Source organism: Henckelia pumila, chromosome 2, assembly GCF_033568475.1.
Source record: "Henckelia pumila isolate YLH828 chromosome 2, ASM3356847v2, whole genome shotgun sequence".
In the NCBI taxonomy this organism is placed as follows: domain Eukaryota; kingdom Viridiplantae; phylum Streptophyta; class Magnoliopsida; order Lamiales; family Gesneriaceae; genus Henckelia; species Henckelia pumila.
Window position 1 is genome coordinate 125,445,011 of NC_133121.1, and position 72,089 is coordinate 125,517,099.

The following is a 72,089-nucleotide window of genomic DNA, read 5'->3' on the forward strand; positions in this document are numbered from 1 at the left end:
ATGAAATATTTTGATTTTGTCAAATATAGGTTTAACATTATGATAAAATTCTAAACCTATTTTTAAATAACCTTCACCGTATACCATTTTTAGTAATTTTGATAATAAAAAGATCTTATAATGTCATAGACATTATCATATTTAATTTGTGTTGGGTTTTTGAACACAAGCAATCTTGATTTTGATGATAACAAAACTTTTTATTGTGTTTCTAACATATTTACTCTAGTGTGAAGTTGCAAAACTCAAGATGCAAGCCCAAAACTCAAAGTTAGCAAAACTGAATCTGTGGCGAGCTCTACTGTTTGGATGATATCTCATATATTAGAGATGCAAATGATTATCCGCTATCACGAATGCAAAGAAAACGCAATTTGGCGCATATTGTATTTCACGTCAGTTGAGCAAAAAACGGATGTTATCTTGGTCAAATTGACGTCGCAATACCAAACTGAATTGCATCAGTTTAGCAGAAAATACACCATCAGTTAACTATGAGCAGTTCTGGTATATTGGCCATATCTTGCAGCTCAATTATCCGAATGGAACGATTCACCATGATTTGGAAATATAAGAGAATGATCTACAAATAATATTCACAAGTCAAAGACTGAATCGGATCATAAGGAGATGATAAACTGAGTTGAAGTTACTGGTTTGGAAAATAAATTCTGCAGAGCAGAATTTTTGGTGCAGTCTGGTGTATTAAGCATAACATTTGCATATGAACTCCGAATTGAGTGATTCTTGATTCTGTGGAAATCTAAGAGAAATGGCTACAACTTTCATGTTTATCACTTTGCCCAAAAATCAACGAATCAAGAGATATAGCACTAAACGGATCATATACACTCAACTGATTTTGTGCTCAACCGAAGTTTGAGCAGCTCTGGTTTTTGGAGCATAACGTTTGCATATAAACTCGAAATGGAGTGATTCTTGATTCCCTGGAAATCTAAGATCAAGGGCTACAACTTTTATGTTTATCACTTTGCCCAAAAATCAAAGAATCAAGAGATACATCACCAGACTGGTCACATGTCTCCGAAGTTTCTAAACTGCTATCTAAACTGAAGTTGGACAAGAGTAGTTTACCCACCCAAACTGAAGATCGCTCAACTGCTACAGTGTCAAAACTGCTACAGTACCAGTTTCGCACCAAATTCAGTTTACCAAGATCAGTTTAGTGGAACTTATTTTAACACTCCAGAAACAGTACAGAAATAGTACAAAAAAAATTCTAACGGCTCTATTTTTGTGTGTCTAACGGCTATATCACTCTTGGAGCCTATAAATACAATATCTTGGAGTTCAAACACAAGTATTGCAAGGAGATTCAAAGAATGTGCAACCTACTTGAAGAAATCAGCTAGTTGAGAGCAAAGCCCAAGGTGTGAAGAACACATCAAAATTCTTGAGCGTGAATGCCAAGTTCTTCACACCCAACTCACTCACATATAAAAGAGAGATGTATTTCATAGATTAATTGAGTGAGAGTTTTTACACAAAGACGTTAAAGATTGTGTTTGTAGTCTTTGCATAAAGACGTAAAACTATATGCGGATTGTGAGATTGTGGCCTACAATCGAGTGGTGGCTAGGAGTTCTAAGATAGGCAATGGTAAGTCCTAGTCTTGGATTGGGTTTGTAAAAATGGCTTGTATAAATCAAAGTCTTCTAGTGGATCGTTCCGATGAGGAAGAAGGGGTGATGTAAGAGTTGTTGAAATCTCCGAACATCCATAAACAAATTCGTGTTTTTTTATGCATTTGTTTATTGCTACTGTTTTGGATTGCATTGTTGAAGCATTTTATGTGTTTGATAAAATACCTAAATATTGCATTCAAAGTGTTTGATAAAATGCTTCAACTAAACTGTTTTCATCTATCAACTTGCATCCTTTTAAAATGATTTAGAAAATATTAAATTAGTTTCTACGAAGGATTATTTCGAGTGTATTCCGCTTGATTTGAAAATCAAACTCGATTTAATTCATCGGTGCTCAATATTTCAAGAACCGAGCTATTGTAGCTCAAGAAATGTTTTAAAGTGTGTATTCACCCCCCTCTACACACCGTACCCGATCCTATCAATTTGTTTAAAAATTTTTATCCAAACATTTTAACAGCTTATTTTTAAAATAAGTTCTGACAATTTATAAGCTTCTAAACCAGTTTTTAATAAATTTAGCTAAACACCATCTTATTTTAGCTTTGTTTCCTTTTTTTTCCAATGTTCCATGTAAGGGACTAAATAGGGTTGCTGTACGGTGTACCGTACCGTACCGTACCGTACCAAAAATCGTATATCGTATTGAAAATTTTAGTATAAGAAATTATATACCGATATTACACCGAAAATTCGGTTTGGTACGTATACTAAAATTTTCGGTATGTATAACTAGGATACTGATCATACTAATATTTTGGTATAAGAAATATAACCAAAAATTTCGGTTCGGTATACTGAAATTTTCGGTGTGCATAACTAGCAGACTGATTATACCGATATTTCGGTACGATATTGGAATATATTATTTTATACCAAAACGAATGTTATATTTTTTTGGTTTATAACATTATTATTTGAAAATATTATATAATTTTTAATATATATATATATATATATATATATATATTATTTTGATATTTTGGTACATACCTAAAATTTCAAAATTTCATGTCGTTGTCGTACCCAAAAATGCCGAATTACCGAAATTTTTGGCATATTTCGATGAAAAAAGGGTATGAAATTTGAAATTTTTTTGTCTAAACCAAAATACCAAAACAATATATAAATGAAAAATATATGATATTATCTAATAATAAAGTTGTAAATTTTAAAAATTTATTTTTTTTCTTTTGATATAAAACGGTATGTAATAATACCGTACTAAAATCTCGATATAATTGGTATGTTAATAATACGCATCGAAAATTTCGTTGACTCGGTATATCGAAATTTTCGACAAGACATCGGCATATATTTTTGGGAGAAATTGATATATCACCCCTGTGATATCCCGGGTTCGTTGATAACCCCCTGTGTAATTTTTTTGAGCTAAAAACCCCCTGTGTTTCCGGATCGGTAGCACACGCACCCTTCCCGCCATGGTTTGTAGTACACGTGCTATGTGATGCGAATATTGAAGGTTTTTTTTATATAAAAAGTCTAAAATACCCTTAGATAATTGATATATGTGAATGTATTGTATCTCGTCTCTTTCACTTATCTGTTCTTTTCTCGGCTTCTCTTGTGGAATATTTAGGGAAGATGGAATCAAAGGTTGATGTGAGGTATCCTCAAACTCCATGGTGTAAGTGCAACGTTATGGCTCATATTCGAGTTGTCCAAACTGAGAAACCATCCAAAGGACGACTGTATTATTGTTGCTCTTTTCAGAAATGTGGATATTTTCGTTGGTGTGTCCCTGAAAGTGTACGTGGTGTTGAGGTGTCATCTGAGATGGGAAGTGGGAAGCCATCATCTCAGATGGGAAGTGGGCAGCCATCGGCTTCAATGCCATGTCCAACAAGCGAAAGATCGGGCAGTGGGAAGCCATCAGCTTCGATTCCAAGCCCAACTACCAAAAATTTGCATGACAGTGGCAATGAAGACGTGATATTGGAATTCAAGCTTCTAAAGGTTCGATCCAACCACCAATGTACCTGCAGACGTTGATGAAGTTCTGTAAGAGTCCTTAGGGTTCCTTTTGTTAGATTCATGTAATTTGGGGCTTTATGTCATATTGTTAAGAAGTTTAAGAAGTTTTCTGTAATTTGTGGCTTTATGCCATATTGTTAAGAAGTTTAATGAATTATGAAGTTATATTGAATGTATTTTACTGTAATTCGATGTTAATGTTGTAATTCAATGCATTTTCTAATATAATGAACTCTAATTCTGTTGGAATATGAAGGTTCAATACATAATTCATTGATCAAAATGAAAGTTCAATACACCAAAGTAAATAACAAAATGAAGGTTCATTAACTTAGTGCAACCATTCATAAATTTAGTACATCCATTCATTTAACAAAATTACACAAAATAAAGGTTGCAATTGTACTTTAATCACAAAAGTTCATAAAATCAGTCTTTCTATAAAGCAAGTCCAGCCCTTTCTCTTGCTCTCCTTTTGATTTTTTCCAAAACAGCTGATATTGTGGTTTTCTTCACTCTTGAATTTGCACTTGCAGTTGCGAATTCATTTCCCATTGCAGTAGTTGTTGCATTTGCACTTGCATTAGCATGACCACTTGCACTTGCATTTGCATTTGCACTCGCACTTGCACTTGCGGTACCACTTGCACTGGCATTAGCATTAAAAATCATATGAACCCGATGATGTTGTGCCATTGAGGATTGTGGTGGTTGTGTAGCTAATGGTGGTTGCTGTGAATTTGAAGCTGAAGATGGTTGAAGTGAATTTTCAGGAACTGTGCTCCTTTGTGATGAGGCCGCATGTTGGGCACATGTGCCTCTATTGTTCCTTGTTATGGAGGTGTCCTAATAAAATTTAAGGTTAGAAATTTATAAACGTAAATATTGAATTTTAAATGTTACCTCCTTGTATCTTGTCTGCTTTCTCCCTGTTCTTCGATTCCTTGATGAAGTTGTGCTCTAGTTCATAATTAACATATTCAGTAAACTATCATCAATTACATATGCATGCATAAATAAATAAAAAACTGTTCATACCCGTCTAGGATTTGTGCAGCTGCCTATATTATGGCATGTTTGTAAACAATTAGAGCATGTGTGAGTCAGTCCTTGTCTTGTCGATGTGTTTTTCACCTCGTCTGCCCCTCTTTTCCTTTTTTTCTTAGGCCTCCCAGATCTTTTCTTCACTTCTGGTGGCTGGAGTGACTCATAGGTTGTCTTGCAATAATAATCTTCACTTGGTACTGCGTGGATCATGTGAGAATATGTCCTCAAGTAAGCATCTCTTTTTTAGTATTGGTGAACAAACTCCGAAATTTGAATTCTATGCTCCCTAATTGCTGCACAAGCATGTGAACATGGATATCCAAACAACTGAAACATCCCACAACTGCATTCTTTTTTATCCAAATCAACAATATATTGTCCATTCGGATTTTGAACCTGGTACTTCATCCCTCCACAAAAGAGTGCATGTGAATTTCTGCCCTTTTCTTCATACTCATTCACTTTTTTAACTATATTTGGACACACCTCGCCTACATACTTTTCAATTCCTTTCTTCTTCACCTGAATTCTGATCATTAGTTTTGTTATAATCCACTCCAACATAGAGATTATAGGCATGTCTCTTGCTTCCAAAATATAGCTATTAAATGATTCAGTCATATTATTGACAATAACATCACAAAAGGATGAAATAGGGAAGTGAGACCTGTCCCAATGAGCTGGAGGGATTTTGCTTAACAATTCAGCAGCAGTTTCATAATCTGGACTGGTCTTTGGATCGGCTGTTTCAATTATTTTCATCTAGATTGTGAAGTCATTCTTGTTTGTTGTGCTTGGTGCTCCCCACAACAGCCCCTTCAAGTCCACACTAGGATGCTTTCTTGAAATTTTTTGGTACAAATGGCGTAAACAAAACCTATGTTCACAATCTGGTGCAAGCTCACTAAGTGCCTCTAATAGCCCTTTTTGTCTATTAGTGATGAATGTCCACCTACCCTCTCCAATATCCTCCAACAACTCATTGATGAACCATCTCCAGTTATCATAATTCTCCACTTGTATCACTGCCATTGAGATTGGGAAAATATTTTCATTCCCATATCTTCCAACCGCTACTAAGAGTTGCCCACCATAAGTAGTTTTCAAAAAACATCCATCAAGACCTATAACAGGTCGACAACCAGCTAAAAATCCAAACTTCAATGCCTCAAGACTAAAATACATTCTCTGAAATGTAGGAACATCAAATGAAGGATCTCTTCTTAATATGAGTTTACTACCTGGGTTGTATTTTCTAACAGTCTCACAATAATCCCATAGTTTTAAATATTAATTGAGCCTTAATCATACCTTTCATTTTCTCTAGAGCTGCTTTCTTGGCTCTGTATACCTTGTATTTGTTAACCTCAACACAGCATTTTCTAATGATAGTCCTCCTAAGCTTTTCCACTGGAATACTAGGATTTTCGATTACAATCATTTCAATTCTTTTTGCCAAATACTTATAGGTGGCAAATTTGTTGGTAGTGGCCCTAACACATGAATGCTTTCCAGTAAGTGTTTTTACCTGAAATGTTAGTCCTCCCATGACCAAACTAGCATGTAGTCTATATTCACATCCAGCCTTACACGCAGCAGTGACTCTACTTTTCTCATTCTTTATAAACAACAACTCCACTCCTGCCCTAACTGTCCAATCGGTAAGAACGCTCCTAAACTCAGTCACATCTTTAAATTTCATACCCACATGAAATTCAAAGATTTTCATATTCATTCTTTCAGAGAAAACAGTATGTTTTGGACCAACATGATCCTCATCAGAACTTTCCAAACTAATAAGTTCTTCATCTATCTCGAGGTCACCATACCAAAACTCTGTTTCTTCAATTTGTTGAGCATCTAGTTGTCTTTTATTCATTTCATCCATTGCATCAATCCCTGTAGAAGACTCGGAATCTAAATCCTCATCGGATTCAGAAAAGCTGCCATCTAACAAGTGTTCATCATCATCTCCAACTGGTGTTCCAACAATTCCACTTTCATCATCATTTATCGGGTCACTGCCAAATGAAGCACTCATCTCCATTTCATCATTAACATTTGCATCAGCATTTGCATTCTCAGTTGGTCCAACTGTATTCTCAGCTGGAATAGATTTTTTCTCCTGCGACCATAATGTTATCACATTGCAATTCTTGAAGCAATTGCACATAGTACGAATCTCTGCATCCCCAACAATCTTCACAATTCCTGTTTCAAATGACCTGTTTGGTAATTTGAAGTAAAAATCCACATTTGTTACCTGCCCACCAGCCGCTTTGTACATATCAGGCAAATCATCGACACAAAACCTATCAAGATCGACACTTGGAATCACATATTTCAATCCACCTCTATAACAGTTCTCATCAAATTTCCCACCAAGCCACATTTCGATCCTAACCGTCGAATCCATCAATTCAATAAAGATACCTCAATGTACACTGTAATTGAAAGAAATAAAAACATAAATTTCGAGCAAAAATAATAACACAATCAACGAACCAACCAAGCATAACCAAAACATAAAAGTTGGTGAAAAAAAAGTCCAAGGAAAACTTACCAGATTAAGTTACGAAATACAAGTCTTGAAGATGAGCAATCAATTGACCTCTTGGTGTCCGATTGAAAGTTCAGCAGTTCATATGTTTAGGGTTTGGCTGAGAGAAATGGAAGAAAATGAAAGATATTGGTGATGACAGAGAGGAAGGGAAGAAAAATGAGTGATATAGGTGACAAATCTTATTATTTATGCAGGGGTAATTTTGGCATTTTTATTTTTAATTTGACTAAAAATTAAGTTGGGGTGCGTGTGCTATCGATCCGGAAACATGGGGGGTTTTTAGCTAAAAAAAATTACACAGAGGGTTATCAGCGAACCCGGGATATCACATGGGTGATATATGCAATTTTCCCTATATTTTTTTATACCACAATTTTTTATAAGATACATTTTCGACATTGTCTTACTCTTACATATAAATAAATAAACGTGTTATAAATAAATAAGATTAGGCGATTTACAACAATGTCTTACACAGCAGAGGATCATCTCCGGATCATATATTCATCTCACAGAATTTTATAAAAATGCCTAGCCGCCCTGGGCCTTAAATAATAAATAAGATTAGGCTTCATATAAAATTTTATAAGAATGCGTATTTAAATTAAATTTCTACTTATCCATTTTATTTTATTTCTTCCCATCTGTCTCAAAAAATCCAAAAAATTAAAAATTAAAATTTATTTCCACTGGAAAATGATCGATACCTCCATGACCTACCGCAGAATAGCATCGTCGATGAACCAAACCACCTATAATTTTTTAAAATTAATATTATTTTAATAAAAAAAATTGACAATATGATGATTAATATATAAGGCACAATAACAATACACTTTAAATTCTTGTTTTAAAATATACAAATAGGTATTCCGTTCCATTTTGATTTCAATTTTCATGTAGTAATCTCTTCTATTATATTAAGTGTGAAGCCATAATAAGCTGGCATGCACGTCGGTGTAGCATCTTTGTTTTTACTTTTTTTTACAATTTTTTTTTGCAATGATTTAATTTTTTTTATTTTCTACAATGATTTAATAAAAAACAAACTGTACATGAACACAAACATGTACGTAAAAATGTACTATATAAGCAGCAATGCGTGCAATTCGATACTAATTTTAAATGGTAGATTTAAAAAATTTTACATCGCATTAAAAATTCTCCACACGTGCATTTGTATGCATGTAACACCGTAGTCCGTAGCCAAACCAAACAATACTGTCTTGTATTTTTTTCGTTCAACTATTTTCAGCTAGATTTATATTTTATAGGATAGAATTCGTGTCATTTGGTTTGGTGGGAATTAACTAATTTATAAGTCAATTCTGGTCCAGAGATGAAAAATTAAGTTAACTTATTACATAATGTGCAACATTTTTGTTTTTTATTTTTGTTTTTATATATATATATATATGTATATAGTACTTTTCAGCTGCCCAACAATATTTTCCCACCTCTTCCACGCAAGACCTGTGGCCTAATTCATTTTTTTTACCTACAGGAATAATTTTGAAGTCCAATTGTTTGGTTCTCATTTGCATGGTCAGCCTGATAATTTTGGGATCAAGACTCCAGAACCGCAACGTTTGATGGATTATGACCGTGATGTGAACTTCGTCTGCTTTTTGTTTCTTCAGGTTGTTTCTTAATGTCAAGTTGGAAAAACTTATGGAGTTAACCTGTGAATACTTCTTCGCACATGTTAAAATTATGTTACACTTTTATGCAGCGACCAAAGATTTCTGCCCTCGGAAAACCACCTCTGCTGTTTGTTCACAACTTTTTATCCGAAGACTGTACTGAAATTGAGTGGTGAGGCAATGGATCATCTATTTCCGGATTCTTATACAGCTTAAAAATTATTTTATCCAGTTCATTCGTGAATTAGATTTAAATACATGACACATATATGATATATGTCATCTACACAATTTAACAATTAGTGGGAATTTTTTTGTTTCGTTGTGTAGTAGTTAGGGATGTAAACGAGCCGAGCCGAGCCGAGCTTTTGAATGTTCAAGCTTGGTTCATTTATAACCGAGCCGAACCCGAGCTTATTTAACGAATATTTCATGGGTCACGAGCTTATTCGAGCTTTTATCGATCTTAAACGAGCTTAATATATTTAAACTATAAATTTAAATATTCATTAAAGTAATTAAAAACTAAATTATATATTTGAAAAAAATATAATATTATTATTAAAATTTGTAATTTTATTCTAATAAATTAATTTTTTATAGATTTTTCAATATTTTTCATAAGTAAAGTGTAAATTTATAAATTAAATATCAATACTATTATTTTTTCGTCTAAGAGATGACTTACGAGCTTGTTAACGAGCCTGTTCACGAGCTAACGAGCTTGTTCACGAGTATGTTCACGAGCTAACGAGCCGAATATTGTAAAGCTCAAGCTTGGTTCGTTTGCCTTAACGAGCCTCATTAAACGAGTTCGAACGAGCTTTTAACGAGCCGAGCCCCGAATAGTTCGCGAACTGTTCGGCTCATTTACATCCCTAGCAGTAGTAAAGTCTTTTTCCAGTACAATACGCACGCATATATATGCGCTAAATGTTTTAACGTAAATAGCTAAGATTTCTTGGCTTAAAATGCATAAAAACGGAGATTACTCCTCAATCTTGGACATATGTCGATGTCTTTAACTGTAGACTTGTGCTTCGTAAGTTGTCTTAATTAGTGGTGTATAAATTTAGCACATCTCATTATTTGATCCTATTATCGAACATTCTTTGATCAGTTGAAGTTATCACGAAATTTGTGACGATCTTTTTTGGACAATAAGGTAATGATGATTCGACATTAGTATCCATTTATGTATATTAAGTTATTAAAATTCAGGAATATTAGTAACAGCCTCCCCAGTCTCTGCGTCATCGAATATTATTCAGGATTTATGTATCTCAATTTACTTGCCCTCAAGTTTTATCAAAATAAGCAATTTAACAAAGAAGAACTTCTCAAGGCCCAAAAAAAAGATGAAAAAAAGACGGTTTTTTTTTATTTTTAGTGTAAATTAAATAATAAATTTCAAAAATAATGTAAAATTAAAAAAAATTTACAAATACCGTAAAACTCCAAATCTGACAGCGGATACTCAGTACACGTGGCACCATCCGCCAACATTTGGAGCGGATGCTGCGTCGTGGCGTGGGGTTGTGCCACGCAGCAGCATCCGCTACTAGTGACAGCGGATGCTGCGTGCGTGGCACAACCCCACGCCACGCAGCAGCCTCTCCATTATTATGCTCAATTATTCATTACGGAGAGTTTGATTTTTCTGCAGAAATCATCGGCTTTTCTCTCCTTCTTCTCTCCTTCAATTTTTTGTTTCTTTAACATTAGATTTCTCCAGAATCGTTCCTCCAATTACAAATCCGAGAGTAGTTTCGGAATCCTTACAACGAGAGGTTTTTTTTTACACCAATTTTTTGAGTTTTCTTCGCCGTATTGAAAACATCGTCCGACCACAGGCGGAGCATTTTCACATCTTCCATCACCGCCTATCGTTGTTCAAACTAGCAAGAAGATATTTTGGTTGGTTGAAGCTCTATTTCAAAATTAAGGTAAATTCGAGATTATGATTTTTTAATTTGGGTGTTTTGGTTTAATTGAGTTACTATAATTGAAATATGTTTAATTGTTGGTCGCAGGTACTAAAAAAACCATTTGAAGGTATGAATTATTTTTCAGAATTTTTTTAAGCATTATTTTGATTTTTTGAGTTTATTTTAATAATCTGTTTTAGTATATATTTCAAATTTCTTATTTTTTTAATTAAATATATTATATTAATATAATAAAAATTAAATGTATTAATAATAAAAATAGTTATTTTACGTTAAGTGTTATTATTATTATTTTAATCTTATAATATATATAAATATAGAATTATATATATATATATATATATATATTAAAATACTAAAAAATATATATATAAACTTTATTATTGTGGTTGTTATTATATTAGATATATATGCATGTGATGATATTATTGTATTATTGATATACTATATAATATTACGTATGTATATATATATATATATAATATATGTATATATATAATATATGTATGTATATATATATATATATATATATATATATATAATTTATTGTTATCGTTATTATATTAAAAATGTGCAATATATAGACATATATTGTTATATGCATATATTAAAATTTATTATATTTTATTTTATTTTATTTTTATGTTTTGTAAACCATGTAATTTTATAATATGTGTTTATTGGTTTGCATTATATAATTGTTAGTATATTTGTCAGGATGACAACAAATCGAGGGCCAATAGATTCTAGTGTGCTATATTTACAAGCCACACATATGTCGTCAGAAGTTTCCACAATAACAATTGATGACATAGTTCGAGTCAAACGATCCGATAATTTGATTTGGCAGTTATTTAATGAGCATGGTCTGCACAGTCGTGTGATTGCATATTTAAATAATATGGGGTTTTATGGTGTTTTGTTGTGTGGATCTCGGCAATATGATAATCATTTAATTACTGCTTTGGTTGAACGATGGCGACGTGAAACACATACCTTTCATTTTAGATGTGGTGAAGCAACCATCACTTTACAGGATATTTCCATTATTTGGGGTCTACCTATTGATGGTGAGCCTGTAATTGATATAGATGTTTCACGCAAAGTTGAAGAGTGGCAGCATATATGTTTGGATTTATTGGGATTTACGCCACTGACGTCGCATTTCAAAGGTGGTCACTTATCGATGACCGCTTTATATGAGCATTGCATGGCTGCACATATCGATGATAATAGTCCAGAAATAGATGTCGTAAAATATACCCGTTGTGTAGCATTAATGATTATTGGAGGAATCATGGTTCCAGATTATCAAGGAGGATCTGTTAAATTGATTTTTTTGCAACTACTTCGGGATATTGAACGCATCAGATCTTATAGTTGGGGAAGTGCAGTTCTAGCATTCCTATATCGTGAGTTATGCAATGCAACACGGATAAGAAAAGCTATAATATCCGGGCCTCTATTTATCCTACAGGTATAAATTTTTAAGTGCATCTAATATCACATTATAATAATTTATAATTTAATTTATTACTGATGACAGGTATGGGCATGGAGCAGGATTACATTTGTTAATCCTGATATAAATGGATTATCTCTGACTGTGCCTCAAAATGAATTCGAGGAAGATATTCCATATGCTCCTTATGGTGCACGGTAATATTTGAAAAATATTAGCTTTTTATAAATTACAAATTCATTTTGTAATAATTTTAATTATCTTTTTTTATTGTAGGTGGTCAAATGTGTTTAGTTACACTCATTCACCAACGCACGCTGTTAGAATTATAAGGGATTGCTTCGATCGTATGACTAATGCCGAGGTGTGTTATTGGATTATTGAAATTTTTCAGCAATTATATTAATTTCTATTTATTAATTAAAAATGATTTTATTATTATTATTATGCAGTTTAATTGGATAGTTTACAACAAGAAAGATATTGATGTTAAAGCGATCATTAGTACATACGATAATAGAATCTGAAGATGTGTTTGTCCTCTGATTTGTTTTGATATTGTGGAGATGCATCGTCCTGATCGGGTCTTGAGGCAGTTCAAAATGCGACAATCTATTCCTAGGCCTGCACTTGACAACGATAACCTACACAATGTTAATAGAACAGGTCATCGCAACACAGATTGGAGAGAGTATCATAAAGATGCAATTATTCTTTGGAATGGAAAATTGAGTAATGTTGCCCGAGGAGAACGTTACAGAAGATCTAGCGAAGTCGATGATGATTACTTTCCATGGTATGATCGCATTACTGTACGATTTATATCGCCTGCAGTAACTGGGCTTGGTTTTAGGCCATATCAACCGAATTTAGATATTGGCAGACACAGTAATATTCCACAAAATTTTAGTGTGTCATCCTCTGATTCGCAGCAGTCATCATCAGGGTTTGTTCCTCCTCGTCCATCTGGTGAGTTCTACAACGCGGATCCATCTGGTGGGTTCTACAACGCGGGTCCATCTGATGGGTTCGACAACGCAGGGCCATCTAGTGGGTTGTACAATACCGGACCATTCGGTGGATTTTACGGTGCAGAACCATCTGGTTCATATGTTGAGCCGGTTATCATACTTCATTTTGTGAAAATATCCAAAGTTTTACAGATCTGCTTAATACTGGTCAACGCAATATTCTGGCTCCTGAAAGAAACGTTCCATCACCTGTAATATTCCCTAGTTATTCAGATGAGCAACAAGAGAGGAGTGAAGAAATTGTTGATGCTCCTGTTGTGCGTAGAGGACAACGTAGACGTAGACCACCTGCTTGTGGTACCGATGGTCATTTGTATAACTGCAATTGTCATGAACAATAATAATATTTTTTTTTGTGTTATAGTAATTGATAATTAGTTATGCATGTGATTTTTTTTCCTTTCCGTATGATTTTTTTTTATTACACCACAATTATTTTAAATACTTTATTAAGTTGATTAAAACAAATATGAAGAAAAATGCTATTAGTGTAATAGATCAATGCATTTAACCAATATCAAATACATATCTTATTCAATGCATACATTATATGACACAATTATAAAAACGCATATGCTACCAACAAACATTTATTTGTTATACATTTTTCGTCAAGCAATCAATTGTCCACGTTCATCTGATACTCCTGAAAAAAAAAACATATACAAATTAAAATATATTACAAAACATATTTTTAGGAACAAATTAAATTTTCAAAGTTTATACCTGTTAGTTCTTCGTTGTTGTCTCTCTCTCGCTATCGGCATGTCCATCTCGTTTCTTAGTCGAGTCGTTGTATCCCTACCTGCTCTTCTTGTTTCACGTCTAACTGGGTTGTGTTGCAACTCAAAGGTAGGACGATCCCAATATCTTTCATCTGCAAGAGGTTCAAATCTTCCTTCATACGTTGCGAGGTACTCCGATATATTGTACCATGACTGCACAAGTGTTGTGGGATCTAACGAGTGCCATTTAGCGGTGCAAATAGCATGAGAACACGGGATGCCGAAAATTGTCCATTTACCACATGAACAATCTGTTGTTGATATTCTCACCACTTGCATGTGTTGGCCGCGACTTGGCCTTCCTCCGGTTGCAACCTGAGCAGTTTGTGATCGTACATCATATTTAACAACACGATGTTCACTAGATTTCTTTGCCCATTCCTCATACTTTTGCCGTGCATAATCCGACCATAATTGATTTTCTTGAACCATACGTTGACCTTTTGTCACACGTTCAATGAAGTATTGGACACATCTCAGAATGGTCAAGTGTACTATTGCAGATATAGGCAGTCTACGAGCTCCCTTTAACACACTGTTTAAGCACTCGGACATGTTGGTCGTCATCACTCCACGACGCCAACCTCCGTCATGGGCCATACTCCATTTTTCCTTTGATATTCCATCCAAATATCTGTGTGCCAAAATATTTTTGTTCTTAATTGCCTCCATTGTTGCATCAAATTTACAAATTTTATGTTGACTACCTGCTTCCCAGCACAAATCTTTCAAATGCACATCTTTGAACCTGGAATTAAAATTTGAGCACACGTGCCGCAAACAAAAACGATGCACACCTTGTGGAGGTTTGAAATAGGGTAGATCTTCAACGGCTCGCACGATTCCCTTGTGCCTATCAGATATTAGACACACACCATTTTCGCCACATACAACATGCCATCCAACATTTTCCAAAAACCACTTCCAGGAATCAGACGTTTCTTCATCGACAATTGCAAAAGCCAATGGTAGAACTTGATTGTTAGCATCGAGAGTGACAGCGATCAACATTTTGTGTTTATACTTTGTGTACAAATGTGTACCGTCGACACTAATGATTTTTCGACAGTGTCGAAATCCATTAGTACACGGCTTGAATGCCCAAAAACAATAGTTCAATGTTTTTATTTCTTCATTGTTTCTGAGATGCTTCCAGTCGACAATTGTTCCAATATTGTATTTGCAAAGAGCACGCATATATTTTGGCAGTAATTGAACAGAGCTCTCCCAAGTTCCATAAACAATTTTCACTGCACGTTTCAGACTCCGCCACGCCTTCGTATACGAGATTTGATATCCATATTTATCTTTCACACTCTCTATTATATATTTAATCTCGTACGAAGGATCACATCGTACAATTCCCAATAGTGTATGTGCAACCATATCACTATTCAAGTTGTGATGATCTATGCCGACATTGGTTGATATACATGTATGAGGCCCACCATATCTGGTTATTTTCCAATAACCTGTTTTCTCCTTGAAAGATGCGCGAAGACCCCAACGACATCTGACGGTGGAAGAATCATTTTTGCATTGAATTTTCCACAAAATGCGTGTGCTCTCAACAACAAGATATTCACGCCTAGAAACTCTGACCGAATAATCCTTCACAGATGCAATCAGATCTTTTTTATCCTTGAAAACCATGTTTACACATAGTTCTCCTCTCTCCTCATTATAGTATCTTGTCCGCATGTCATGAGGTACGCCAATAGAATCAGGAATCTCTTCTCCAAAATATGTATTAAAAAAAGATGGCATATCAGAAATGGTAGAAAAGAAAGGAACATCTTGCCTCTGTAATTTCTGACGAGGTGGTGGACGAGATGATGTTCCCTCATCAGTATTTGCATGGATATTCACATGTACATCATCATTCACATCTTCAACATCGCCATCATCTTCTTCCTCAGACTCCCCGTATGACATCTCTGGCTCTGTATCGCTTATCTGGACATCTTCGTTTTCACTCCTAGGATCATCAACACGTGGCACAAAGTTTTGAATTTCTGAATTCCAATTTGCTTCACCATAATTTTGTTCCCAAATACGTGTACTTTTCGGCCAACTTGCAGGATCAGGTTCTGATGTGCCGGCGATATATTGATCCCACGATCCACTTTCAGAATAAAGATACATGTTGTCCATTCCTTCGGTGACGTGTAAAATATCTGATTCTTGGTCGACATGACCAACGTGATGGTCAATTTGGTTTGCTTCCACGTACAAATGCAATATACGTATATTGGGAGATTGCATCATAAACTCTAAAGCGTTGTCATCGACAAGATTGACTTGAATTTCATGCCAAGATGAATTTTCCATAAAAGAATATTTCGTTGACAATTTGAGGGTAAAAGTAGTTGGATCAATCCTCAATATTTGATGCACAGCTTCAACCAACTCGGACAAAGTAATGGTACGTAGAACTCGCATCGGTCTAGTATAAGGAATACTATACACAATCGATCCACTATCCACAATAATATGACCACCAAAATATAAAAATATATCAATGTTTTCCATTCTCGATATATTTTTTTGAAATAAAAATGAAAAACGGATAAAAGGAAAGAGAAAATTTTAAAGAGTTTAATATTTGTATGAGTGATATCCGAATAACATTTGTGAACATATATATAGTAATACAATTACGCGTAGAATTATTCTTTACGCGTTAAATTAATTCTTTACGCGTTATAATTAATATTTAAAAATTTATTACGCGTTGAATACGCGTTATATAATATATTTAAAAATTTATTACGCGTTAAATACGCGTTTTATTTAATTAACAGGCCAACTAGGCAGCGTCCGCGCCAGCAGCGTCCTCCGTCACGGGGCGCGGACGCTGCTGCCAACTAGGCAGCGTCCGCGCCCTGTGGCGGAGGACGCTGCCAACAAGGCAGCGTCCTCTGCCACGGGGCGCGGACGATGCCTATTTGGCAGCGTCCGCGCCTCGTGGCGGAGGACGATGCCTACGTGGGAATGAAAGACCGCTGTCAGATTTGGAGTTTTACGGTATTTGTAAATTTTTTTTAATTTTACATTATTTTTGAAATTTATTATTTAATTTACACTAAAAATAAAAAAAAACCCAAAAAGACGTGGAACCTGACATCATTTCGTAAGCGAAGAAAGTTCTTGCTATTCACAAGGCAGCGTCCTCCGCCACAGGGCGCGGACGCTGCCTAGTTGGCAGCGTCCGCGCCTCGTGGCGGAGGACGATGCCTACGTGGGAATGAAAGACCGCTGTCAGATTTGGAGTTTTACGGTATTTGTAAATTTTTTTTAATTTTACATTATTTTTGAAATTTATTATTTAATTTACACTAAAAATAAAAAAAAACCCAAAAAGACGTGGAACCTGACATCATTTCGTAAGCGAAGAAAGTTCTTGCTATTCATGCATAATTCCATCAATGCATGTTTCAACACATAATACAGTGATGCAATTCTTCACAGGTCAAATTACAATAATTTCAATATATATAAATTAGAAAATCGAATATTGCAAAAAAATGCAAATCGATCACCAATAGGAGCGATTTACATTAGCTATATCACAGTTCCACTGTCAAGAACTCGAGAAAAATGGCACCTGTGCATGCATGAATTACATATGAATAGTATACCTAACGTAATCGAGTCTCAACTTGAATAATTTTACCTTGCAAAATAAAAGTCCCCGATTTCTTTCCAAGCCTACGTTTGGCCTTGTGCAAATTGATCGAGGGATTGATGTAAAATCAATATTTTGGCGAGATGCTATAAACCCCAGACCATGGAAAACTGTAGGTGAATACATGTACTGTCAGAGAATTAATCGCCCAAACTATCTCCTGCTGTTTGTTGTCTTTGTTTTGTTTAGGTCGGCAAGTTCCTCAACAAGCTTTCTTTCTTCGCTGGTCAACCGCTTCGGAATCTCGACTTGAACTTTAACCAACTGGTCACCTCTCTTATTGCTTTTATTCAAAAAAGGGACGCCTTTCTTAGCCATGACCAATGTCGTACCTGGTTGCGTACCAGATGGAATTTTGAGGTCAACCATCCCGTCTACCGTTGGCACCTTCATTGTTGTCCCTAAAATGGCATCTATGTAAGAAACCTTGCAAGTGTAAAGGATATTGGTGTCATCCCGTTTCAAAACAGGATCTGGAATGATATCAATAATAACAAACAGATCTCCGGGTGGACCTCCTCTCCGTCCGGCATTCCCTTCGGAACGGACCCTCAAGCGACTGCCAGAATCTACCCCAGCTGGAACTTTCAAGCTAATCCGTTTCGACTTTCTTACGCGCCCATCTCCGGAACATGTATTGCAAGGAGTTATGTTTTCGCCAGTCCCACCACAAGCGGAACATGTTGAGACCTGTTGGAAAACACCCAGTGGGGTCCTTGCGGATGAGATTACCTGACCTTGACCTCCACATGTTCCACATTTAGATGGTGTGGTTCCAGGTTTCGCTCCTGATCCATCACAAGTGCTGCAGCTCTCAAGACGAGTTATTTCTATCTCTTTCTCGACACCAAATACGGCTTCTTTAAAATTCAAAACCAGATTATAGATCTGGTCTTCACCTTCTGTGGCTCGGTTGCGAGATCCTCTTCCTCCCATGCCCATGCCACCCATACCACCCATTCCTTCAAATAATGACTCAAATATGTCAAACGGATTGCTGAAATCCTGCCATGGAGAAGCATTAGAGGTTAGAATACTAGCATGCAGAAGAACTATATTTTGAAGAAAGTCCTCTTTCTATTCCACTTCGTTTAAGATCTTTGTGCTACTTATGTAAGAAAAGAGACTTACCCCCATACCCATTCCAGCACCTTTAAGCCCCGCCTCTCCATACTTATCGTAGATGGACCGTTTTTCATCATCCGACAAGACCTGTTACACATGTTCTCCAATAATTCATTAAGTTGTACATGCTTCCACAAGCAAGCATAGTTCACAAAAGGAAGCTATGTATCATTTACAAGGATCAGATATTATACCTCATAAGCATTGCTAATCTCCTTGAACTTTTGTTCTGCTCCAGGTTCTCTGCAGTTGCAATGCAATATTTTCAGCTGCATAAATGCATTGCTAGGCAAGTTCATAATTTATAATGTGTTTTAGTTCTCTTTCTAGCAAAAAGTAAAAATTGATAGTTTTGACCACCATTTTTCTACAGATGATGGCCCCATCAATGTTGATGAATAATTGTTTAGGCCTTAAATTTCAGGCAACAATTCATATAATCAACTCTTAAATAAGTCAACTTTAGACTTTTAGTTCCATACTCTCTTATTACTATTATTATTACTACCACTACTACTATTTTTGTGCGTGTGCATATCTAACTCAAACTAATGCTTAATCTACCCATAAGAAGTTCAATGAAATACCAACCCTTAGCAGCACACTCAATATCTGGCTTCAACAGGCATACAAAAAAAACAGTGGCTATTATTATTGGAAATAAAAGAAGCCAAATGATGATAAATAGCAGATGAAACCAAATATCAAGTAAAGTGGCACAAAGACTTACTTGTTTACGTCTGGATGGTAGCTCCTGGCAAGCTTTCGATATGCTGAAAAAAATCACAAAGAAATGAAACTTCATTCAATTCTTGCATTTCCTGATCAAAGAATGATGTTACCATGTGTGGTGTCTATCAAATAAAAAAATATTTCAGAATGACATCATAGAGGAAAGCAAACAAAGGAAGTGCGATTCCTTAAAGTGATGACCAGATATACAAATAGACCACCTAGATTCTTCAAAAAAGACATCAAATTTGAAAAACCCAAAGAGACCCATGGTTTTTATGCAGGGATAAAGCTCAATCATTACCAACAAATGGACAGAAGGAAAAGCGTCCCTAAGCACCTCATACACATAGTTCAAATTTAAGAATACAAACAAGAGACAAGTTAATACTCACCAGTTTTAATATCTGACTTGTTCGCATTCTTAGATACACCAAGCACAGAATAGTAATCCTGCGAATGTAATGAAATAAACAAACATTCTCTTATGCAAAGCATGGAGAAAGGAACAGCAAAGCAATCACTTTTTTTCTCGATAACATTATGCTTAAAACTATTGCAGAGGAATACCCCATACGACTCAGACTGTATACAACTTTTCTTATGAAGGCTAATCAATGTCTATATTTGGCGTTACTGTTTAACTTTTAAATTTTTGGGGTCAATGGGGTTTCTGTAGGATGAAGGGAAGGTAAACTTTGACTTCAAGTAACTTGTCAATGACCAATTCTATGCTACGTCAACACAATTCAATAAATCATATGAAAAAGATTTCCCTTGCGATAACAATACAAACTAATACAGCATACAAAAAAATCTCACTTTGTCAGCTCTAACAAGAAGACGGGATCCTCTTCTCTGACATGGATTACGATATGACCCCGAACTGAAAAGTAAATTCAAGGACTCTTGAGAAAATAAAGTTGAACTTCTTGACGCCAGTGGCTTGATAGTGCTAGACGTACTGCATGGACAAAAAAATATATCATGGATCACCTATTCACCTTAAATACGAACACAACCCAATATCAGATCCAGTCACTGGAGAATCTATACATGACCAAGAATTCAAAACCGTGAGAATAAGCAAGAGTTATTGGAAGCTGAATAATGTCAAGCTCAACATGTGCCATAGTAATGATGCTACAAGGAAAACATCTTAACTTTCAACAAACCTAACAATGTGTTTTATTTTAATCACTTTACTCCTTTCTATATATATTTAAGAGTATCAATCAAATAACAACCAGACTGTACACGGGAATTAAATGCTTACATCAGATGACTTAATTATGAATGAAAATACACCTAATTCCATGCCATATAAGGCAGTGATCTATCTTCCATAATTTCATGCCTCAACTTCTGTTTCGAATTTATCACATCTCCCATTTTCTAAAATTTTATATGAGATCTACATGAAATAATATATTCTTTAAAACACTAAGGATGGTACACAAAATATTTCAGTTGAAGCAAAAAAATACTTCACATATTTATCGAAACTTGGTATTTACGACAACTCAATAAACTATTGCCTAGGATGCTATGCTTTCAATAAAAAAGGCAAGTGTTGTTGGATTGGGCAAAATCACATTTACATTTTGGGGAAAAAACTAAAAAAAGTTTCGATGCAGCTGACACTAGTACTAAGACCAAATGAAGAAAAGCCACAAGAAACACAAAAAACTCAGATTGGCACAAATCTCCAAAGCTGCGCATCAGCAAAACAAGGATCGACTGCCAGCTTATAGAAAAAGAGATAACAATGAAGAAGTAAAAATTGCAAATTGTACATAGTAAAAAGCTGATACACAGTTTGAACTTTAAAGTAGATTACTTTCAGCATTTCAAGAAGAAGATTTCAGCACAATGCTTACCAATGCAGAGACGCTGGTAATTTATCCCTACAAGAAGATCCTAGTACAAGCTGAGGCTGAACTCCCCACCTGTATATCCAGGCACTTCCACAAGGTATGATTGCCATCCAACTTTACTAACACATTTAAGATGGAAAATCAAAAAAATTAGATGCGAAAACCACAAAGTTTATTTTTTGCTCATGATTATAGGCATTAAAAAAAAAAAATCAATGGCACACAATATGCAGCCGCATGTAAAAAGAAAGACACGAGAGGGGGAAGAAGGAACCTTTGAAGAACACGCACAAATTTACATTAATGAGAAATTCAGGTCTAGACTAAAACTAAGCAACACAAAACAGAATCATAAAGCAGAAACGTCGTTCCAGACTTAGATACGTCATAACATACAAAATGGAAGCTGGAGAAGTAGTTAAACAACGCGAATTAAACCCTAAAAATGTTTAATACCTGTAGTTAAGAAAGATTGGGGTTGCCGGAGCTGGAAATTGGAGAAGAAACCGACGAGAAAGAGAGGGGCAGGCTGCGTCGTTTCCGGATAGGGCTTTTCTCAATTCTCACGTAGATTTTTAGTTTGTTTGGTGAAAAAGGAGGTAAACTAATTGATAATGTTTTATTTTTTATTGATTGCTCCTTTAATATTACAACATAAGCTAAATTTATTGTGTTTTCTGAAAGACCCATATATATATATAAATAAATAACTACTTTCGACATTTTGATTTTTTTTTCTCAGTATATTTGATATATATATATATATCTATTGTGTTGTTAAAAAAAAAAAAAAAAAAAAACATTTGTCAAGTTTTGATGAGATTTTTTATTCATAATATACACACATGATGTGCGAAAATCCCTAAAAATATGATAGACGATTAACATTTATATTGGTTTGTTTAGAAAAATAAAAGAAAGTTATTTTTTTTATTAGTTTTAATAAAAAGGTTATTTGTTCAACATTAAAATAAATATCAAATAGGTGTAATTAGTAGTTTCTTAATCAATTAGGAGTATTTCTTGGTTTTTTTTTTTTTACCCAAATTGTTAAACTTTGCAATATATGTTCCTAAAATTTTCTTAAATATCTTAATTTTTAATAAAATCAAAATCCTATCGCAAGCTTATCATATAGGTTCAACACAATGACTTCATTTGGATAATTACTTTATTGTTTTTAGAAGTGAACAAAACTGAATGTATATATTTGGACAAAATTTTGTAAAAGGTTTTTTAAAAATATTTTTATAAAGAGTGTGTCTCTTGTGAGACAATATCACGGACTTTTTTTTCCGTGAGACGGTGCAATCCTACTCATTTTTACAACAAAAAATAATAATTTTGACAAAAAAAATTAATATTTTTTCATGAGTAACCAAAATATAATATCCGTCTCACGAAATTGATCTATGAGACCGTGTCACTGGAGTTTTTGTGTTATATAAAAGTGTTATCCAAATATAGTTTTAAAAAACACATGAAGTGTGTTCTTTTTTATAGCAGTAGGATTGAAATGTATAATAGTTTTCCAAATATATATTTATTATTAAAATATCGTATAACAATAAATTATCAATTATTTGTTTATTTAAATTAAAAATTATAAATAATTTAAATTTCAAATAATAATAATTTTCCCTGGAAGAAGAAAAATAGAGAACATATGAGTTGCGAGCACGAGCGCCAATTGTGTATTTCAAATTTCTCTCACACACAACACTGACACTGAGAGCAGCACGCATGGAAGTTCTGTAAAAATCTGGTTTCTGTATGAATTTTTGGGTAGATTCGAGATGTTTAGGAGATTAATCGATGGAAGGAGAGCCTGACCTTCCACCACCTCCACCGGCTGATTCCAATTTTTTCAAGCCAAAATCGAGCCGTCCGATCAGCGTTCACCCAGATTCAATCCATCTAAGCCGTTCGTTCAACACCATCTCCACCTGCACCTCGACCACCTCGGTCTCTTCCTCTTCTCCGCAGGAATTGGTCCGGCAAGTTCAAGCCGCCTTCAAACGCCATCACTCACTCGGTACGTTTACTCATTTTATTTTTCGGCATTTTGGAATATGAAAAGCTACTTAACTGAGGTGTTATTTAGGGTTTCTGATGAGTAGTTATACATCAAGCATTAGCTGCAGTACAATTCTCCTGAAACTAATAATATGTTTGCCCTTTTGAAGAAAATACGTTGTTTTACTTTTATTTGTAAATTATATACGTATCTTTATGATATGCAATAATTATTTTTATTTTTTTTTTTGAAAATTTTGGTGGAATCTTGTTGTATATGTATTTCCCTTTGTTTGGTGTTTTATCTTCTCTAATTTTTAATTCAAAAGAGTAAGCTTTTTATTTGGACTTTATATTAGCTCTATTTCTTTGCTTTTAACTATTTATAATTCAGTAATTTTGTTGAGGGACCAGGGAAGAAAATTTGCATAATTGTTGAAAAGTGTACGACTTGAACTTTTTATGTTGCTTCTTTTCTCATAATAAGGAATGTGGTAAGGAAGGTCCTTGTTGTTTGATTAGTTTTTCTTCGATACATCTGCGGTAAATCAATCTAAATTTATCTTTAAAATGTTTTTGAAGATTAGCAGATAGTAGTTTACGAAATGACTGCACAATGGACAGGTGATATGGTGTCAAATGAATCATGAATGTGTGTGTGTGTCGTGGTAAATGCTTCTTCTGCATGCTGTTTCATTTGAATTCATCATTGTCTCTCTTTCAATGTTTTTATTTTTGAATGGCCACAGTTATTTTTGTTTATAACAGAACATATCTGCCTTTTTTCTCCCCGAAAATTGGAAATGGCTTTTGTTGAAAATATTCTTGTATAGTACCATATCATGCTTTCTGTTTAATTCTCCTTTCATGTTGGTGCTTTGGATTTTCTTTCTAAATTTGTAGTTCTATTTTCCTGATGGGCTTTTAGGAATGCTGCAGCCGAGTGGTAATCAACCAAGGAGACTTTTGGTTCCTCAACGTGAAACCTCGAAAAAATCAATTCTAAAACCTAGTTCAACTATTTATGCCAAAAAAGGTAAAGAGGAGGTTGCACAAGGTGACAGACCAAGTGGCTCCATACCAAAGTCCAAAACTGGGGTCTCTGTTGCTGGAGACAACCAGGAAGATGCATCAATCACCCCACCTTCTCAATGGGGTGCATCATTGAATATGCAAGACGAAAACTTTAAACCATGTAACTTTCAGAGAGATCAATCAGGAATTTCTGTGACGTCTGGAAGCAGAGTTGCTATTGCTTCATCAGATGCAGAATATGGGCATGCTCCAGTGGCTGATGTGCAAAAGAAGGTTCATTTCTCCAGTGGAAACAATGCCACATCTTGCGGTAATAATTATTCTAACGCTAGTGTCTTGTGATGAAGCAATCTACAGTGTCTTGCATGTTTAAGTATCTAATCCAGTGAATTGCTAACACATGATGTAGTACTATGGTTGCCTACTTGTATGCTGTAGACCACTGTGATTTATGATTTGTAATTTGTAGCAATTATAGCCAATTGTAAATGCAGTGGCTGATGACCTGATGATTTCATTTGTTATTCCATATGGTTTATATGGATTTACTTACATTGACAGAAATGGAATGGGATGCTGGGGATCAAGTTGATTCTTCGGCTGCTGTTAGTGAAGTCTGGCGGCATCAAAATTTCCCAAGTATGGAGATGGACATTATTAGTTTGAAGTCTCAGAATGGGATTTCTTGTTTGCCATCCAGAAGAACACTGGATGTTCAGGATCAGCAACAGAAATTCCAAAACTTTTTACAGAGCGATTTGAGTAATGCCATGACACAATCTTCAGTGGTTGGGTCGTCTTGCGCTACCTCAACGTTAATAAATCCATCTTGTGCCCCAATGATTAGCTCAACAACTTATTGTTCACAACCTCATCAAATGAGTGGTTCAAATTTGGGGTCTGAACCATCAGGAGAAGCTGAAGCACCGCTGGATGTGGTGCAACCATTGCATTCTTCATCCAAGCTTGCTGGTGGTATGATATCTCATCAGTCAGCTATTCCGTCACAAGCTATAAGCTCTAGTTTTGCTGTGTCAATGGAAGTAAACAAATCCTCTGTCTCTAAGGAGTTGCCGAGCATTTCACCAAAAGATTGTGATATTTCAAAAGATTCTTTTCGTGAAGAGAACAATACAACCACAGGGAATGTACATGATAAAAAATCTGAGCCACCTTTATCTAAATTAACTTCATCAGAATCAAATTTGGAAAATTCAAAAGCGCATAAACTTGAAGTAGGTGCAAGTATTAAAGTGGCATCAACAACTCGGAAAAAGGGTTACGATCCTGACTTATTCTTCAAAGTTAACGGGAAGCTCTATCAAAGACTTGGAAAAATTGGTAGTGGAGGAAGCAGCGAGGTTCACAAAGTCATATCATCAGAATGCAGAATCTATGCTTTAAAAAGGATAAAACTTAAAGGTCGTGACTATGCCACAGCATATGGATTTTGTCAAGAAATCAAATATCTGAATCGATTGAAGGGGAAGAACAATATCATCCAACTCATTGACTACGAGGTGCATGCTGTAACTCAATGCTTATACTGTGAACTCAAACACAGTCATCTGCAATTTTAGCACATTAATTAAGTCTCTTAAATTTTTCTTTTGTCTTTCATCGATCTCAACTTGGTCATCTAATGCAGCATTTCTTCGTAGGTGACAGATAAAACCTTACTTCAGGAGGTAATGAATGGTTCCATGATTAATAAGGATAGCAGGGTCAAGGATGAAGGGTATATATATATGGTACTTGAATATGGGGAAATTGATTTGGCACATATGCTTTCTCAGAAGTGGGGAGAACTAGATGGTTCTATTGCTACCATTGATGAGAACTGGCTCAGATTTTATTGGAAGGTTTTCTCTAATCCACTTCTTTGTGTATTAATTTACCATACTAGCATACTGTTTCCGAGAAACTGGAAATTCACAAAACATGTTGCTAGGTGATATTGGTTGTTGTCAAAGGAAGGAAGCCACTCAAGGCATCATTAAGCTTTTCTGACTTGCACCCTTGTGAAAAATGTTGCAGCAAATACTTCTTGCAGTAAACACCATACATGAGGAACGTATTGTTCACTCGGATCTAAAGCCAGCTAATTTTCTTCTGGTGAAAGGTTCACTGAAGCTAATTGATTTTGGAATTGCCAAGGCTATAATGAGTGATACGACAAACATTCAACGGGATTCACAGGTTTTTCCATAATACGTTTTCCTTTATATCTTGTGGTACTTACTTGATGAAGCTTGTTACTTATTGGATCTGTGATTGCATATTCGAACATACTAGTCTATTTTGGTAAACAAAAATAAAACACAAGTGCTTGCAATTAAGCTTCTTTCTCCTCCACAAAAAAGCTGAAAAAGAAGTGAATTTTTCAAGCACGAACTTTCCCTGCCTAAAGCCAGAACACTCTTTTACTATTGTTTATTCTCACAAACATACATAAGTTCTTGTACTCTGTTTTTTAAACTCATACTAAGATCACATAACTGCAGGTTGGCACCCTAAGTTACATGTCTCCTGAAGCATTTATGTGTAATGAGACAGATGGAAATGGGAACGTTATAAAATGTGGTCGGCCATCGGATATCTGGTCTTTGGGTTGTATCCTTTACCAAATGGTTTATGGACGAACGCCCTTTTCAGAATACAAAACTTTCTGGGCAAAATTCAAAGTCATAACCGATCCAAACCACAATATCACTTATGAACCTTTGTCCAACCCATTGCTTCTTGATCTTATGAAAAACTGCCTAGCCTGGGACCGGAACAAAAGATGGCGAATCCCCCAACTACTCCAACACCCGTTCCTTGTTCCACCTGTTCCACCTCAATCGTTCGGCCCTCTCAATCAGAGTTGTAAATTGCTTCAACTAATAACTGAATCAAGTTTGGGTGATGAAAAGGCACTGATGCTATGTTCTCAACTCCAAAACATGCTAGGCAACCCCAGATCATTTCTACCAGACGAGGAATCTGTTTCAAGAAGCCATCTACATGAGATACTCAGTAAAATTTCATCCCATTTCTCTCAGCTCCAGGAACAGTTTGCAGATTTGGAGAGAACCTCAACTGACGGATGAATTTTATTTCAATTTTGGCATTTAAATTCGCCTAGATAGTAATGTAGCTTTGTGATCTCTGGTCAAATTGTTATTCGCTTCCGGTGTGTTTCTTCTTGTGCTGCATTCGAATGAAGTTGAGTGGTATTTTGGAATCATGTAATGAAATATACTGCTACTGACTTGTGTTATAACTATTACAGTATTATGTATGTGAAACTAACGTCAATTAAAATAGAGCTGCAAAATAAGGTCGTGTTGAGTTTTTGCAATCCGAATGACACAATTTAAACCCCAAGTTAGTGCATCATTCAAGTTAAATGGTAAATAAGAAAATGAGAATTGATGTTGTCATTGCATGTAGTACTTTTTAGCAGTTAGAATGGCTAGTTTTATATTAATAAGTATTACAATGGAAATATATAAAAATGTAATTAAATTACAATGATAAAAGCAATAATATCTATACTATTATATAAAAGATCTGCCTATTATAGTAACTGCCTTGAGGACACCAAATTTATTTATTCCAAAATTATCCTTTTATACTCAATATTTCACTAAAAACTTCCCACACTAACTCTATGATTTGCTTTAAAAAAAAACTTCTCTTCTACACACACAAAGTGTGCATTTTTTCTAGTTAAAATAAACGTTCACAAAAATAGGCAGAAAATCATATTTACAGTAAAATGATCACTAATTAAGAACAGAGAAAAATGACGAGGAAATTCTATTTTTGGATTTGTATCTTTGTCACAAAATGTTAGTTTTCTATTTTCAAATGTCAGTCTCAGTTCATTATCTTCGTTTTGTTTTTGTTTTTGCAATTTTAGTCATTTTCTCAATGTGACGCTGATGTGACACTAATATAATGTTAATTTGATGTTAACGTGTGTAATGTTATATTAACACTCTCGATTAAAAATGTCTAAAATTTCCAAACATTGAAAGATACACGACTAAAATTGAAAATCACTAACATGGATAACAAAACTAAAAAATAAGTTAACATAAAATGAAATTGGGAGGAAGGAGTAAAATGTTGAAAAATATGGGAGAGCAAAGGTATGTTCTCAAACATGACATTTTATGTGTTCATTATTTTTGGAGTGTAAAAACAAGGGAACGACTGTTAATTTTGTTGTTGCATGTGACAATGTACAAGAATTGATGCAGAACATTCGAACGTGCTTATAAAAGTTTATTGGCAACCATTACTCAAAAAAGGGATCAAGGAGATAAATCAACTATTTAATTCCAATTATTTTTCATTAAGAGATCGTGGGAGTAAAAATAAGGAAATAAAAGGAAACCACTTTTTTAATGTTATTGTCTTGTTTACATAATTTAAGGTGTTGCACCATATGACCTTTCAAAATGAACAGTGATGCGTGTAATAATTAAAAAAGCCTTTTTTGGTCACTGTATCGTTGGGGGAAATTAAGGTATTGCAATTCATCGGCCCCTTAAATTAAATCATGAGTATAAATTGTGGAATATCAAACATATAGAATTTTACAAGTTAATTTTAACAAATTTTTAGATTTTCCATCGTTAATCTCCATTTTTCTAGTAGTGTTCAAATCGATTTCCAATTTTTTTTTTTTTAAAAAAAGGCATCCATAAATTCGTAAAGAGATTTGGTATATGTGCAATGAAAGTTACAAACACAACAACCTTATTTATATTATATTGCATCTGTAAAATATAGAGAGACGTTCACATATAATTGAATGACTACTATACATAACATGTCAATTCCATGTATAATGCAACGCAAATATAACAAAAATTATTAAGTTGTTGAATGTACACCAGCTAAGTAGATGATCATCACATGGCTAGCACGTAATTGTGGACCAGAACAAGAGAAGTCGAGAACGACGTTTTGTATAGAGAAACTTATTTGTCTTGTCAATAGATTTTATTTATTTATTTATTTTATCACCTGATTAAAAGTATTGCACGTAATTAATGTAGTGTTGGACTTGGGGAGCATTTCAAGACCAACAATTTGCTATTTTTAAATTGAGACTTCGTGCTGTTTCACTACGCCACTAGCTAGGTAGCCCCATATCAATGTGTATTTATGATCCCACAAAATCTTTATTTAATTTCCTAGAGATTCCCTACATTTATAAAACATCATATAATATAATCTTGTTCCGCAAATTTTATATCATGCACACATTTACCGCTCCCTCTTGTATTTTGGAGGAATGTGAATGAGGAAGATGTTGATGTTGATGTTGATGTCGCTCTTCGTGTATTAGTGTTAACTCTAAGTTTTTTTTTTTGACAAAAAGGTGGGGGTTAGTGGGCATAGAACCCGGGCCATCTCCCAAATTTGGAGAGGTTATGCTATTTGGCCAAGAGGTCATTGGCTTAACTCTAAGTTGTTTTAGGCACTGTCATATAAAAACAATCCACTGTATCAGTTTTTCTGCAAATGTTGAAGTTAGAAGGTGCGTGTCGTGTAAAAAAAACAATAATAATAATTTTTTTTATTATTATAAATGAAGGTTCACATTCTGAATAGAAAAAAGTTACACACATCGAAATTCGAAAATACACTGATTTTTCGTTCATATATATTGCTGCATATCAGATTTGTTCATCATTTCCAAAAAGTTCAAAAAAATCTTCAAAGTTCGCCGGATTTTGTAATTTGGAGTTCTCCTATTACAAAACGAAAGTCGTTGTATCTTGGGAGACGATTGACATATTCCATAAGCACCGTGTCTGGAGCAAATTTGTCTTAAGGACATAGAGTATAACTCTAGCCTCGACGTTTACTTTCTGTTGGTGTCGTGTTCCAGGACGTGTTGCAACATCTGTCAAGACACAAGAAGAAAAATTTCAGTTTTGTACAGGATCCAAACCCAACAATCACGTCTCGGTGGAAGGTTAATTTGTCAAACAAAATATATATACAGTGTGGGCCTTTTTTTAATTTCACGAGCCAACAGATTAAATAAAAAACCAATCACACATTGGATTTTTGATGGATTATTACGTTGTTATATGTTTATCCAATATATCAAACACAACCTAATCAGCTTATTAAGGGCATTCACAAGGAGTGAGGAAGCCCAGCGATGAAGTGGGCTTCGTTGCCCCACTACATCTCTCGCCCCTTCCAAGGGGCGAGATTGTTGTAGGCGGATAACATCCGCGTGCGGGGAAGGGGTGGGCCCTGCGCGGAAACCCTCCGCACGGTGAATCCCACCTATTTTTCTTCTTTTTTTATTTTTTTAATTTTGTTTTAAAAATTTGAAACTCATCTATGACCAAATTAATTTGTTATTTTAAATTATTAAAAATAATTTTAAAAATTAAATTTTATAAAATGAATAATAAAAAATTTATTTTTTGTGTATTTATCTTGTTGTTGATAATTCGCTTTAATTATTTTTAATTTTTAAAATTTCTTAATTTTGTATATTTCTTATTTTTCTGTAATATTTATAATTTATTTTATGTATAATTTTAATTTTTTTAATTGTGCAAATTTATTTTGTGTTTAAATAAAAATATATTTAATTAAATAAAAAATTAATATTTTATGATCTTCTCCAACACATCATCTCCTCATAGCAGAACAAAACATGAAATTATCATCACTCATATATCATATAATGAAGTTACCAACTTCATCACACCACACCAACATAACACCAACATAACATGCTCTGATTCAAAATCAAAGCTTATTAATTCAAAATCAAGTCTTTGATAAAATAGCTTTACCGTTAAAGGAAAAATGCAAAAAAGAAAAAGAAAAAGAAAACTATGCTTTAACCCGCGTCATGCGCTTGACCAGACAATGTATATATAAGTCTACGCAAGTGATCTGCAAAATCCAACGTAATTTCCCGTCTGTGGAATCAACGCCGCCCCGCCCAGTCGGCCGCAACCAAACACGGAAAATACACATTCTTTCAAGTACGCCACTTCGAAAATATATTCCAGATCATACACTAAATCCTGCTCACTCCATCGCCGCTTTTCTTTTCTTTTCTTTTTTTACCCATTTTATCATCTGGGTTTTCGATCAAAGATAATCATCGACTTGTTCCTGGCCAAATGATGCACTGATTCATGCTCATCTTCTTGCTATGCATCCATTCTGCTGTGTCACATCGACTCCAATCAGCAATCCTAACATGCCCTCTTCCCCGTCCACGCCGCCACCTTTTGATCCGCTGACTATAACTTTGCAAAATCCCACTATCTTGAGGGTATCTTCAACGTGTGATTCCGGGTTGGATCATAATTCGGGTGGTGCTCCGAATGGCAACAATATTCTCTACGCCCACGCCCACGCCCACGCCCACAGCCGTGACGTGAAGATTACTGATATAGTTGGTATTGGCATTTCTGGAGTTCTATGCAAATGGGTTAATTATGGAAAAGGGTGGAGGCCTCGTTGGTTTGTTTTGCAGGATGGAGTTTTAAGCTATTATAAGATTCACGGCCCTGATAAAATTGTTGTTAATCAAGATACTGAGAAAGGATTGAAAGTGATCGGCGAAGAATCGATGAAAAGGATTTCAAGGCGTCATCATCACCATCGGAATGGGACTAGTGGGTCTTCTGCGAAAATCCGGAAGCCCGTTGGGGAAGTTCATTTGAAGGTTTTAATCTTTACAATTGAATTGCTTTAGTTTTTGATAATTGAATAAGCTTTGAACATGTTGCACACGATTTCTCAGAGAAAAGGATTTGTGTGGCTATGTTTTGAACATCCCTGAGTAGATTTTTTACTAAATTGGTTTTTTTTTTTTTTTACATATTTTTGTGAGATTTTGTACTTTCGGTTGGGTGCTACTTTTGTTGTTTGTAAATATTTGGCAGTATTTTGGAGTTTTGTCTTTTTTGATTTCGAATTGAAATCTGGTCGGAGATATACAGCAAGTTTTCGAGATTTTTTTTCCATGAGCTAAAGCTCTATAGATTCTATATTATTTGATTTCCCGAGATCACATGCATGTTTGTTGCAGAAACTATCTGACTGCGTTATTTCTCTTGCACTTTATTCAATTTTTAAATGGGGGATTGTGCTTACGTTGAAATTGTACTTGTTCTGGCATTTTAATTGAATAGTTTCCTTGTAGGTCTCATCTATCCGAGAGAGCCGATCTGATGATAAGAGATTTTCCATATTCACGGGAACAAAGAGGCTTTTTCTGAGGGCAGAGAGCAGAGAGGATCTAATGGTATGGATGGAAGCATTGCAGGCTGTGAAGGACATGTTTCCGAGAATGTCCAACAGTGAGTTAATGGCTCCTATGGAAGATGTCCCCATCCCAACAGATAAGTTGAGGCAAAGATTGTTGGAAGAAGGATTGAGTGAAACTACCATTCAAGAGAGCGAGCAGATCATGAGGAATGAGTTTGCGGCTCTGCACAATCAGTTGATAACGTTGAAGCAGAAGCATTGGCTCCTCATGGACACACTGCGACATTTAGAGGTACATTTTATGATACATAAATAACCTCTTACATGTTGAATTCAGAATTCTTCTTCCGTCCACTCTCCAAGGAATTATCCACATAAAGTTCTTTCAACTTTCTACCAAATCAGAGGGTGGAAACTGGCTTGGGCTTGTGAGGTGTTTGTTTCTCTCGCAGCACCATTTAGAATGGCAGAAAACATTGATCCCCACCCTTGGATTTTTTCAATCGACTGATTAATCTGGAATTGATTATTTTTTTCTGTATTATTTTGTAGAGATTATTTGATCTGAAATTATTTCATGAACGATTTGTACTCGTTGGTTCATTTGCACAATCCTGTTTGAATGATTCTACGGTGAAAATTGATTAATCACATTTACTTTCTGTAGTGGATGGCCAGGTTGAATTTGTAATAATCTTGAACCGCAATCTTGTTTTTTTTTTTCAAGTATTTTGTGCCGTTTGGCATGGATGTGGTATTTGGAGATGCTAGTTTTGGTTGTACCTTTTCAGCTTCTTTTCGTGTTGTCGCTTTTTGTCTCTGCCTAGATTGATGTAGTCTGTCAAAGCATTCCTACCGATATCTTTGTAGAGATTTTTATGAAATTTCATTGAACAGGCACATCAGTGTAAGATATAGGATTCTGTCACCGATTATTTGTCACTTTTAGTAAGTGATGATGATGAAAAATGAGAGAGGTTCTTGTACTATACTGGATACATTTCTCCTCGTGTGTATGAGAAAGGAAAGAGCTTCCATGTGGCTGTGGCATTTAGCACATGTTTCTTGGCAGGGAATTTGGCCTATGGATCACCAATTGCCTTGTGACATTGATATTCGTGTGTGATATGGATTTTTTGTTTTGGAAAACGATTTGGATTCTATGATACTAGGGTATTTCATGGTGACTGGAGAGACTGACAAAAGTGAATATCTCTGCTATATGATTTATTGTAATATAATGTAAAGATATCTTGGATAAGTATGAATATCTTTGAGGGCTTATTTCTACTAGTGCTTGAGAACTAGTGATTTTAGACCATAATCGCTGCAGGACTAACTGTGGGAGTTGAATTATTGTTGATCAGGATCTATATATGCTTTGTTTCTCTTAATTTTGGATGGAAGCAATGCAATGGAATTTTAGTGTCTTATGTGATTCACATTTTATTTATAGTGACAAGGCCCTCTACTGCTGCTATGCAAGGGCTTTTTTGGGGGGGAAGGAAGTTCGGGTAGCTGATGTTTTTTCTGTTAATGGTTTCAGCAAGAAATTTATGGGTATCCTTTCATTGTACAGTTTTATAAACTTACATAGTGTTTCTGTTTGTTTTCAAGAGAGTATGCTTTTGGTAATATGTGAAGAACAGCTAGAGGATAACCTTAAATGATGCGGCCTTTTAAGATCAGGCGGCAACAATTGTTTATATTAGATAGATGAACAAAAAAAATGCTCGAGGGTTGAAAGATGCAGAATCCTGCGCTTCTGTAGTAATAAAATGTAGACAGAAAATTAAATGTCACCTTCTCTTGACATTTTAATGAAGATTAAGGCTGATTCTTTTGCAAATTCCGCAGAGTGTTTAACTATGTTTCAATACGAAGTGCAGCGATGCCATACTAATGTTTGTGCATTATTTGTACGTTAATGTTAGTGTCTCATTAAGTTTTATTTGCTACTTTCTTTAGAATATTTTCATCACTTCCCTCTGGTGATTTGTCGTTTACATATTTTTGGTTATCCTTCATTTGGGTACTTATATGCGTTGTAATTTAGTATCTTTTTTTTTTTGGTGCATGCACGTGTCTCTGTTTGAGGGAAATCAAATATGAAAAGCTTGTTTCAAGTCATTCTCGCTTTCTTACAAGTTAAAATATTTTCATCACTTCCCTCTACTTTTTTTTGGTGCATGCACGTGTCTAACTTCATTTCATATTATAAATAAAATTTGGTACTGGTATAGTGGTTTGCCTTTTTTACTTGTGGAGTTGTGCACTTGTTTTGTTTAAACGTTGTTTTTATAATTTGTAGAGAGAAAAAGTGGATTTGGAGAACACAGTTGTCGATGAGAGCCAAAGACAACTTAAAGAAGTTAGAGCATCTTCCAGATCAAGGCAAAATAAATATAGTGGTGTGCTTCGTAACATTTTATTTTATTTTTTTTTATTTTGCTTTGCATGGTTGAGTAAATTCACCTCTTTATGGTTTTGTTCATGTTTAAGCTATAGTAAGGAGGATTCCTCATCAAATTGATAATCTTTGTATTCCAGTCAATCATGAACTTGTTGGTTACTTTCAATTTTGCTTATGTGTCATTTTTTGAAATTTCTAACAGAAAGTGCAAGTGAATCTGAAGACGAAAATGAAATGGTAGATGCAGCAGAAGAAGATACTGATGAAGAAGATAATACATTTTTCGACACCAGAGATTTTCTTTCATCTAGCTCTTTCAAAAGCAGTGGTTCCGACTTTAGGGCATCATCTTTTTCATCTGATGACAATGAACTTCATGCTTTTGAAGCGGATGATAACATTGATCCTGCCATCAAATCTGCTGGAACCAACTTCCCTTATATTAGGCGTCGAAAGAAATTGCCGGATCCTATTGAGAAAGAGAAAGGAGTGAGTTTATGGTCAATGATAAAGGACAACATTGGGAAGGACCTTACAAAAGTGTGCCTTCCGGTCTACTTCAATGAGCCGCTCTCTTCTCTGCAGAAATGTTTCGAGGATTTGGAATATTCATATCTTCTTGATCGGGCTTATGAATGGGGAAAGCAGGTAGCTTTTGCCAAGATTTCTAGTTAATTGTATTATAATAATAGTAAACTGGAACAGTCAAAAATTTTCTCATTGTTTGTTCAGTGTTGTTTTTGTTTCTTTTAGTTGTTAATTTTTTATTTGTTGCTTGACAGCTTTAGGAACTGAGTCAAGAAGGTATGTTTCTTCTCCTGTTGTATCGCCATAAAATTTGGGGTCCCATGTTTATACTGAAAAAACATAACCATATTTCCTGCATGGTGCTACCCAAGATTTTGTCGTCTCCTGCTCAGATTGAATCTCTCCGGCAAGATTGCAAAATGACTATGAATTTTACCTCTTATCAACCATATTAGAAGTTCTTTTAGATTCCCTGCTTTTGCGGACATCAAGCATTGTATTTATTCCCCACGATACAGAAGAATCCTTTTGCAATGATTATAACTTGAGATTGTAGATTATTCAGTGCAAAAAATCCAACTTTAGATAATTTTGAAGCTTTATATCAGAAGATACAAAGCCTGGGGCTTTATTCCACCCCATTTGGTCACTTCGACTTTGTGCTACTGCATGGTGCTAACAAAAGTTCTTGATAATACTGATGAGGAATTTGAATTTTCAGTAAATTTATTGTTTTGAATCATTGTCTTTATTGTCATTCCACAAAGTTTATCATCTCCACCAAATATTGCTGCTTACTTTCATGTGAAACTCGTTGGATTCCTTGTGCATAGTAGGAAATTGATCTTAAAAATATATGCCTTGAGTGTCGAAGTTTTTCACTCTTTAGAGTCTTATCTTTGATCTGTAATATTTCTTGGTAGGGCAACAGTTTTATGAGGATTCTAAATGTAGCTGCATTTGCTGTGTCTGGATATGCTTCTACAGATGGAAGAAATTGTAAACCATTTAATCCATTGTTAGGGGAGACTTATGAGGCTGATTATCCAGATAAAGGCCTACGATTTTTCTCAGAAAAGGTAGCCATTTATGACCTGGACCAAACTTTTGGTCCTTTCTAGTCGTGTTAAATAATATAAATTGGGTGTAAATCCTCTGCAATTTTGTTCTAGATTGGCTTAATTATAATATTAAACGTGAAAATGGAAAAAGAAAGACGCCAAATATATTTTTTCAGACTTCTTGTAGTTGATGCTCCATTTCCTTGAATTCATAGATGTTTGCGATAATAAATGCAGGGCTGATCATTTTTCTTTGGATCAGGTGAGTCACCACCCAATGATTGTAGCTTGCCATTGCGAGGGTACAGGGTGGAGGTTTCATGGTGATAGCAATCTGAAAAGCAAATTTTGGGGTCGGTCCATTCAGCTTGATCCCATTGGGATCCTAACTTTAGAATTTGATGATGGAGAAGTTTTCCAGTGGAGTAAGGTGCTTTCTTGTTGGATGATTGTTTCTCTTTTTTTCCCTTTTGGGTTCGTTTCATAGAGTAACGTAAGCAGCCTTCTATTGGTAGGTAACAACATCTATATACAATCTCATTTTGGGGAAATTATATTGTGATCACTATGGTACGATGCGGATACAAGGAAATCGTAATTACTCCTGTAAATTGAAATTCAAGGAGCAGTCTATCATAGACAGAAATCCTCATCAGGTACTCCTCCTTTTGGTGTGACGTCTTTTTAGACCTTTAAGAAGGTGGAGCTTTTTAGCAAACAGACCTGGCTAAGTGGTGCTCTCTCTTCTGAAATTTTATGAAGTCCGTATTCAATAAAAGAAGAGAGTAATATAATTATGATCATAGCTTGGGTTGGATGTAATCATTCAGATACCGAAACAACTCTATATATATTTTGCAGGTACAGGGAATAGTCCAAGAAAAGAGTGGAAAGACGGTGGCGTCTGTGTTTGGTAAATGGGACGAAAGTTTGCACTATGTGAATGGCGATTGCACATCCAAAGGGAAAAGCCACGAACCTCTCTCAGAAGCCCATTTGCTCTGGAAACGAAGCAAGCCCCCAAAGTTCCCCACACGTTATAACTTGACACGCTTTGCCTTCACACTGAATGAACTTACACCAGGGCTGAAGGTTATTTGTCAAAATTCCTCATGTTTTTTGTCCACGGGTTAAGCAGAAACTCTTAGGTCATCATCATAAGTCTTATAGTTGGAAACGAGAAAGAATATGCACCAAAGTTTAGAATGTTTCATTGAGTTCTTGGTGGTTGTATATCCCATACGCAATAAGAACTGGAATTTTCATCTGTTGCAGGAAAAGCTCCCTCCGACGGACTCGAGACTGAGACCTGATCAAAGATGCTTGGAAAACGGGGAGTATGAAATGGCAAATGCTGAAAAGTTGCGTCTAGAGCAACGGCAACGACAGGTAGTTGACATGAACTCTTCTGTTGAAGAAATTCAGCGTTTCATGGAGGTTGAGGTTTCATTAACACTGAGAAATTTGTGGAAAGCAGGCTCGGAAAATGCAAGAGAGGGGTTGGAAAGCTCGGTGGTTTGCCAAAGATAAAGAATCCGATACATACCGCTACATCGGCGGGTATTGGGAAGCAAAGGAACTAGGCAACTGGGAATCCTGCCCAGATATTTTTGGCCAAATCCCAGCCGATCAAAGTTTAGACTTGGAGTAAGAAACTTTTTTTTTTTTTTTTTGTCTCCATATCCATTCCCTCTTATTTGTTATATTCGCTAGAGTTATCGGAAAACAGCCGACGATTCTTTCAACCATGTTCATGACTTGTACAGTGCTTCGATGAAGCATCAAAATTTGTTTCAATAATAATAATAAAATTCGTCATTTTTATTCCATTATTTGTCGTGGCTTCTAGCTTGAGAACAAATTAAGTTGATCCAATATACGATGATCGCGATCGTTTTACACAGCATGGAAAATAATATCAAATATATCTATTTCAATTAAACAAAAACCAAATACGTTTCATTTTCAGAATCATGTATTCACTTTTCACGCATTTTCTTTTCTCTCCATCGGCGGGGAGCTCACATGCATGCATGGTGCCCACCATGAATAGCAGCTAGCTCCTTCCACGAATTTGTTTTTAGTCAAAAACTGAAAGCTAAGTCGTGTAATCTATAAATTCGATGAAAAAGGTCGGCAAACTTGATTTATATATATGCGTGTGTGTGTGAGAGACCAAAATGGAAAATGGAATGGGAGTGCAACGTGGAAGGCAAGTGGTTAATTCTGATTGAAATTAATGGATAAAAGAGGGTGGCGCCGCCGTCTTGATTATTTCCATGCACCTAACTACATCTACTATATCTATCTTGCATGCCTTGCTAATTCATTACATTTCATTAGAGTTATATGTATATATATAGGACCTACAACTCAATTCTCATAATATTTTTAAATGTTTTTTGCTCTTGGATTGGATGCTATTAATATTGATTAGATTAGATTTGACGTGTGTATTATTTGTGTGAGAATTATGATAAGATATCGGATATCGTTTCATCTCTCATACATGCTTGGTTCGAAGCTTAGATATATGATACATGCAAATCACCGCAAAATTTATATATTATCCATTTTTTGGGTACATTTTCATAATTATTTTCGTGTTAGAGTGAAAGGTGTCATTATCGAATTAATGATAAATCTACCCTATGAAGAATGGATTCTTTAATCTGTCTTCTAAACTGGGACATGCATATTTTTCTTTTCTTTTCTTTTCAAATTCAAATTTAATTAATGCAATCGATTGATTTTCCCCACCTAGCTACAATGAGGGGCAGGCGAAATTAGGTTTTCAATATGAAATTGTAAAGCATATTAATATTAATTAATGCTTGTAAAATAGAGGGAAATTAAAGAAAAACAATACACTAGCATATACATATATATATATATATATATATATATATATATATATATATTATCCCAGAAATGTTAAGTATTTTTCATCCAATTCTGATTTTTTTTTTTGGGTTGAATTCTGAAATTTTCTTATGTACGCAAACGTTTAATTTTACCAAGAAAAGTACTATTAATTCCATAAGAATTTTCAAGAAATTTTGGTTAACTAATCAGTGCTACAGTAAGCTAGCGAGGGATCAGATGGTTGAAATGTTGATTTCATTGACCAATATTGTATGTTAGTTTTGAGGCCCAATTAATGAATTGTAATATTATATTTTTTATAAATTTTATAATTCAACTTAATTTTTTTTTTGGTTAATTATCGGGTGGTGCACAATTAATATATTTATATATATCTCCATCTCCACGATTGATTAAACTTGGGTATGAATATGATAATTAATAAAATTTTCGCGTGGATTTCAGGAAAAGCTGCTCGTACAAAGCGACAATTTTTTTATTTATGGTTTTTTTTGTTATTTAATTTCCAGTTCCATGCATGCGCAGGTCAAACCATTCAAAGTTGATATCAAAACAAATACAAATTATATTTATTAGAAGATGTAGAACGTACGAAACGGGACAAATTAAATATTTTTAAAATTAAAATTCATGTATGATATAACAGCCACGTTGCAAAATATGCTGACTTTTAAAATAAATAAATGAAATAATTGTATTAGACAAAACGTGTATTATTTGCTCACATTTGTTTCCAAAATTCGTATTTAGTCAAATTAGATCAAATGTCCTTCTTCTTTTTTTTTTTTCTCACAAATATATTTCTACGGATTGAATATTATTTGTCCATTAACCAAAGTTGAATATTTTGGAAAATCAAATAAAATGGTGAATTACTGGTCTGTGTCTCGAATTTGATAGAATCATAAATTGTGCTTCTTTGAAAAATCAATTGTCAAATCGATTAATTATTCAAGTCGCAGTTTCAGCGGCCGTGATATGAGATACCTATCAAAGGATTATTTTTTTAAAAATAATAAGGGCTCGATTTAAAAATAAAACCATATAATTAGATAAAGAATTGCTTAAATTTTATATCTATGGGAGTTGATTACCTACTTATAATATATTCATTGGCCTTATTAAGGGAGAAATATTTTTTAATATTTATTTTTTGGATTCGACTTAATTGGTGTTAATTTTTATTTGAAGTTTTCCAAGAGGATTCAATTTCAAAACCGACCATTTAACAAGTCTCGAATCATTTAATGAAATGATGTAGATGAAATTTTTTATTATTATTATTATAATTATTATTATTATTTTGGAACTTCATCAAAATTCCTAGGAAAAAAAATCCAATTTTAATCTTGTAAATTTTATTTTTGTTTTGCGATTTTTTTTTACCGAAAATCACGACTGAACCGCGGGATGAAATTACTTTATATTTTGGAATTTCAGCAAAATTCGAACATGGAACCATCAAATTCGACGATAAATTCCATACTTGATAGTTAGTGCATACTATAACGACACTTGATCGAAGGAAAAAAAATTATTAATAATAATTAGCAAAAATAACAAGTATACTTTATTTTTTGACAGAGGTGCCTAATTTTGTACTTTTTTAGTATCTAAACACAATGTATTTTAAACGTAACTCGTTTATAACATTGTGACACATCAATACCAAGATTTAATCACATCGAGGTAGAGAATAAAGAGCTATATAATTGGAACAAAATTTTTCTATACTCAAAAAAGAAATTAAAGAATCTCGTTGATTATCCATTTTTTTGTAAACTCTAAAAATAAAACTTGAATACGTCACATTCTCGGGGATTATTTTGTGCAGGTCTTTCATGTCATTTTAATTAGTGACAGCTCATCTCACATAGTCGAAACCAAACCCATTTAGTTGGAATAGATAAATGTAATTCCCGTTCTTGTAATTACATATAAATATGGGATCTTTGTAATGAAGAGGTTAACAGCTAGATTTCTACCCAAGTTGCAACAAAAGTGAAAGGATTAAAATATAACCACAAGGATTAATGTCTTAATCATCCAATTAGTGGTTTCTTATAATGTGAATGACCTAAGTGTAGCCTCACGCTTGTCTTGCTTTACCATTCTTAGATAATCTTCTACTTTTTTTACAGCCCATTTAAAGTTCGAAATTACCTTCATTTTAAGAGATGATTGACTGTTAAAAGTAGAATTCATAGTTTCGTTTCGTTTTTTTTATAAATATTACCAATCTACTTTTATAAAAGTAAATATAAAAAAAAAAAAGAAGACAAAGATTAAACTTAAACATATGGATTCTCAAGTGGATAAAAGGCTGTAATATTCATGCCATGGTGATTAGTGCAAGAAAAACGTCGACTCTAGCTAGGCAAAATGGGCCCATTCCCAATCCAAAGTTGTTAATATTTCTAGAATTCCATTATTATTCGATGTGCACCAATTAATTTCTGTCAATTTCAAGATCATAATCAATATATTATAGAAAGGGTTGATTTTTATTATTATATATTATTATTCTGTTATCGTGGAGTCTATTGGAATATTATATATCTGTGCTAGAGCGATATACTTACTTGTAAACATTTTTTATTGTAAAAAACGATACTGAATCTCGTGATTATTATTAATTGCAAATACATGGAACACACACAAATATAAAGACTACTCCTTTCATGAACTCGTGCAATGTATTGTATTGTATTGTATTGTTTTGTTGATTATGATATTAGTCATGATGTTTGCCACTGCAATGACCTAATAATAATTTGTCGCACTGCCATTCCATCTTCTCGTATGTTGAGCGGGAATTTGTCGATTCTATATCATCACAAAAAATTGCAGTTACTATCATTCTAATGAGTAAATGCAACACAATAATATAAAACCTTTACATATTTACCTATTTCACCCTGTAGAGTTGGATTATATTTGAGGAAATTTTTTGTCAGAAAATATTTATATTTGTGTGTTTATATCTTATTATTATTATTAGCATATCAACAAGACAAATAACATCAGAGTATGTCAAATAGTTTATATGATGATGATTATGGTACCAAATAAGGGTAATTTATATATATATATATATAGAGTTTTTTTCAAGTGTCCACCTACCATGCTTACCACCATGCCCACCAATGATGTGACATTATTCTATTGGACCTACAATTTATCACATCTTTATCACATCCAATAGAATAGTGTCACATCATTGATGGGCATGGTAGGTGGGCACTTGAAAGAAAATATATATATATATATATATATATATATATATATAGAGTTCTTTTATGATGCCCAACACTATATGCCCACTTCATGTCCACCATGTACAAGTCAACTCATCTATTATACCGGTCAACTCATCTATTGCACATGATGAGCATGAAGTGAACATATAGTGTTGGGCACCATAAAAGAACTCTCTCTATATATATATAATTTTGATATCTTGTTCACTCACTGTGTCCATCTAATGTGTCCACCATGAGGTGACACTCAACTATTGAATGTGATGAATTATGCGTTCAATAGTTGAGTGTCACCTCATGATGAACACATTATGTGGGTAAGATGAGTGGCAGAATAGCAAAACTATATATATATATATATATATATATATATTTGAATAAAACTATAATATAATAAACTTAAAATTTGGCAACATTTTCTTTCTTTGTTTCTTTTGGAAAGGGCACCTTCGCACTCCGCAAAATCACACGCAATCCTTTCTTCTCTCTCACATACAGTTAACGCTTTGAATTCATACTTTTCGCATTCTCTCCTCTCTCTCTCTCTCCTCTTCTTCTCATTTATCCTTCCTCGTTTGCTGCTCTCACTGCGTTTGTTCTATTCATTCAATTCAATTAATCTGTTGTCGGATTCCAACCTTCTCATCTACTATCATCGTACAAGGGGTTCTCACTGTTTTTACTTCTTCTTCTTCTTTTGTTTTTGAGATTTTGTTTTTGAGATTGTGTATAGCTCCCTTGAACGGATACTGGCTTGCTAACGGATATATGGTGAACAAACGAAGTACCTGCTTGCCCAGAGAAGTCTTAAAGGAGCTACCTTTCTGGCCATGTCATGCTATTTCCTGCCATTAGCCCAGAAATTCCAGAAAATTATTCTTTGCTCTAGTAAAGATTATCTTTTTTACCAAAGAAAATGCTCGAGCCAGTGTTGTTTGTAAGGCCAGTTGCATCACTTGAAGATAACGAGAAGAAGACAGCATTCCAAGATGGTGGTGAAGAAAAAGTTACTGATACTACCACGACTACCACCCCAAGATCGGTTGTTCTCATCCCCAGGAACAAATCACAAGCAGGTTGCCGGAGGGTAACACCTACTGCAACCTCTCCAGCAGCTGACGCACTCGAAAAGCGTCTTCCCAACGGGGATCTGTACGTGGGAACATTTTCTAACTGCACTCCTCATGGATCGGGTAAATATCTGTGGAAAGACGGGTGCATGTACGAGGGGGAGTGGAAAAAGGGGAAAGCGAGTGGTAAGGGGAAGTTTTCTTGGCCATCAGGCGCAACGTTTGAAGGAGAGTTCAAGTCGGGTCGAATGGAGGGTGTGGGCACCTTCATAGGAGCGGATGGCGATATGTACAAGGGTTCCTGGTCCTCGGATCGAAAACACGGGTACGGAGTTAAGCATTATGTTAACGGGGACTATTACCAGGGGCACTGGAGAAGGAATTTGCAAGATGGGCAAGGGAGGTATGTTTGGAGAAATGGGAACGAGTATAATGGGGATTGGAAGAGTGGGATCATTCATGGAAGGGGTGTTTTGATATGGAACATTGGGAATAGATATGAGGGGAATTGGGAAAATGGGGTTCCTAAGGGACCTGGGCTATTCACTTGGCCGGATGGGAGTTGTTACCTTGGTTGTTGGTCTAAGGATTCTTGCAAAAAAGGGAGTAACAACCAAATCTTGAATGGGACTTTTTACCCTTCTCAACATGGGAATGTGGTGTATGAAGAAGGTTCGAACGGATTTTTTAGTTACAAGTTATCGGCTCCGTTGATGGTGGTTGGGGAGCAGAGCTTGAATACTGTAACAGGAGGAGGTGTGGGGAAGAAAAGGTCATCTTCCGCTGATGCTGGTGCGATGGAGAGGGCCTTTCCAAGAATTTGCATTTGGGAATCAGATGGCGAGGCAGGAGATATAACTTGTGATATAGTTGATACTGTGCTGCCATCATACTCTGATGGGTTTTTGATGGACCAGCTTATGCAGTTTAGGAAGAATCCTAGTGTTTTTAATGGGGAAGTGAAGAAGCCGGGACAGACGATTGGGAAAGGTCATAAGAATTATGATCTGATGCTTAATCTTCAATTGGGCATTCGGTAAGAAAGGGTCAAATGATGATGGATATAACTTGGTGTTTTGAACTTCATGTGTGGAAATTTCATAAGCTGTTTGTTTTCAATATGATGCTTGCTGATTTGTTGTGGCTATTGTTTGTTTAGACATTCGGTGGGAAAGGATGCCTCAAAATTGCCTGATCTCAAGCTCAGTGATTTTGATCCTAAGGAGAAGTTTTGGACTAGGTTTCCTCCAGAAGGATCAAAAACAACACCGCCCCATCAGTCACCAGATTTCCGGTGGAAGGATTACTGTCCTGTGGTGTTTAGGTAATTCACTTTCTTTGAATTTGTGTTAGAAATGTGTAAAAAGAATACTTATTTGCTGTATCAGTTGATTTTTGTCGTGGCCCATCTGCATAAGTCTGTAAATATATGATATTATATTGTATTAACTTTTGGATGATTCAATTATGATTTTGTTCTAGTTTTGCGTTCTAATATGGCGATCATCACTTATTGGTTTCGCAGACATTTAAGGGAGCTATTCCAAGTTGATCCTGCAGATTATATGTTAGCTGTTTGTGGCAACAATGCCTTGAGAGAGCTTTCATCTCCTGGGAAAAGTGGAAGTTTCTTTTATTTAACACAGGATGATCGATTCATAATAAAGACAGTCAAGAAATCAGAAGCCAAGGTTAGTTGGCTATCTATGTGACTACCTATTTGTTAATCTCGTAGATACTATATCGTGTAAGCACGATAGCATAAGCTGAAGCTGTGGATTTTCTCCATGATGTTTATTTATGGGCTTATAAATGGGGACTTGGAGGTATTTCATTTTGTGAGGCTATCTACTTGTTAATCATCTTTCTGAAAAGTTTCGCCATTTGTTTCATTAGGTTCTCATCAAGATGCTTCCAAGTTATTACCGACATGTTTGTCGTTATGAAAGTTCTCTGGTGACCAAGTTTTTTGGTGTCCATTGCGTAAAACCAGTGGGTGGCGTCAAGGTACATGGTCCTTATTGAAAGCGCACTTGTCCTCTTTATGTCAAGTTGATTTCTTGTTGCAAACTAATACATATCGTGTCGTTTGTATCAGACACGGTTCATTGTGATGGGAAATTTATTCTACTCTGAGTATCAAATTCATAAAAGATTTGATTTGAAAGGATCATCCCATGGCCGCAGTACTGAGAAGCTTGATGGAGAGATTGATGAAACCACAACCCTTAAAGATCTTGATCTCAATTTTGTGTTTAGGCTTCAAACCGGTTGGTATCAAGAACTAATGAAGTGAGTTTGGTGCATCTCCTGTTAGCTAGCCTTGTGTTATCTATTTATTGTGTCGATATTTTCCTTATTTGTGAATTCATATCGACAGACAAATAGACCGTGATTGTGAATTCTTGGAAGCTGAGAGGATCATGGATTACAGTCTGTTAGTCGGTCTTCATTTTCGCGATGATAGTACTCGAGACAAGATTGGTCTGTCGCCTTTTTTGTTGCGTACAGGTGATTTTTCACCATGATATGTGATGCATCAAGTCCGTGCTGTAAAAATGTGAGATCTGAGGATGACGTGAAAAACTCACGTAAAATATCCTTTTCTTTTTCTGCAGAAAAGAATGATTCTTATCAGAATGAAAAATTCCTGCGAGGTTATCGTTTTCTTGAAGCTGAACTACAAGACAGGGATCGGATTTTAGCTGGCAGGTATGGTCCTTGCCGCATTATTATCTGTCTGTTAGGTTAATTTTTCGTGGATCGAGTTTTGTATAGAAGTTCTTCAGTTGCATGGATCTAGTCGAAGCTACGATCTTTGCCTTTCCGTTTTTTCTTAGTTATAGACGAACCCACTTTATGTTTTTTGGTCATTCTGCGCATGGCTTAATGTTGAAAGAACCGGAGGAGCCTTTCAAGGGCATGTCTAGGTTCTTTAAAATTGTTGAATGAGAATGTGAGATGTTTCCGAAGATATATATCCTGTCCAAGGGAGAGATAAATGTCTAGAAACTAAAATTTGCGATATTCATTTTTTTTATTACATTCTGAGTTGGGAGTTGCATATGCTCTCATTGATCAGGAAACCATTGATCAGACTCGGCGCCAACATGCCTGCACGAGCAGAGCGAGTGGCTCGAAGGAGTGATTTTGATCAGTACACGCCAGGTGGATTTGGCACTTTGAAACCTCGTTGCAGCGGTGAAACCTTTGAAGTAATCCTGTACTTTGGTGTAATCGACATTCTACAAGACTATGATATCAGCAAGAAACTCGAGCATGCATACAAATCCTTTCAGGTTGACCCTACCTCTATCTCTGCTGTTGATCCAAAACTTTATTCCAAAAGATTTAGAGATTTTGTTCGGAGAACTTTCATCGAGGATAGATAACATTATCAAGGAGATACTCTGAAACGAGCTCTAGACTCTTGATAGAATCTTACGTGCCATGTGGGAATAACTAACACAAGCCTTGTCTGCTTGAAAATTCGGGTTCTTGGAGACGGTTCCACATGTCTTGCCGATAGCGGTGCCATCCATATATATGACACACACCCTTGGAGCCAAGGGAATCGTGGCTCCAAGGGTATATGTGAAGATTTTGTATATAGAGGCGGTGTTGTGAGTTTTTGGATGGTTTCTATGTTTTTTTATTGATTTTTGGTGAGCACAGAGTTATGTGAAGATTTTATATTAGGAAACATAGCCAGTTTCCCCAAAACAGAAATTCAAATTACGGAGAGTGGGATTTAAATAATGAATGTATAGGTATAGGAGAAAAGTCGTGATATATTTACAGAAATCTTGATTTTTTTAGGGGATCATATTCTTCATCTTTTTTTTTTAATTATATCTAGTCTTGTATTTAATTGAAACTTTGATACATTTGATGACACATATTTATTACGCTTTTAAATTTGTGTTATGTTATAGATCTCTCTGACCTTTTTATCAATCAAATAACAAAGATTTAACTAATTGGTATTTGCATGTGCCTTCTTTATGTTTATATTTTATGCATTGATTTTTATTATCAAATTTAAAAATTATACGTTTTCAAAAAAAAAAAATTAAAAATTATATTATACATTTTCAAAAGGGTAAGCTGTAAGCACATAAAAAGAAGAGAAAGCAATGCGAAAGATGCGTCGTTGTTTTCTTGTTCTTTTATACTCGAAAATTTAAAACAGTATTATTCTTTAAAAAAACATAAATTTAAATTGATATAGATTTAACTTTTCCATTCTTACTAATATACCTTCGTTTTTTAAATTTTAGAAACTGTCATCATTTTTAACGAATTAAATAAAAAATAAATTATAATTTTTTGTTTTTTCCATGATTTTTTAATTCATGTGTGAGAAAAAAACAGACAAACTTATATATTTGCGATATAGAAGATCATATAAATTTTCGTAGCATTAATATAATGGATTAGATTTTAAAGTAATTTCGAATATAAAAATATTAAAAGAGGGTGTTTTATCAAAATAATATAATAATTGACAAATGTTGCAAATCATCCATACATTCAATAGAAGGACGAAATTGAAGAAAAATCAAAAGCTGTGGATGGAAAATTTGGTCGATTGGTGGTGCAATAATTCAGTCTCCTTTTGGCCTTAATTATTTTCATTACAAAAAGCACATGCGATCCAGATAGTTGGTTCATTAGATATCTCACACTTTTTTTTTTTTTGAAAAAAAATCTTTTATCAAAATTAGTTCGCCTTACCTGTGAAAGAAATCATACAATTTAATAACCTTTTTGTACCTTAATTGTAATTGTTGTTAAAAAATGAATGACATATGTGACCCAATGACCCAAAGGACTAATGACTCGTCTCATTAATTGTACTTATCTGTATGCATTTAAACCAATCTGGTTTATTTATATTTTTGGGCAGACTTAGAAGATGATTAGTTTTAAATTTTAACCGTTTCATTGAATTTTAGATTTAATTTTAATTTGCTACCTACGGACAATATTTCAAGATTACAAAAAATATCACCACCCAAACGATACTAGGGGTTTGGTCTAAGATTCCATTAACTCATATAAATGTTGAGTTGGGTGATGCTACCATTGCTGCATATTCATGGAGGGTTATACGTTGTACTTGAAATTATATAATTATCCTTAATGTATTTTGGAAAGAGTTTTTTCAAATAAAGTGGATGAATAATTTTGTAATTTCATATGCATTGTATAACTCAACATGTAACCCTACATATATATTTAGCATTTTCTATGTTGAGTGACCATATTGATATGACATATTGTAATGATATATAGGGCATTTCTTGGATCATAATGTAACAGCAATTATATATTCATTATAGGCTTGGCATTGGATAGATGTTGCCATATATAGAATCGAACATGAACAAGTGTAACGCATTACAATTTGGAATTATCTTAGTGGAACTCATTTTCTATTTTAATATAATTACAAGAGAATAATATATTCATATTAATGTATGTTAGAAACCTTTTTGAATTAACAGGCGGATTTGCCAAAAATAAATTAAAGTGGCACACACAATAAGTGCGCTTATTCAGCTTTACATTATCACATAATTACAAGACATTATTCTTTGTACAAATCTCCCTTTTATCCATAATAAATAATTCTTCATTTTCTGATTAGGCATTAAAAAATTGTTGATAACCTATAATTATCGTAGATTATTGCTTCTTTTTTAGGGCAATGGAGGGAATATGCATGCACTCACCAGTTTAGGTCAACAATATTTTTAATTAAATAATAATGCCTAGCTCCTTGCGAGTAAGTTATTTAAATATTTGAGACACACGTCAACTACAAATTTTGCAGTCAACTCCCAACCTAATCAATCCGCTTCTTTCATTTGTTTGTTTGTTTATTTGGTCGGTTCAAAATAAAATTAAAATGATCTATATATGTATTTATTTATATAATTTAATCTTTGAAAGCCACCATATACAAAATCTGTTTAAATATTTGAATCTACGGAGTAAATTATTGAATACGAACGTCATTAATTAGTGAGATGATTTAGTTTTCTGTTCCAGAAGCTTTGTCCATCTTGTTTAAATTTAATCTTGAGAAAATAAATTTACAATTTATGGAATATTTCAAAAAAAATTATTTAATTAAAAGTTGCACACTATTTATATTTGTACATAGTGGTAGCCATTATATTACAGCTGTAAAAAAAAAAAGCCATATATTACACAAAAACAAAATCACTTCGATAGCCAATTAACGTCTTTGTGGTGAGGCACGCGTAGTTATATAAAGTTATTTTTTAAGAGAATCTACGCGTCATTTAATAAAATAAAATTCCAAAAATCACTCCAATACATATTGTTTCAATTTTTTTAGCATGAAATTAAAAAAAAAACAGAACATATTACTCCAACATATATAAAAATCGTGAGTTTTTTTATTCAAGACTAATAATACATACGAAAAATCTCAACCACTCCACCATATTGGGCTATAATCAAAATTATTGTCAAAGATATTTTCGTTGCATTGCGTTTATATATGCTCAATCCAATACTTGCATAAAAAACTTAAAATTACTAATAAAAACACTATAGATAAAATAACAAGTCATGAAGAAGACATTTGGAAAAAATAATAAAACTCAACAGATAAACATCAATATTTTATATTAAAATAGATGGATATATATATATATATATATATATATATTATATATATATATATATATATATAGATGTATGCCAAAAAGCATACAAAGAACATAAAATATAAGGTATAAAAGAATATTTTATTACAGCTTCTCCTTATCGCGCTTCGTGAGTTACGCCAACTGGTTAAGTTTCGTACCATTGCATTTATAATTATCATAATTTCTTAGATTTTTACTTAGACGGTTAGACCAAAAGCCAGCAGTGACGACAGAAAGTTTAATTAAATCACATTTAATTATCATTTATGTATTGCCACCACATTCCAATGCTATCTATTTATTTCTTTATTTGCAAAAAAACTTAATTTGTATATTAATTCTAAATTGATTCAGCAAATCCTGCATCGAGTCTTGTGCTGTTCGGCCAATATGGTTTTTAGTTTTTTACTAAGTGCTCTCACCATATTTTTAAACCAAATTTTATTTGACATTTTAAGTTTAAATTTATAAGCTTCGTTGGAGCTTAGTATTCTTGGAAATTATCATCGGATAGTTATGAAATCAAGACCCGTGTGTTCCTGCCTAAACTAAAGAAAAAAAAATTAAGACATAAATAAATCACAAATCTTTGTATCTAAAAAACAAAAGGTATTCGAAAGTGTCTCATTTAAATTCAATCACCCAAAATATGGCACGCACACACACACTTTGGGCAAAAAAAAGCTGAAATCTGATGCGATTGCCCTTTATTGTTTGGGACCAATTTACATGTTCCGAAGCCTATAAAAGGACAAAGACAAGACACACACAAAATAGTGATGTCTAATTGTTGCAATCCTATCATTTTATTTATTTTGGCTCACATATTTCAGCTTACGTTTTAGCTTTTGAGTGATCAGCAGTAACATCAAAACTTGTGTCCACAGAACATGCCTAATTGCCTGTAATGTCAAGAACCAAAATATGGTGCAATACTTGCACATTGATTATCTAGGTACCGTTTAGTTCCAGAATAAGATAAATAGTACTTGGATAAGTAATATAATATAATATAAAATAAATAAAAAATGATAGTTAATATAGTATTTGATTTGATTGATAGATTGTAGTTTATGTAATTTGATTGATTGAATTTTATATAAAAATGGTAAATTATCATTTTGCCCTTTTTAAAAATAAATAAAATATGAATAATATTATTTATAAGGGTAATATAGTACTTTAAATTCAATGATTTGATTGATATAAAATAAATTATTAATGATTTGATTGATGTAAAATAAATAATTAATAGATGGATAAATAGTATGATGAGAAGAACGAAAAATTAGATAGGAACTAAATCACAATATATATATATATATATATATATATATTGAATTGGTGCATTAATGGTAGGCCTACGTACAAAATTAAATAAATGAAGTGAGTCCACAAATGTTGGAAAGACGTGCATTTTGATACAATGGTATGCATTATTACATGGTAGACAATGCATCCTTAATTCATGGTGTCATAGCCTTTTTATATATGATGGGCCTTTTTTCAGTTCAAAAAAAAAAAAATATGATGGGCCTTTTCAACACTATCACACAAAGTTAAGAGATATTTGTGATGATGGTGTACTCTTATTTCCCAACAAACAACTATATATTTTCTCATTGATTATCACTTTGTGCAATGATGATTATTATTGCTTAATTATTACTTTTATTAGTATTCTACTTGTGCGATACATAATATATTTATTTTTAAAAATTAATAAATTAAATATGAGTTTTTGAATAAATAATTAAAATACAAATAAATTAAAATTGAGTTTGGATGAAAGAATTGAAATCTATGAATTTAAATGTTCGTCATTGTTGAGATAACTTACAAAAATAAATCAAATTTATGGTATTTATTTACAATACAATTGAGCTAATCACAACAGATTTCAAATCCTTAGGGCATGATTGGTACGAAGGAATGAGATGAAAATGGAATGAGCATTCTCATATTATTCCTCATACTTGTGTTTGGTATGACTCTTGGAATGAGAATGAGAATGACCATTCTCATAGAATAACTATTCCCATGTTCATTGAGGATGAAATGACCATTTCCACTCTTTTTTTATTTTTGTAAAATATTTTTTTCAATACTTAGTTTATTTCTAACAATCTAACCATATATAATAATAATAATAATAATAATAATAATAATAATAATATTATTATATATAAAACAACAAATTATTATATAATTATTTTACTATTATATATAATAATTAATATGACGTATAAGTATTATGATTTATTTATTTATCTATTATTGTTATTTATAAAATATTAATTAAAATATTATTCATTTATTTATTTATTATTATTATAAAATATATTATATTATTTATTAATATTTTTATAACTAATATTAATAAAATAATAATAATAATAATAATAATATATTATTATTATTATCATATATAAAACAACAAATTATTATATAATTATTTTACTATTATATATAATAACTAATATGACATATAAGTATTATGATTTATTTATTTATCTATTATTGTTATTTATAAAATATTAATTAAAATTATTCATTTATTTATTTATTATTATTATTATAAAAATATATTATCTTATTTATTAATATTTTTATAAATAATATTAATGAAATAATAATAATTACATTATTTTTATTATTATAATTATTTATTTTTATTATTTTTAAAAAAATTATTGTGTTAAAAAATATTTTAAAATTATTCATATTAATATATAAGTTAAATTAAATTAAATAGAATAATTTTATAATATCATTAATTTATTATTTAATAATAATAATAATAATAATAATAATAATAATAATAATAATAATAATAATAATAATAATAATAATAATAATAATAATAATAATAATAATAATAAAAACAACAACAACATATATGAGTAGTAATTATTTTGTTCTTTTTGCTTAAAAATATTTGATTATAAAAATAATTTCATTCCATTCCTTTTTATTTTTTCGATACCAATCATTGAAATGAAATAAAAGCACAATTTCATTCCTATTATTATTCCATTCCAAAATTGATTCTATTTCTTTCTTATTCCATTCTAATGTACCAATCATGCCATTAGAATATTAAAATCAATTAAAATTCATTGTTGCTAGAGGGTATTGGGCAAAGCTTATAAGCTCTTTAAATTAATTGTTTGGCAATTTCATTAAAAAAACAGTTTTAAACTGTCGAAATAAGCTATTTTACATGTAGTATCCCGGTTTCATTTTACAAGATTAAGTTGATAATCATGTTTAGATTTAATAGAACATGATTAAGATATTTTATTATGATCTAACGAACCAAAGATTTGAGTCCAGAATGCCCAAAAAATGCTAAATGAGCTTATTTGGGCTCGAGCGGTTCAGAGGATCGGAGCCACCGTGGAGTTTGAAAGCTTTGGGAGAAAATTTGAGTGTCCGAACTCAGTGCCATGCACGTGGCCATAAGGCTGGAACACGTAGCTGCATGCAAGAAGATCGGAGCCTCCGAAGTGGGATTGGAGCTTCCGATCTCACCCAATCGGAACGTGGCACTCATGCACAGATCGGACCGTCCGAACTTGGGATCGGACCGTCCGGTCGAGGTCTATAAATAGGGGTCCGAATTCCTCATTTTGAATTGCCAATTCTTTTTTCCAAACCTCTCATTGGCCCATGTTAGCTTGATTTTAAGATCTTTTGTGTAGTCTTATTTTAAGAGTTGGAGTTGGAAGTAGTTTTTATATTACGAACAGTGTCCGTAGTAGCGGCCAAGCAGCGGAGCTCTGGCGAGGTGTCCAGGAGTCATAGCTAGGCTATGCCCAAGGTTCTGGGGCATGCGACATCAGCGGGCTGACGACGGACGAAAGTATGGCTCTGGTTCCCTATAGTAAATAGGGAGTAGACTATAGTTTAATTAAGACTTTTAGAGTTTAATAGGTGATGTTTGATATGCTAGATAATACATGGTATTTATGTATTGTAGTATTGCATGGTAGGCTTGGACCTAGAGGGGAGCTTCTAGGATCTGCCTTAGTAAAATACAGAAGTATTATTCGAGATATCTAGATTGAGTATGCATGTATTATGTGTTTGCATGGATTATGTGATTGCATGTTTTATATGCCTTTATACAGCATTTCATGACTGTATGTTGCATACATGAGCATATTGAACATTTATCCTTAAGATATCTTGTAGTAGGGCGCTCACCCTACGAGTTGATACGTAAGTCTTGTGTCAGTTCACCGTTATGGTTGGACATTTATACTAGTATCAGGTCACCATTATCCACTGGGTATAGGAGCCACCTCCTGATGCAACGGCGCAGCGTGCTATATAACCTGGGCCCGGTCTATGAGTTAATTTTCTTGACCTGAGTGTCTTGGTACCCAGTTCATTTGCATACATGCACGTATAATATTATATACTCATACTCTCGTATTGAGCATGTTAGTCTCACTTCCGGTTGTTTTCTGTTATCTGGATACCCCATTCAATGGGGCAGATGCAGGTTATTTCTCCTGTGGTCAGGGAGATTAGGTGATGACAAGGCTGGATGGCAGGGTTGACCACTAGGCTTTTTTTTTTTTTTTTTCTGGTATTGGCTTATTTTAAGTTCTGCATTTACTCTGATTAAGGTTATTTAATGTTTAATTACATGCTTACACTTCTGATTAGTAGGTGATCATGTGCGGGTCACTACATTACATCTTATAAGATTTTTTTTTTAAAAAAAATTTGTTTCACCCCTAATTTTTATAAATGTCTTACCCCTACTTTTTTTTATTTTTATAAATATCTTATTTTTATATTTTACTTTCACATATTATCGTTATATATTTTGTTATGTCCTCCGCCCATTTTTCACATTAAACTAAAAAAATTAACAACCATCCAATTTTCACATTAACCTAAGATTTTTTTTAAAAAAAATATTTTTAATATAAACATTTACGATGAAATTCTAAACTATTTTTAGATATATATATATATATATATATATATAATTACTTATATTACCGTCATACTATTATATTATTTTTCGTAATTTTGACAATAAAAAGATAATAATACCAAACATATCAACTTCCTTGAATTGTTTAAAATAACGTCATCCAAATGCCTTAAAAGCTTAATATTTAAAATAAGACCTCACAACTTAAAAACTCCTAAAACTTATAAGCTCTTACAACTTATAAGTTATTTTTAATAAACTTAGAGTGTGTTTTGACTAAACTTATTAAAAAGAGCTTATAAGCTCCTAGAAATTATAAGCTATTAGAATTATTTTAAAAATAAGTTTTTAAAGTGTTTGGGTAAATTTATTTTAAAAAACTTAAAGATGTTAATATGTTTGGGGTCTTCGACATCAGCGGGCTGAAGACAGACGCAGGTATAGTCCGAGATCCTTATTAGAATTGGAGAGTATCTAATTTTAGTGATATAGCATTATCATGACTTGTCGGCTTCGATCTTAGACTAGTAATAGTGATATAACATTATCATGACTTGTCGGCTTGGATCTTAGAATTGTGCTGCTAGGAGTTGCCATATAGAGGTACATAAGTACTGACTGAGATTGTCAGCTGGTATGCTTGTTTATATGTTGCATTTACGTGCCATGATATATGATACATGATCCATGTTTTACTGTTTTGATATATTATACTGCATGTACATAGATCATATTGAGCATGTGTCTCCTTCGAGATAAGCCAGCGTTGTAGGGTCGCTCAGCCCTTGTTTTGGACGGATAAACGTTGAGAGTCTCAGTGACTAACGCATCAAGTGGGCTCTAGTGTTCTTTGGAGGTTGTACCACGTCCAGTTAGGAGCAGGGGCGGATCTAGGATTTGGCTCTTGAGAGGGCCGCTTACAAAATATAGACAAAATATTAAAAGATAAAAGATAAAAATCACACTAGCTATTTTTTTTCAACCCAATAAAAAAATTATGATTAATTAATAGTTTACATGAATCCCAACAAAATCCAGACAAAACCATCTTTAATTTCTAAAATTTGATTACAAATCTCGTGCGACTCAATTTTTGATTTGAAGAGTGAGAAATATTAATATATTAGAAATTAAAATTTTCTCACGTAAAGAAGATTGATTAATATATATATATATATATATATATATATATATATATATATATAATATTAAAAATCATTGAAATGAGAACACAACCATAATGATAAAAAAAATTGAATTCAATCCATAACATTAACCGAAAAAATCTAAAACAACTCAATCAAACAAAGTCAGCAGAAAACATTTATATCGGCATATTGCAAGATCGAAAATACCCACGATTATCATACAAAAAAATCTTGTGGAAATTTAGAAAACTTGGTGCACTCGTGCAAGCGAGTGAGACTTTTCCAAACCTCTTGATTAAGAAGCAAGAAATTAGAAGAATATTGCTTTTGCCTTTTCAAGATGAAAATTCCTTTTATTTTTATTTTTATTAGTTTGATTTTTTTTATTTTATATATCAACTTAGAGGAAAGAATATGTATTTTCACTTTTCATGATGAATTTTTATTTTATTTTTATTTTTATTAGTTTAAAATTTCTTATTTTTTTAAATAATTTTAGAGGAAATTTAGAAGAAGAAAATTAGAAAAATAGGGCTTTTCACTTTTTATTTTTATTAGTTTGAATTAATAGACCCTTTATTTTTGTTCGTTTTCAAATTTTTATTATATATATTTAAAACAATAATTTACATATTTTAATAAAAAATAATGTTAAAAGGGTAAAAACACTTTGGGAGGATTTGAACTTGAGCATTCCATCATCATCATCATCATCATCAAGTTTAAACATGGGTTACCAATTAGCCACAGAGTACATTCTTTAAATTAAGAGGCCCAAATATATATATATATATATATATATATATATATATATATATATATATATATTGTTTCAGAAAATATATACATATATACTAGAAAAAATTTCAAAACTCACCCCTGGTTAGGAGTGAGTGGATGTACCAAGTGGTTTGACTCTCCGATGTTATTGCTCATGTCCTAGTAGTCAGTCTAAGCAGGTTTTGATCAGGATTTGATGCAGTATTCCCAGATATGGATAACCAATCATTTATTTGCATGCATCATGTTTGTATGTTTAACCGTACTTGCGTTCTGAGCGTAGTTCGCTCACGTCCAGTATTTTTTGTTTCTTGGATACCCCAGTCGCCGCTGCAGAGATTCCTTCTCCACCCCCCGTCGCCGCTGCTGAGATTCCTTCACCGACAGACACTGATCAGCTGAACAAACTACCTCCACCCTTCGTCGTCGCCGCAGAAACTCATGCCACCCCACCACTCGCCAAACCATGAGAATGGCCCGAAGATGAGTTGGATTCTTATACCAATCTTTCTACTTCTTTTGTTAATAGACATTCATTCTTGAGGTTAATGTGGAATTCTTTGTGTTTTGGCATTAATTTGAGTCTTGAGTTTATTGTGAAATGTGTTGCCATGGATTCTTACCAATCTTGATCACTTCTGAGATTGAAAATTCTGTGTTGGCATTGATTCTATTGATTCGTTAAAATTGGAAATGAAATTCTTTGTTGAAGTGTGATTTTTCATTTTTTTGGTTGTATGGAGTACTTGCATGTACAAATATATTTTTTGGGAACAAATATATTAAAAGTTTTATTAAACAAAAGTATACAAATATATTTTTTGGGAACAAATATATTAAAAGTTTTATTAAACAAAAGTATATCCCAAATTATTTTTAATCAAAATCCCTTTCACTTTTTTTTGTACTGTAATTAGAACTTTGAATCTACCAATAGCGATGACGCTGACAGCATAGAGTTTTGAGAGAATTATGAACGCCATTTTGATTTTTTTAAAGAAAAAAATATAAACAACTACTTATATTGACTGAGCAAGGACGAATGTCACGGACTAAGCCCTTCTAAAATCACGTGCGGCCATTAATCCTTGACTCCGTCCCTCGCAATTATTAGTAAAGCAGTCTTTGTTGCGCAAGTGTCACAAGTACTAGCATAACAGCTTTTGTTGCGCAAGTGTGTGTAAGTGTTTAATTAAGAACACAAGAGAGCTTGAAGAATATTTTTGTATTGCTTTCAAGTTGGTGAGTTACAATTGATGGATCCACCCTCTTATAGTAGTGGCTTCTTACAATGATAGTCAAGATTGTTTTGATCCGACGGTGAAGATTAACTATCCAAAAGCTTATATGTAGTAACCCAGATTCTATTTTAAGATAATGATATGTTAAACATGATTAAGAGTTAGTAATTAACCAATTTCAGGGCATAATTGGACTTCAGAATTACCAGAGGGATCGCTGCATATAAGGGTGATAGCCAAGTTCCACTTTCCATGCTATGATATGGAATATAATTTTAAATGTGGCAAAACATGAATAAGGAGTCCTTATTTGGTAAAAATAAGTGGAAAATCAGCTCCGGAACGTTCGAAAATTGTAGGAAGGGTCCTGGGGGTCTCGGACAGTTCGGAGGCACCGAAATGAGTTCGGACCATCCGAACTCAAATACAAAGTTTGGAGGATCCGAACCTGGGTTTGGAGGATCCGAACCCAGCACTTAGGAGGCTCCGAACTCAGCCAGTTCGGAGGCTCCGAACCCAATTTGGAGGCTCCAAAATCCCCAGACAGCAATGCTAGATGACTAATCCGTGATTTTTGACAAGTGTCGTACATGCAGGTTCGGAGGGTCCGAACCCAGTTCGGAGGCTCCGAACTCCGACGGATTTTTGGCTATTAATAGGGCTCTGCGGATTCATAATTTGAAATACGAATTCCTGAGGTTCCTTCTTCAGTTATATAGTGTGAGTTATATACTTGAGGGCCCTATAGATTATAATAGAGGTTCTGGAATAACCAAGGAGTGGTTATAGTCATCCGGGACTAGCGACTCCAAAGGGCTATCTACGGACGAAGGTATGGTTCGGGAATCTATTTAAGTTTTGGGAGTACTTATTAGCTTAGTTAAGACTTATAGAATTTATGTAGTGATACGGTGAACTTTTGAATATAGGCTTGGAACCTAGGATGCTACTATACTTGAACTAGCCTAGAGGTACGTACACATTGACTGAGATTGCCAGCGAGTATACATGTTTATATGTTGCATTTATTTGGCATTATTATATGGCATGATGTATGATTTATCGCTTTCTATACTCATATGTCATGTGCATATACACGTTGAGCCTATACCTTGATATACCTGACTATAGAGCCGCTCAGCTCTATACTCGATAGTCTGTCACTGAGAGTACCGCGACGGCGGGGGCATTTATGTCTGTCTACTCTGGTGTACTAGACGATTGTGGTTGCACCCAGAGGTTGATCCGTGCGGTGGCAGCACTCATGTGGCGCTGGTACTGAGCATGACTTTTCAGATGACCCTTTACCAGTCATCATGTTGCATGCATTATATACATATGTTTACTCATGTCTATGTACTGGGCGTTAGCGCTCACGTCCTAGTTGTTATCTTGGACACCCTATTCTATGGGGCAGGTCGCAGGATGGATGGAGCCGGTAGTTCGAGGCAAGACTAGGGAGCCGGAGCTTTTGAGGAGTTTATTATACAGTGAGATTCGATATAGCTGTAAAATGTTTACTTTTAAGTTTTCGATATGGTTGTATCACTACAGATTTAAGCCTGGATTATGTTACTAAGCTGATATGTAAATTATGGTTATGTTTCCGCACGTTTTTACTCTGTTAAGTATTTTGCTGTATTAAGTTTAATGCATGCTATTAATTGCCAGTTAGTAGGTGATTCCATGCAGGGTCACTATATTTTTGGTATCAGAGCATGCTTAGATTTTGGGATTAGTACTTGGGATTTAGAATTAGTTTTGAGTAATTCTTGCGCATTTGGGATTTTAATGTGCAATTCTTTTCAGGATATGGCTGACAAGAGTCACGGTAGTGTTGGCCAGGGAGGTGGTCATCATCATCGTCATCACCGCCATCATGATGATCAACATCGTCATCATGAGGGTAGACATCGCTACTCTATCAATAAATTCATGCAAGTAGGACCGAAACCTTTGGTGGGAGGCGAGAATCCTGAACAAGCAAGAAGTTGGATGTCTAAACTCGAGAGTACTTTTCGTGCTTTCGATTGTACTGAGGATCAGAAATTGGAAGTTCTAGAATTTGTTCTAGAGGATCGAGCACATTTGTGGTGGGATGCCAAAGCTGCTCAGGCACGTACTGAGAGAGGACAGGTGACTTGGGAAGATTTCTGTCAGCAGTTCCAGAAACTGTATTTTCCTCCAGCTGTTCGCCAAGCACGATCGATGGAGTTGCTTACTCTGAGGCAAGGATCAATGACTATTGATCAATATCAGCAACGATTTCTTGATCTGCTACCTTTCAGTCCTCATATTAATGAGAGTGATGCATCGAAGTATGATCTCTTTCTACAAGGCCTGAACCAAGATATCTACTCACAGGTTGTTGTCTGTGATGACCCAGTATCTTATGAGACTTTGGTGAACCGTTGCCGTCTTGTGGAGACCAGCAACAGGCGTGCACAGTTGTTGATGCCAGCACAGCTTAGTGGATCATTTGAGCCTAGAGCTCAATCTATTGTGCAACTTGGGCCTACGTCTTCTTCTACTCCTACTACTTCATCTGGATCTCGCGGTTCACGAGGTATGTTCCGTTTTGGGAAGAAGAAGAAGAAGAAGGAGGAGTTTTGTAGTCATTGTGCAGGGAAGCATCCTGCAGCTTCATGTCGGAGAGCTACTGGTGCTTGTTATATTTGCGGTCAGCAGGGACATCTGCGAAGAGATTGTCCTCAGCGCATGGGTTCTGCTAGTGGATCGGGATCACAAGTTGGATCTCAGGCTTTTACTTTTCCACGACAGCAGCCAGCACCATAGAGTTCTTCTGGTTACCGTCCCCAGACTCAAGGGCAGGTATTTGCTCTGTCTCAAGAACAGGCTACTGAGGGAAGCGATCGCATGTTGGCATGTACCTTTCTGTTATGTGGTATTCCTGCACTTTTCTTAATTGATACTGGAGCATCGCATTCCTTTATTTCTAGTCGCTTTGTTAAGAGACATAGATTACCTTATGTATCATTAGATATGGATTTAGTTGTATCTACTCCGCTGGAGTAGGAGGTAGTGACTAAGCGTCTAGTGATAGGTTGCCTTCTAGAGTTTGAGGGTAATACGTTATCGGCTAATTTGATGATATTAGCGATGACAAATTTTGATTGTATTTTGGGAATAGATATACTGACTTTGTATCACGCTACTGTGGATTGTTATCAGCGTCTGGTAAAGTTTCATCCGGATGAGGGTGACAGCTGGTACTTTTATGGTGAGGGTGCGCGACCTCCGATGCCACTTGTATCGGCTCTGAAGGCATGTCATTGTCTTGGAGTCAGGTGGGGAGGGCTACCTCATCTATGCAGTTGATATGTCCACGAGTAGTTTGGGTATCGATCAGTTACCGGTTGTCAGCGAGTTTCCTGATGTATTCCCTGATGAGATTCCTGGTTTTCCTCCGGTGCGAGAGGTTGAATTTGGTATTGATTTAATACCAGGAACTATGCCTATATCCCGAGCGCCTTATCGTCTAGCACCATCAGAGATGAGGGAATTGAAATAGCAGTTATAGAATCTGCTTGATAAGGGATATATTCGTCCGAGTGTTTCTCCGTGGGGAGCACCTGTTTTGTTCGTCAAGAAGAAAGATGGATCGATGTGATTGTGTATTGATTACAGGCAGTTGAATCGTGTCACCATCAAGAATAAGTATCCTTTGCCGCGGATTGATGATCTATTTGATCAACTACAGGGTACTTCTGTTTACTCCAAGATAGATCTGAGATCTGGATACCACCAGATGCGGGTACGAGACTCAGATATTTCTACGAATGCTTTTAGGACCAGATACGGGCATTATGAATTTTTGGTTATGTCATTTGGTTTGACGAATGCACCGGCAGTCTTTATGAATCTGATGAATCAGGTATTTCGAGAATATCTGGATAGATTTGTCATCGTCTTCATTGATGATATTCTTGTCTATTCTCATGACAAGGATGAGCATGCACAGCATTTGAGGATTGTTTTACAGACGTTACGAGATAAGAAGCTGTATGCGAAATTGAGCAAGTGTGAATTCTGGCTTGATCGGGTAGTGTTTCTCGGTCATGTGATTTCTAATGAAGGGATATCTGTTGATCCTAGTAAGATAGAGACAGTGCTGAACTGGTCTCGTCCGACGACGGTTGCTGAGATTCGTAGTTTCTTGGGTCTAGCTGGATATTACCGTCGGTTCATCGAGAATTTTGCACAGTTGGCCAGACCTTTGACACAGCTTACACGGAAAGATGTTGCCTTCATATGGTCCTCGGATTGTGAGGAGTCATTTCACGAGCTGCGTGGACGTCTTACTACTGCACCTGTGCTAGCTCTACCTTCTGGATCAGGAGGTTATGTTGTCTATACTGATGCCTCTGGTCAGGGGTTAGGATGTGTTCTGACACAGCATGGACATGTTATTGCCTATGCTTCTTGACAGTTGAAGACGCATGAGAGTAATTATCCAGTACATAATCTCGAGTTAGCCGTTATTGTATTTGCACTCAAGATCTGGAGGCATTATATTTATGGCGAGAAATTTGAGATATTCACGGATCACAAGAGTTTGAAGTATTTATTCACTCAGGTAGAGTTGAATATGCGACAGAGACGCTGGATGGATCTTCTGAAAGATTATGATTGTGAAATCAAATATCATCCAGGTTCTGTTAATCTTACTGCTGATGCCTTGAGTCGGCAGGTGAGACTTTCTGCACTTCAGACTAGTGAAGTATCTCATATGATTCAAGAGTGTTGTTCATTGAGTTTTACGCTCAAGCATAAGAAAGGGAGAAATGGGATTCGATTATATACTATTTTGTCTGAGCCAGCATTGTATTCTCGGATCAGAGATGCTCAGATATCTGATGTTAAGACTCAGCGTTTGACACGTTTAGCCAATGAAGTTAATACATCTGGATTTTATTTTTAGGCAGATGGTTTATTGTGCTTATCTAATCGAGTGGTTGTACCTAATGTTGCGGAGCTCAAGAACGATATTCTATCTCAAGCTCACAGGAGTCGATTATCAGTTCATCCTGGAAGTATGAAAATGTATAAGGACTTGCGAACTAGATTTTGGTGGAAGGGGATGAAGCGTAGTGTGTATCAATTTGTTTCTCGATGTTTGGTTTGTCAACAGGTCAAGGCTGAATACCGACGACCAGGTGGATTATTGCAGAATCTTGAGATTCCCGAATGGAAGTGGGAGCACGTAACTATGGATTTTGTTACCCACTTACCTATGATTTCACGTCAGTATGATGCTATCTGGGTCGTTGTTGACCGTTTGACAAAATCAGCACACTTTATTCCTTATAACCGGGAGTATACTTATGATCGCATGACACGTTTATACATCCAGGAGATAGTGCGATTGCATGGGATTCCAGTGAGCATAGTCAGTGATAGAGACCCGCGATTTACCTGACGTTTTTGGGGTAGTTTTCAGAAGGCGTTGGGTACCACTCTGAGTTTGAGCACTGCATATCATCTGGAGACTGACGGACCGACAGAACGGACGATTCGTACATTGGAGGATATGCTACGTTCTTCTGTCATGGACTTTGGCTTATCTTGGCAGGATCAGTTACCTTTGATCGAATTTGCCTACAATAACAGTTATCATCGTAGTATTGATATGGCACCTTTCGAGGCATTGTACGGTCAACGGTGTCGTACTCTGTTATTCTGGGATGAAGTCGGGGAACGACAAGTCGAGGGTCCTGAATTGGTGCAGCAGATTGTAGACAAGGTAGATTTGATCAAGCATAGGATCAAAGTTGCTCAAGATAGACAAGCCAGTTATGCTAATATTCGTCGCAGGCCACTTCAGTTTGAGCCTGGTGAATATGTGTTTCTACGAGTATCACCTTTCAGGAAGGTGATGAGATTCGGCGTGAAAGGCAAGTTGTCTCCTCGTTTTATTGGACCTTTCCAGATACTGGAAAAGATCGGAGATGTTGCATATCGTTTGGCGTTACCGCCAAATCTTTCCAGTATACATAATTTTTTTCATGTGTCATTACTTCGACAGTATATAGCTGATGAATCTCATGTGATTCAGTCTACTGATATTCAGCTAGAGCCAGATCTGTCTTTTGTTGAACGACCAATCCGTATCTTAGACAGAAAGGAGAAAGTTCTTCGGAACAAGACTATACCACTTGTGATGGTACAGTGGCAGTGCCGAGGCGTTGAAGAAGCAACTTGGGAAACTGAGAGTCGTATGCAAGCAGAATATCCTGAGTTGTTTGCTTTGTATTTTTGATTACCATGTAGTTGTAATTACAGTTGTTGTAATAAAACATGGTTTGATGTTTCATATTATTATCTTGATTTGTCTTTAGATTTTATTTCGCGGACGAAATATCTAAAGGTGGGGAGAATGTAGTAACCCAGATTCCATTTTTAGATAATGATATGTTAAACATGATTAAGGGTTAGTAATTAACCAATTCCAGGGCATAATTGGACTTCAGAATTACCAGAGGGATCGCTGCATATAAGGGTGATAGCCAAGTTCCACTTTCCATGCTATGATATGGCATATAATTTTAAATGTGGAAAAACATGAATAAGGAGTCCTTATTTGGTAAAAATAAGTGGAAAATCAGCTCCGGAACGTCCGAAAATGGTAGGAAGGGTCCTGGGGGTCTCGAACAGTTCGGAGGCACCGAAATGAGTTCGGACCATCCGAACTCAAATACAAAGTTCGGAGGATCCAAACCTGGGTTCGGAGGATCCGAACCCAGCACTTAGGAGACTCCCAACTCCCCCAGACAGCAATGCTAGATGATTAATCCGTGATTTTTGACAAGTGTCGTACATGCAGGTTCGGAGGGTCCGAACCCAGTTCGGAGGCTCCGAACTCCGATGGATGTTTGGCTATAAATAGGGCTCTTCGGAGTCATAATTTGAAATACGAATTCCCGAGGTTCCTTCTTCAGTTATATAGTGTGAGTTATACACTTGAGGGCCCTATCGATTATAATAGAGGTTCTGGAATAACCAAGGAGTGGTTATAGTCATCCGGGACTAGTGACTCCAAAGGGCTATCTACGGACGAAGGTATGGTTCGGGAATCTATTTAAATTTTGGAAGTACTTATTATCTTAGTTAAGGCTTATAGAATTTATGTAGTGATACGGTGAACTTTTGAATATAGGCTTGGAACCTAGGATTCTACTATACTTGAACTAGCCTAGAGGTACGTACACATTGACTGAGATTGTCAGCGAGTATACATGTTTATATGTTGCATTTATTTGGCATTATTATATGGCATGATATATGATTTACCGCTTTCTATATTCATATGTCATGTGCATATACACGTTGAGCCTATACCTTGTTATACCTGACTATAGAGCCGCTCAACTCTATACTCGATAGTCTGTCACTGAGAGTACCACGACGGCGGGGGCATTTATGTTTGTCTACTCTGGTGTACAAGACGAGTGTGGTTGCACCCAGAAGTTGATCCGTGCGGTGGCAGCACTCATGTGGCGTCGGTACTGAGCATGACTTTTCAGATGACCCTTTACCAGTCATCATGTTGCATGCATTATATACATATGTTTACTCATGTCTATGTACTGGGCGTTAGCGCTCACGTCCTAGTTGTTATCTTGGACACCCTATTCCATGGGGCAGATCGCAGGATGGACGGAGCCGGTAGTTCGAGGCAAGACTAGGGAGCCGGAGCTTTTGAGGAGTTTATTATACATCAGGATTCGATATAGCTGTATAATGTTTACTTTTAAGTTTTCGATATGGTTGTATCACTACAGATTTAAGCCTAGATTATGTTACTAAGCTGATATGTAAATTATGATTATGTTTCCGCACTTTTTTACTCTGTTAAGTATTTTGCTGTATTAAGTTTAATGCATGCTATTAGTTGCCAGTTAGTAGGTGATTCCATGCAGGGTCACTACATTATAGCTCACGCAAGCGTATATAAAATTGAATTCTAAAGAGTTCTACACAAGTCTATATCATGAACAATGTAGAGACTTCTATAATTTATACGACCTTAACCATGTACCATGCTTTGGAGTCTTTTGTAATGTGTGCGTGAAAATTTTGATTGTGACACGAAACTTTGGTCCTTGCACTGGGCCAGTATTGTTGTGGGTTACACAGTCATCCATCGAGAAGCACAGACTACCACTGTTCCGCCCCGGGCCTCACTAATCCTCCACCGGATCCTCCGTCAAAGCCACCGCCAACCGTCACTTCAATTTCCAGTCGACTTAGGTTGGTTCTTGAACAAACATGATTATAGAATGGTTTCATAATCAGTCAATTCTTCTTTTTTCATGGATGTTTGATACGTTGTGCGATTAATTCTGGGCTTCAGATTTCTTTTCTTTTTTACATCAATCATGCTTCTTTTTTTCTTTTCAGGGGAATATTTCGAACATGATTCCTTTTAACAGGAATCAAAGACATCTACCAGCTAACAAGAATTTTTTGCTTTCATAAAATTTACATATAACTGTCTACTTTCATAGAACTGTAAATCAAAACATTGAATATTCATACATATCAATGATAATATTGATTCCTAGAGAAGAAAAAAATGCATAGTAAATGAAAAAAAATCGTGAAAAATCCAAAATATTAATAATTTAAATTAAGCTTAGATGCATTATTCTATATATATATATATATATATATATATATATATATATATATATATATATATATATATATATCAATATCGTGTCAATGTAAAACTGTATTATACATTATATCTAGAAGCTTACATGAGCTATTGGTAATATCTTATTTTAAACTGTCAATGAAAATGTAGAATAATCATAAACGTAAATGATGAACATTGACATTGTAAGAGTTGCGTTATTATAAAATGTTGCAAATATTTTTGAAAATTATATTGATTGTATCACTAAGATAAGTAAATAGTTATTTGTTTTAAAAAGTATATATTATTAGCAATTATTAATAAAAAATATACTTTATCTATAAGATAAAAACACCGGATGGTTTGTAAGTCCACAACCAACATCTCTGTTAGAAATTAACTAAATATTTTTTTTGGTTTCTTTGGGTCCGTGCTTTACATTGTTTCTTGATACAAGTCAATTCAATAACCAGGTTAACTTATATATTTTTATATATGGTTATGGTTAGGGCTACATATAGATATGGTATGATGGAGCGTGAACCCAAGCCTTGTACACCTGTTGAAGGTACCCAAATTCTAATAGGGATCTCAGATTATACATGCATCTGTCGTTAGCTCGCTGATGTCGAAGACTCGAAGGCCCCAACTCTTGGGCACAGCTCCGTTACGACCCTAGCAACGTCTCGTTGTCTCCCGGACTATAGGCTAGAAAATGCCCCAATAAACACAATATAAGAGAGAAAGTTGGTAAATTGTTAAGGAAATGAAATCTCGAACCTCATATTTATAGGCGAAGATCAGACGCTCTGATCTCATCCTCGGACGATCAGAACTTCTGCGTGTCCAAACATTGAAGACACCTCGACAATTGCATGGCCTAACTACGTTCGGAAGATCCGTTCTCACGTTCGGACGATCCGATCTCTTCCTTGCCTCCGAACGACTTCGCTGCATCCAATCGCTTCGGACGCTCCGATCTTGACTGGGCTTTAGTTCGGACCATCTGAACTTCCCCAGCCCAAATAAGCCCATTATCTATATTTGGACTAGGGCTGTAAACGAGCCGGCTCGAAAAAATATTCGATTCGCATTCGAATTTTTTGAACTCTAGCCGAACTCGAGCCGAACTCGAACTATTATACGAGCCGAACTCAAGCCTAAAATATTTTGTTCGAACGTTCGCGAGCCGGTTTGCGAACCTTTATATAATATAATATACATATATAATATTTCGTATTATATATTATATAAAATATTATATATATTATAAATAATATTATATATATTATATTATATATAGATAATATTATATAAATATTATATAATATATTCAAATCGAACTCGAACTCGAACTCGAACTCTCTATCGAATCGAACTCGAGCCGAAAATAAAAAAATTTTGAGTTTCGAGCCGAATTTCGAATATCTCAATTCGAACTCGAGCTCGAACACTAAAATTTTGTTATAGTTTGCTCGACTCGACTCGTTTACAGCCCTAATTTGGACTTTCTGGATTATACAAATAGTAGAAAGAATATGAGATGGTCATGTGATGACTATCATGAAACTCATATTTGGAATACTGTATATTCTAAAATGTTCCTAGTCGATTCAGTCGCCATAAAGAAGGATAAAGGCCGCTCGAGCTTGATATTAGTATTTGCGATGTGAGTACCATGTTTCATTGGTAGGGGACATGGAGATGTCCAAGCATGCAAATAGGTGCACCTTGTAGAGTGCACTGAACAACCCTTCCTAAAGGATTTTCCAAGTGGTTCTCACTTATCGAGTGGAGAAGTCCTAGTTTATGGTTGTACACCATTAGTCCTTATGACCCGGGACAACATGGAGACTCTATATGCTAGTGCTTCACTTTGACTTGTTTACCTACTAATCTGGGGTCATCAGGTGGCAATGTTGGGTGTTGTGACGAAACATATAGGAGTCAATGCATTGTAGTCGGGGATTCACCGCTTACCTACGGGTATGGATATCCTATGTGATCTCATGCATACGTAGCTTGAAATCTCTGATCAGAGTAGGTGGTAATTAAGAAAGGGGTTTCTTGAATTACACCTTTGATGCAACTACGGCATGACACATAGTTATCGATTCAATGACAACTCTCGATAAACCAATGGTTGTCGAATCGGTCGGGATATATGAGTTGAAGGGACCGTACTATATGCTAACCATAATTGACTGGTTCTTGCAGACACTATCATTTGATACCTAGGGAGTCACGTAAGCGATGCTGCTAGACGTTTAACATGACTAGTTGGGTACTATCAGACTTGAGTTTTTTGACGTTCTTATTATTAAGGAGTTGATCAATAAGAATGGAGCTATATGGGGTATGCTCACATAAGGGACTTGTTGATCCCGAATCACATGGAGATGTGAACCCACTGCTAGTTGTATCAGTGAACAATTGAGGGTCACACAAGTACTAGCTTTCTAGATCCCGTTGAGATTAAAATTAGTTCAATGTGTTGAACAACTTATAAAGGATCGAGTTTATAAGTAAAATAAATTAGAAGTTTGACTTCTAAATTGGAGATTAAATGGAACAGTAAATTTTAATTTGTGAATGTGTTCCAAGATTAAAAGTTGACTTAAAATTATTAGTTTGTGAAAATGTTGATTTTCTAAACTATTATTTTGAACTTAATTAATTAATTCAAGAGTTGAATTAATTTAACACTAGTAGACTTTGTAATGTACAAATAATTAAATTAATTCAAGTGTTGAATTAATTTAACACTATTGAGTCTAATAGAGCTCAAATTAATATAGTATTGAATAATTATATACTAGTGGACTTGAATGAGTTCAAGTTAAATTTAATTAATTATTTAAACTTAATTGAGATTAAGTTTAATGTTTAATTAAATTAAATAAGTTCAAAAATATTTATATATATTATATATATTTTTGAAATATATATATATATATATATATATTCATGTTATATATATGTGTGATGGAATTTGAAGGGTTGGAAGAAGGGTTGCAATTTTTCATGCAAGTTTTGCACTTTTCCATGCATGGTTTAATTGTATCCATTTAATCCTTTACCTTTAATATATTATTATGAATAATATACACACATTATTCATTCCAATTTGGAGGAGAAGTGGCCGAACACTTCTTGATATTCTCCAAGTTTTCTTTCAATTTTTAAGGAAGAAGAAAAGAAAAATCTCAATGCAAAATTCTCTAAATATTCTAGTGCATATTTAGAGCGGATCTAGATCATCTAGTCATGGACCTAATTCGAAGGCTTAAAGTGTTGAATCCATTTTGAGCAAGGTGTGCTCTTGGAAGCTTGTAGATTGTATCTACCACTTCAAGAGCCTAGATGTTTATCAACTTGGTTGGAGTCATAAATCAATTTTTGATATTGATAGGTAAAACTTCTAAACACCCTAGGTTGTTTTATTTTGAATGCTACACAAGTGCTCGGATCTCTTTTGTTAAAAATTTTAATATTTCCGCTGCGTTTTCGGGCACGAGTTAACCGATCACCAATAGGTCTAAGGTCCAAGCCTATAATCAAGTGAATATCATATCACTATTAATAATAAATTATTAACTAAATTAATAGATACTCCCACAAACTACTAGGGATCTCGGACTATGCATATATCCGTCATTAGCGTGTTGAAGGCTCCAAACTTCAGGCTCATCTCTGGTACGATTTCTGTAGCACATCGCTATCATCCGACCTTCGATATAAAGATAAAATGCACGATAAATGCATTCAAAAACGAGAGAGGAAAGTTTGCAAATGTGAAAAATTATGATTTTCAGATGACCTATTTACAATCGGGATTCGGATGGTCCCATCGGCCCAAAAGCCCATTCATTTTTTTTGAACAAATATATTAAAAGTTTTATTAAACAAAAGTATATCCCAAATTGAGTTTCCTAATGCTGTTGTGCATGGTTTCAATGCCGGACCTTGAGATTTTGAGGCCTGGGGCGAGTATAAAAAATGGTGCCTCCAAACCTTAATGTTCATATTGAAATAATAGTGTTTGTGACATGAATTCTAGAAATAAAATTTAGAAAAAAATAAATCATAAAAAAATAATATGTTACAAGAGGACGAAACTTTCTTTATAAATTTGGAATTCTTCACCCAACCTGCATAACCATTAACGAATTAACGAAAATTACAAGAAAGTAAAAATAGCTAAATCTAAAATAATATATACCATTCGGAGTATTAACTATACATGAATGAAATATTCAAGGCATTTTTCACATGGCCTCTCGAGTATTTGTATTTGAAATTTTGTTCAATCTGAAGATCTCTTCTCCCTCATTCTGATGTCGAATCACCTCATTTTTTTTCTTAATATGTAACTAAGATAGGGCTTTTTTATTTGAAAAGAAAGAAAGGGCTTATCAACTATTATTTATGGGCTTATTTAAATTTAAAATGAGCTCATGAATTAACATATATACTCAGGATGTTCCATCTCCGGGCCTGCAGGCTGCATGGCTTCTGTTTGGATGTTA

General features: G+C 34.6%; 6 protein-coding genes across 8 annotated transcripts; 4 read left to right on the forward strand and 2 right to left on the reverse strand.

The window, feature by feature from the left end:
• Positions 1 to 11,765: 11,765 nt before the first annotated feature.
• On the forward strand, positions 11,766 to 12,853 carry LOC140878353 (serine/threonine-protein phosphatase 7 long form homolog). The gene is made up of 4 exons (XM_073281953.1): positions 11,766 to 12,341; positions 12,411 to 12,523; positions 12,603 to 12,690; positions 12,779 to 12,853. Exons 1-4 carry the CDS (start codon positions 11,766 to 11,768, stop codon positions 12,851 to 12,853), a joined length of 852 nt encoding a protein of 283 aa, XP_073138054.1.
• A 1,056-nt stretch (positions 12,854 to 13,909) lies between these two features.
• Positions 13,910 to 16,749, reverse strand: LOC140884444 (uncharacterized). The gene is made up of 2 exons (XM_073291213.1): positions 14,084 to 16,749; positions 13,910 to 14,003 (listed from the first exon to the last, which is right to left on the reverse strand). The coding sequence occupies exons 1-2, from the start codon at positions 16,672 to 16,674 to the stop codon at positions 13,991 to 13,993; spliced, it is 2,604 nt and encodes an 867-aa protein (XP_073147314.1). The 5' UTR covers positions 16,675 to 16,749; the 3' UTR covers positions 13,910 to 13,990.
• An 870-nt stretch (positions 16,750 to 17,619) lies between these two features.
• LOC140880351 (chaperone protein dnaJ A7A, chloroplastic-like) lies at positions 17,620 to 22,168 on the reverse strand. 2 transcript variants are annotated; one of them, XM_073284708.1, is made up of 8 exons: positions 22,021 to 22,168; positions 21,568 to 21,678; positions 20,510 to 20,651; positions 20,083 to 20,140; positions 19,686 to 19,728; positions 19,150 to 19,198; positions 18,962 to 19,042; positions 17,620 to 18,835 (listed from the first exon to the last, which is right to left on the reverse strand). In XM_073284708.1, the coding sequence occupies exons 2-8, from the start codon at positions 21,672 to 21,674 to the stop codon at positions 17,984 to 17,986; spliced, it is 1,332 nt and encodes a 443-aa protein (XP_073140809.1). In that variant the 5' UTR covers positions 21,675 to 21,678; positions 22,021 to 22,168; the 3' UTR covers positions 17,620 to 17,983. The 2 variants fall into 2 exon arrangements, with proteins under 2 accessions (XP_073140809.1, XP_073140808.1); XM_073284707.1 differs by having other exon boundaries at positions 21,568 to 21,683.
• A 1,119-nt stretch (positions 22,169 to 23,287) lies between these two features.
• Positions 23,288 to 27,840, forward strand: LOC140883983 (serine/threonine-protein kinase MPS1). The gene is made up of 6 exons (XM_073290627.1): positions 23,288 to 23,599; positions 24,509 to 24,925; positions 25,177 to 26,135; positions 26,277 to 26,477; positions 26,653 to 26,814; positions 27,120 to 27,840. The coding sequence occupies exons 1-6, from the start codon at positions 23,380 to 23,382 to the stop codon at positions 27,705 to 27,707; spliced, it is 2,547 nt and encodes an 848-aa protein (XP_073146728.1). The 5' UTR covers positions 23,288 to 23,379; the 3' UTR covers positions 27,708 to 27,840.
• A 3,716-nt stretch (positions 27,841 to 31,556) lies between these two features.
• LOC140884805 (oxysterol-binding protein-related protein 1C-like) lies at positions 31,557 to 38,705 on the forward strand. Of its 2 annotated transcripts, XM_073291666.1 has the most exons (10): positions 31,557 to 32,326; positions 32,807 to 33,163; positions 35,183 to 35,282; positions 35,487 to 35,932; positions 36,736 to 36,891; positions 37,136 to 37,303; positions 37,389 to 37,529; positions 37,735 to 37,965; positions 38,149 to 38,262; positions 38,351 to 38,705. In XM_073291666.1, the coding sequence occupies exons 1-10, from the start codon at positions 31,808 to 31,810 to the stop codon at positions 38,522 to 38,524; spliced, it is 2,406 nt and encodes an 801-aa protein (XP_073147767.1). In that variant the 5' UTR covers positions 31,557 to 31,807; the 3' UTR covers positions 38,525 to 38,705. The 2 variants fall into 2 exon arrangements, with proteins under 2 accessions (XP_073147767.1, XP_073147768.1); XM_073291667.1 differs by lacking the exons at positions 31,557 to 32,326; positions 35,183 to 35,282 and having other exon boundaries at positions 33,024 to 33,163.
• Positions 38,706 to 43,481: 4,776 nt separating this feature from the next.
• Positions 43,482 to 47,999, forward strand: LOC140884807 (phosphatidylinositol 4-phosphate 5-kinase 1-like). The gene is made up of 8 exons (XM_073291668.1): positions 43,482 to 45,125; positions 45,249 to 45,413; positions 45,615 to 45,780; positions 45,986 to 46,096; positions 46,188 to 46,381; positions 46,470 to 46,600; positions 46,708 to 46,801; positions 47,172 to 47,999. Exons 1-8 carry the CDS (start codon positions 43,936 to 43,938, stop codon positions 47,479 to 47,481), a joined length of 2,361 nt encoding a protein of 786 aa, XP_073147769.1. The 5' UTR covers positions 43,482 to 43,935; the 3' UTR covers positions 47,482 to 47,999.
• The last annotated feature ends 24,090 nt before the right edge of the window (positions 48,000 to 72,089 follow it).

Coding starts and splice junctions, on each gene's coding strand:
- LOC140878353 (XM_073281953.1), top strand. CDS start 11,766: ATGGGGTTTTATGGTGTTTTGTTGTGTGGATCTCGGCAATATGATAAT. Junction 12,524..12,602: donor TATGCTCCTTATGGTGCACG/GTAATATTTGAA, acceptor TTTTTATTGTAG/GTGGTCAAATGTGTTTAGTT. Junction 12,691..12,778: donor ATCGTATGACTAATGCCGAG/GTGTGTTATTGG, acceptor ATTATTATGCAG/TTTAATTGGATAGTTTACAA.
- LOC140884444 (XM_073291213.1), bottom strand. CDS start 16,674: ATGGAAAACATTGATATATTTTTATATTTTGGTGGTCATATTATTGTG.
- LOC140880351 (XM_073284708.1), bottom strand. CDS start 21,674: ATGGCAATCATACCTTGTGGAAGTGCCTGGATATACAGGTGGGGAGTT. Junction 20,141..20,509: donor TTCTTGTTAGAGCTGACAAA/GTGAGATTTTTT, acceptor TTACATTCGCAG/GATTACTATTCTGTGCTTGG. Junction 18,836..18,961: donor GTGCTGGAATGGGTATGGGG/GTAAGTCTCTTT, acceptor TCTCCATGGCAG/GATTTCAGCAATCCGTTTGA.
- LOC140883983 (XM_073290627.1), top strand. CDS start 23,380: ATGGAAGGAGAGCCTGACCTTCCACCACCTCCACCGGCTGATTCCAAT. Junction 24,926..25,176: donor AAACAATGCCACATCTTGCG/GTAATAATTATT, acceptor TTACATTGACAG/AAATGGAATGGGATGCTGGG. Junction 26,136..26,276: donor TCCAACTCATTGACTACGAG/GTGCATGCTGTA, acceptor ATTTCTTCGTAG/GTGACAGATAAAACCTTACT.
- LOC140884805 (XM_073291666.1), top strand. CDS start 31,808: ATGCATCCATTCTGCTGTGTCACATCGACTCCAATCAGCAATCCTAAC. Junction 33,164..35,182: donor ACACACTGCGACATTTAGAG/GTACATTTTATG, acceptor TATAATTTGTAG/AGAGAAAAAGTGGATTTGGA. Junction 38,263..38,350: donor TAGAGCAACGGCAACGACAG/GTAGTTGACATG, acceptor TGTGGAAAGCAG/GCTCGGAAAATGCAAGAGAG.
- LOC140884807 (XM_073291668.1), top strand. CDS start 43,936: ATGCTCGAGCCAGTGTTGTTTGTAAGGCCAGTTGCATCACTTGAAGAT. Junction 46,097..46,187: donor AACCAGTGGGTGGCGTCAAG/GTACATGGTCCT, acceptor CGTTTGTATCAG/ACACGGTTCATTGTGATGGG. Junction 46,802..47,171: donor GATCGGATTTTAGCTGGCAG/GTATGGTCCTTG, acceptor CTCATTGATCAG/GAAACCATTGATCAGACTCG.